Source organism: Lactuca sativa, chromosome 8, assembly GCF_002870075.4.
Source record: "Lactuca sativa cultivar Salinas chromosome 8, Lsat_Salinas_v11, whole genome shotgun sequence".
Classification (NCBI taxonomy): domain Eukaryota; kingdom Viridiplantae; phylum Streptophyta; class Magnoliopsida; order Asterales; family Asteraceae; genus Lactuca; species Lactuca sativa.
Genome location: NC_056630.2, coordinates 70,081,601 through 70,153,689, shown reverse-complemented (window position 1 = coordinate 70,153,689; position 72,089 = coordinate 70,081,601). Strand labels below are relative to the sequence as shown.

The following is a 72,089-nucleotide window of genomic DNA, read 5'->3' as shown; positions in this document are numbered from 1 at the left end:
ATTCTTCAAGCATGTCGTAAAATATTGGGGACTCCCCTGAAACATCATAAGTGATAGAGATCCCCACTTTACAGAAAAGTTTTGGAGAGAACTATTTAAGATAATGGGATCAGAACTCCACTTCTCAACTAGTTTCCACCCTCAAACCGATGGCCAAACTGAGAGGGTGAATCAATTACTCGAGATATATTTGAGGAATTTTGTCAGTGCAAACCAATGGGATTGGGCCAAGCTAATTGATGTGGCACAATTTTCATATAACTTACAACAGATCGTGGCTACGAGGAAGAGTCCTTTCGAGATTGTAACAGGTCAACACGCCTCAAGAACTAACAAAAGGCTACAAAGGATCAAGCCCACCGGCATACAAGTTTGTAAAAGGATGGAATGAAGAACTCGATATAGCAAAGTCTTACTTGCACAAGGCAGCCAAGCGAATGAAGAAATGGGCGGACGAGAAGAGGCAGTCAAATGAGTGTTGGGTTTTGAGCATTCTAACACTCCTATGGCGTACATGCAACCCTAGAAACCTTGGATCTATGTTTGACTAAGATGCATGCAAATAATTATTTTTCCAAGGTTCTTATCCTATCTAGCATGACATGGGGAACTTGAATTAAATAAAGCTAGTAGGATTACTTACCTTGTAGTTTTAGTTCATTGCTTGGATTTTAGAGCCTAGCACCAATAGTGTGGATGCCTCAAATGGAAATCACAAATCACCACAAACTTTGGAACCTTGAGATAATAGTCACAACTATCTTGAAATCGACCCTCTACTTTACTCACCACAACTAGTGTGATTTCAAGAACCAAAGCCTCCTTTATATAGTGTGGTGGATTAGGGTTACATCCATGTAAACCCTAATACCCATGTCTCTTCATTTCCATGAGATCCATGGGTTAAAGCTCCATGGAGTATCCATGGACTTTCCAAGTAAACCTAGCCCATTCCAAATAAGCATTATCCCACACTATATAAATATAAGAGCCCATATTTAATTAGTAATACTTTTGATCTCTAAATTAATCCTAGATTAACTATAGATCAATACTAATTAAATAATATGATCTTATATTAATACATTAGAACTTATAATATATTAATAAATCATATCTTATACTATTCTCAAAAGATTATCCATAAATTGTTCGGGTGAAGTGCAACCCAAATGCACCATGTCGGGTCGGGTCAAGTACATACCAAATATAGTTATGGACTTAGACACAATATCCAACAGTCTCCCACTTGGATAAGTCTAATAACTATAGTTGCAAGTATGACATCAGGAACTGATCAGGAATCGTAGCTCTTTAAACTCTGTTGAACTAGAACGCGCCATTTTAGATAAGTGATCATATAATCCTCTATTCTAGATATCAGCCGGACAAATACATGGAACATGGTCTTGCTTATTGTCCAGCATTTGTTTCCCGATTTCCGATTTGTTTGACATAGAACTTAACTGAACACATCAATTTAGTTCTGACCGGGCCCGATACATAGGTCAAAACAAAATCATCGAGGGGCCCAGATATCGCTTCTAATCCTAGAATAATCAGATAAAATTCGACTCATATGTTTGCTCTACTACTTGTCGAATTACACAAAGTTATGTTTTATATTATCGAGTTACCAATGCGTTTTCGTACAATCAATGCATAATCAACTCATAGGCAACAAATCATATCTCTAGGTTTGAAGGCTTATATGATATTACCGTCTCATGATCACTCGAGATAAATTCCATGAAGTGATTCTAGTGAGCGTGGGTTGAGTCCAATGCTCAAAACTTATGAGCACTCATGATTGTTGTAGCAATGTCCAACATCTTAGACCTCTGCAACCAATCATGACAGTCTTGATTCATACATACTTTCGACATATGACCGACTGTGGAGGTTCGAATAATATGATATACCAAACATGATTATTTTGGAAGTCAAAACATGCAAAAGAAATATAATAAATGATTGAAAAGTGATAACAACACTTTACTCATAAATAACAGCTTTTATTTCTCATCAAATGTCAATTACACATTTCAAGATTATCTAACTTCGAAAACTAATATCATCCTTCAGCCCTATGCTCCGAGCATGCTGGAGATGCTTAGCTCGAGTCAGTCCCTTCGTGAGGGGATCTGCTGGGTTCTCATCCGATGATACCCTCTTTGCCACGAGGATTCCTTTTTCTATTCGATGACTGCTGAAGTGATATTTTCTATCAATGTGTCTGGATCTTCCATGATCTCTTGGTTCATTGGCTAAGGCAACCACACTATTGCTGTCACAAAAAATCTCCATTGGCTCCTTTATAGCTGGTACAACTCCAAGGTCTCCGATGAAGTTCTTTAGCTATATAGCCTCCTTTGCTGCCTCGCTTGCTGCTATATGCCTTGATTCACAAGTGGAATCAGCCACTGTCTCCTGCTTGGAACTTTTCCAAGTAATTGCCCCTCCGTTTAGGGTAAAGACCCAGCCCGACTGAGAGCGGGAATTATCCCTGTCAGTCTGAAAGCTAGCATCATTGTACCCTACAACTCTCAAGTCATCACTCCCACCAAGGGTAAGGACCCAGTCCTTAGTACTTCACAGGTACTTGAGGATATTCTTTACCGCAGTCCAGTGTGCCTTGCCAGGGTTCCCCTGATTCCTGCTAACCATGCTCAAAGAAAAGGCTACATCACGTCGAGTACATGTCATAGCATACATGATCAATCCTACAGCTGAAGCATAAGGTATTCAACTCATTTATGCTATCTCAGCCTCAGTACTAGGGCTTTGTGTCTTACTCAATCTGGCGTTACTCTAGATAGGTAACTCACCTTTCTTGGAGTTATGCATGTTGAATCTTTTCAACACTTTGTCCACATAGGTGATTTGACTATGTCTAATTAGTCTTTTACTCTTGTTTCTCAAAATCCTTATCCCTAGGATATAGGCAGCTTCACCAAGTTCCTTCATAGCGAAACACTTCCCAAGCCAGGACTTTACTTCCTGCACAGTTGGGATGTCATTTCCTTCGAGTAGTATGTCATCCACATACAGTACCAAAAAGCTGACTATACTCCCACTAGCCTTGATATAGACACAAGATTCATCTTCACTCCTTGAAAAGCCAAATTCTTTGACTTTCTCATCAAAGCAAAGATTCCATCTGCGAGGTGCCTATTTCAATCTATAAATGAATTTCTCAAGTTTCCACACTCTATTGGGGTACTCTGGACTGACAAAACCCTCTGGCTGAACCATATAAACATCTTCAGCCAACCTTCCATTAAGGAAAGCGGTTTTGACATCCATTTGCGATATTTCATAGTCATGAAATGCAGCAATGGCTAACAGAACCTTGATAGACTTAATATTGGCCACTGGTGAAAATGTCTCATCATAATCAACTCCCGGAGTTTGAGAATAACCCTTTGCAACCAGTCGTGCCTTATAAGTGTGTACATTACCATCCATGTCGGTCTTCTTCTTGAAGATCCATTTTCACCCAACTATCTTACGATCAGGTACATTGTCAACCAAGTTCCAAACTTGATTGTCATACATGGACCGTATCTCGCTATCCATAGCCTCTTTCCATTTAGCAGCCTCAGGGCCTGCCATGGCTTCCGCGTAGCTGTTAGGCTCATCCAGATTTACCAGTGTGTTATCACTGATAAGTGTCTCACCTTCTGTAGTAATATGGAAATCATAATAATGCTCAGGTGCATTCCTAACTCTGGTGGAACGCCTTAGAGGTATAGATTCTTCAGTCAGCTCAATAGGAGTTTCCTCCTCAGGTTGAGGGCTAGGGTTTGAGGTTCCTTCATCACTTGACTCTTGAATTTCCTCAAGGTCAATTTGCCTCCCACTATCTCCTTGGCTCATGAATTCTCTCTCTCAAAAGAATCCTTTTCTTGCTACAAAGACCACATTATCACTGGGTATGTAGAAGATGTAGCCAAAGGATTTATGTGGATAGCCGATGAAAATACACCTTTCGCTTCGGGGTTCAAGCTTATCGTGAGTCTTGCGTCTCACGAAAGCCTCACAACCCCAAATCTTGATGTGGTCTAGATTGGGAACTTTTCCAGTCCACATCTCGTGAGGTGTTTTGGCAACCTTCTTTGTAGGGACTATATTAAGGATATGGGCGGCAGTCTCTAAGGCATACCCCGAAAATGAGATTGGTAGCGAAGCTCGAATCATCATGGAACGAACCATGTCCAACAAGGTCCAATTGCGCCTCTTAGCTACACCATTCAACTGCATGTGGTGTCCTAGGAGGTGTCAATTGTGAGATAATCCCACATTCCTTAAGGTCGTCAAGGAACTCAGTACTAAGATACTCACCACCACGATCGGATCGAAGCATCTTAATGTTCCTGCCCAACTGATTCTCCACTTCTTGCTTAAACTCTTTGAATTTCTCAAAGGTTTCTGACTTATTCTTGATTAAGGAGACATATCCATATCTACTAAAATCATCAGTAAAAGTCACATAGAACCGATTAGCATCTCTTGTGGCAGTTCTGAAGGGTCCACACACATCCGTGTGTGTGAGGTCCAACAAACCTTCAGCCCTAGCACAAGTGCCAGTAAAAGGTGACTTTGTCATTTTACCAAGCAAACAAGATTCACAACTATCATCTGACTTTAGGTCAAATGACTCCAAGACTCCATCCTTTTGGAGTTGGCCTATGCGTTTCTTGCATACATGTCCAAGACGACAATGCCATAAAGATGCTTTATCTAAGCTAGTGGAAGAGTCAATACACAATACATTATTTCCTAGATTATCTACAACAGATACAGTTTTATACACGCCATCACAAGGTAATCCTTTAAAATAATGAACATTATTAAAGAAAGCATCAATACTACCATTATTATTATCAAAATAGAAGGTAAAACCTTGTTTATACAATGCATGAAAGGAAATAACATTTCATGCCATTTCTGGCGAATAATAACACTTATTCAAATCTAATGTAAACCCACTATTTAGCACTAAGGAATAAACTCCTATCTTGGTGACAGGTGAAGCTTTCCTGTTTCACATGATCAAGTTTATCTTTCCCTGCTCCACATTCTCACTTCTTCTTAGTCCCTGCAAATCACAACATATGTGAATACCACAACCTGGGTCAAGGACCCAAGACTTAGAATGAGGTGAGTTATTAGACAATATAATGTATATACCTGCATGGTTGGGTTTTACTTTCCCATCCTTCACATCTTGTTGGTACTTTGGGCAGTTTCGCTTCCAGTGCGACTTTTCATGGCAATAGAAGAATTAAGCCTCATTAGGGTTAGCAGGAGTGACAAAACCTTTCTTGGTTTTGCTTGAAGAGGAGCCTTCAAGGGTCTTACCCTTGGTACCCTTAGAAGGGTTCTTTCTCTTCTTCCCTTTACCATGCCCGATTGCCAAGACATTGGCCACAGTTGGAGTAGGAGTAGGAGTAGTAACAACCAACTTACCCTTTAGAACACTTTCCATGGTCTTCAAGAGTCCCTGAAGTTTGCTGAGAGTGACTTCTTCCTTGTTCATGTGATATGTCATGTGGAATTGATCATAACATGATGGTAAGGTGTGCAAAATGATGTCTATTGCTAACTCCTCGGGGAAGTTCACATTCAGCTTCAGTAAACGGTCCACATACCTTTGCATTTTCTGCATGTGGCCCGTGATGGCTTCACCATCCTTCATTCGGGTTGTTATCATCGAGGAGATTATTTCATATCGCTCTTGACGAGCACTTTGATGGTAGCAATCTATCAAGTCCTGGTGCATCTCAACAGGATAATAGTACTCATAGGACTTTTGGAGCTTGGCTGTCATGGTGGCCATCATGATGCATGCTACTTTTGTAGCATCTCTTTCATGTACCTCATATTCAGCAAGCTCTTCAGGAGTAGCAGTTGGCTCGGGTACCTTTAGCTCCTTGTCGAGAACATATTCTTTGTTCTCATACTGAGTGACCGTCCTGATGTTTCTGATCCAATCAGTAAAGTTGGATCCATCGAAGATGACTCTCCTATAAAGATTAATGAGAGAGAAAGAGCTAGTAGGGTTAGAGCTAGAAGCATTGTTATTGGAAGACATCTAAAAAGAAGAGGGAATAGATTAGATTAGATTAGATTTAGAGATAGTCCTTAATAAAACACCCAAATGTAGTATTAAGGCTAGGACCCAGCACAATATTTTATAACTTAGAAGAGGGATGCCGTAATCTAAGCTATAAGATATTTAAAGGTAGGTGAATGACAATTCACCAATTTCCACCATGAAAAACGAAAATTTTTAATTGGTTTAGAAACTCCTAGATTCTTTGAGATTCATTGAACTTTCTTCAATGGCATGTTTCAATATCGAGTGTGCCCTTCAATTTTTGTGACTGGGATGCCGAGGATCACAAAACAAGGTGTGAAATAACCATGCAAATTACTTGGTACCCTTAATGTATTACCCCTCAATCGATGTGCCAGTTAACCACACACACTCCATCGATACTATGATAAACATTAAGTCACCCTTTACCTACCTTTGTTAAGTTCAAGTTAGTGTGCCAGTTAACCACACACGCTCCACTAACGAATTAAACAAAGTGTAAAGTGTAATTTCATGGATTAGCACCTTATTCACATTTTCCAAAAATAACTAAGATTGGGAATTCTATAAAGTTTGTTACTTTAGTGTTATCATTATACTTTTAGTGAGAATTTATAAGTCCTTGTCCTACCCGTTCGGCTAACGACCCTCCACCGATCAAGAAAGCGGTGGGTGAGAGTGGACACCCATTAAGTTGCCATTTTATAGGCAACAACATTATACCCCCCTTATAGACCGGCTTCATGAATGAGGCGTACTAGCGGTAAGACGACTATATCTTATACATATATATATATATATATATATATATATATATATATATATATATATTATTAACTTATAATATTATAAAGTATACGGGTTGAATTTTAACTTTTAAAATTCTAAGGGTTGGAACTAAAGTTTTAATCATGACTTTACTTGTTCCAAAACTTGAGGGCATGTTTTGTAAACATTCAAAACTTTTCATTTCTTATAACTTATGAAGTTAATTGAGTATTAAAATGAAGTCTCTTCATTTTTCCAACTCTTGTCTTTTGTTAATGGTTTTAATTCAAGTGTAACTCTTGGTTTTCTATAACTTGAGGACAAGTTATGGACTCCATTAAAACACATTATGATCAAGAATTAAACTACCAAGTAGGTTACAAACAATTCCTATGATCATCTAATCTTCATAAGTTCAAGAACATGAATATGAACATTTCAAGAATCATAAATTACTCATAAAACTTGTAATTTTTTATTATATTTATTGTAAATGGATTAGCATAAACATTACACCATCTAAAACAAGTTTTATAACACCAAAACAGTTTAGGGCAATGTTTCTAGTCCATTTCCAGCAGCAAAAGTTTAAAATCTGGATTCTGAGGCTCCTACTCGTCGAGTGCACGAACCTAATCGGCGAGTAGGATGAAGTTACACATGAACTCGGTGAGTCCCCCCATGGACTCGGCGAGCTCATCAGGAAGACAGAAAAAAATCGACTTTTTCCAATATTTTGCATCAAGTAACAAACAAACAAGCCTAGGCTCTGATACCACTGTTGGGTTTTGAGCATTCTAACACTCCTATGGTGTACATGCAACCCTAGAAACCTTGGATCTATGTTTGACTAAGATACATGCAAATAAATATTTTTCCAAGGTTCTTATCCTATCTAGCATGACATGGGGAACTTGAATCAAATAAAGCTAGTAGGATTACTTACCTTGTAGTTGTAGTTCATTGCTTAGAGTTTTAGAGCCTAGCACCAATAGTGTGGATGCCTAAAATGGAAATCACAAATCACCAGAAACTTTGGAACCTTGAGAGAATAGTCACCACTATCTTGAAATCAGCCCTCTACTTTACTCACCACAACTAGTGTGATTTCAAGAACCAAAGCCTCCTTTATATAGTGTGGTGGATTAGGGTTACATCCATGTAAAACCTAATACCCATGTCTCTTCATTTCCATGAGATCCATGGGTTAAAGCTCCATGGAGTATCCATGGACTTTCTAAGCAAGCCTAGCCCATTCCAAATAAGCATTAGCCCACACTATATAAATATAAGAGCCCATATTTAATTAGTAATACTTTTGATCTCTAAATTAATCCTAGATTAATTATAGATCAATACTAATTAAATAATATGATCTTATATTAATATATTAGAACTTATAATATATTAATAAATCATATCTTATACTATTCTCAAAAGATTATCCATAAATTATTCGGGTGAAGTGCAAACCAAATGGACCATGCCGGGTCGGGTCAAGTACATACCAAATATAGTTATGGACTTAGACAATATATCCAACAGAGAGTTCATAGGAGGAGACGAAGTGATGGTAAAGCTTCCACATAGAATGTTTAAGTCTACCCGAGAAGTACACAAAGGCTTAACAAGATGATACGAGGGACCCTACAAAGTTCTCGAAAAAGTCGGGACCCGATCATACAAACTAGACTTGCCATCCCACTTAAAAATTCATCTAGTATTCCATGTAAGTCTCCTTAAAGCATACAATCGTGATAATGAAGATCCATCGCGAAGCCAATCACATCGAGCCCCAGTAGCAAACATAGTCTCCTATGACAAGGAAGTATAAGAAATTTTAGCTGAAAGAATGGTCTGTAAATGAGGCACACCCAATTGGACATAATACTATGTTCGACGGAAAGGACTACCAGATAGTGAGTCCATCTGGGAACGTGAACAAGATTTGTGGCAGTTCCGAAGCAAAATCGAGGAGTACAAATCGAAAACTTGACGAGGATGTTAAGAACTTAAGTGGGGGAGGGTGTCACGATCAAGATTCTAGACCCTTCCGAAGTTCTCGAGAAAATGGGAAAAGTTACAAAGTAAAACCTAATAGACCCTGGAACGTCCTACATTTCTCTAGGACATCGAAGAATAATTTGGCACATTTCATGGATACTTGAAATACTTGTATATTAGTAGAACAATCTAGATTATTCATGAAAGTAGGACTAATGTAGTGTTATCTAGAAACTTCCCTAGAAGGGGAAGATCAAGTATAAATAGGGTGGAGCTTATTTGCTCCAAATCATCGAGAAGTTTTCGTGTAAGAACTTAAGTTATACAAAGAAGCTCTTCTTCATAGAAGTGTTCCTTGTTGTTTTTCTTGCTTCCTTAAATCGTTAATACACCCAAGTTATCGAAGTTAGCCTCACTTAGTCGGAGAAGACAATAAGTGGCGCACGGTGATTGAGTCGTCCCGTAACACGAGTCCTTTTAGATTGCCCTCAAACCAAGTAATTAGACATAATCATTTTTGGATAAAGAGGTTGATTTATTATTTGATTAATAAATTGAAACAAATAATTTATTAATATATTATGAGAATAGTATATTAATTAGAAATAGTAGTATTTAATTAATAATCAATCAGAAATGAATTTGAATTAATTTTAGGATTAGGAATTAATTAAAAGTGCATGGTCAAAAGTGCAATTTTTCAATAGTTGAACAAAATGCTCTAGTACCTTCCACCAGGAGGGTGGACAGTTTCAAAGGGGGTAATCTAGGGTTTCTAGATTAACCCATATGGATAATAAGGAAGTGGATAATCACCAAAGTTGAATTATTATTATTTAATTGAAATCAGGGTTAGCTAGGGTTTCTTAGTTACACCATATAAGGACTCATAGGCTATGATTTTCGGCCATCACTTCCTTCCCAAGGCTTGGCCGAAATTTTGCTCTCCACTCTCCTTTCTCCTCTCTCTATAATCTACTAGCTTGGGTGTGAATCACTAGAGGCACGACATTTGTTGTGCTTGCTTCCAAAGGTTCTACAAGACAAGGATAATTGTTATTTACTATAATAACAATAAGTTATGTAATCCTAAGCCCTTTCTTGTGTTTTTCGAAAATTACCTAGGGTTTCTAGGGTTCTTATTTTGATTTTCTTAGTTATAGGTTCAATAGTGAAAACATAGATCTTGTTTTAGGTTGCATGCACACTTAAGAGTATTAAGTTTGTTCTTGTTATACCTAAAACCCATTAGGTATTAGAGGCTATTGCTTGCCAAGATTTATGGATTTGGCATGCTTTTTTTGGGGTTGTGTGTTCCAACAACGATGTCAACGTTCTTGATCAGTCGCTAATATTTGACGATCTTTTGTTAGAAAAGGCACCGGATGCTCCTTTCATAATGAATGGAAATGAATATAAGTTTTTGTATTACCTTACGGGTGTAATATATCCATCATATTCCACATTCGTGAAGGCATTTCACCACCCAGTTGAACCAAGAGATAAAATTTTCAAGAGATCACAAGAAGGAGCACGTAATCATGTGGAATGTGATTTTGGAGTTTTAAAGTCAAAATGACACATACTTGAACATGCGACCAGTCCATGTCAATTAAAAACTCTACATGATATTATGTATGCAAGTATCATAATGCATAATATGGTGATTGCAGATAAATGACGAAACATTGCGGAGTATTCGGCTACAGAACCCAAACACGTGCAATTTCAACCAGAGACAACGAAATATTTATATAGAGTCGTTGATATTCAAGACACATAAAAACATAAGAAACTTCGAGAAGATCTGGGTGATTATATATACCTTGTTAACAAAGATGAATAATGTAACAACTCAAATTTTCAAACAAATTTTTCATTTTAAAAATATATTTATTTCCATTCATAACAAGGCGTAAATCGTTTAAGGGTTCTGTAAAATACAAATAATCAAAATCCCAAGATCATAAAAGCAGTCTTCAGTGTGTATCGATCACGCCGGCGCCTTCCCACGGTCCTCGCTAGTACCTGAAATACATGCAAAACAATTGTAAGCATAAATGCTTAGTGAGTTCCCCAATATACACTTACACACATACGCCTTTCCAGGCCCTGACCTTCCGGTCCTCAACACAGCGCCTTCCGGCCCATAACATAATCACCTTCCGGCCCATAACATATTGCCTTCCGGCCCACATAACATACATAGCTTACAGATAACAAATAACTTACCACATATAGCATACATATCACATATCATATCTGACCTTCCGGTCATACAGTCAAACCCTTCCGGGTATAGTATAGTGAGAAGACTCACCTCGTAAAAGCTGAACGCTAGCAAATCCCGAAATGACTCGTGTACAACCGACGAGCTACAACCACCCTATAACAGCACATATCTCATTAACACTTATATCTTCTAAGTGTGACTATCCCTGAGAAGTCAGACTTAGGTCAACTCTGGTCAACGGTCAACGGTCAACTTGACCGGACTCGGCGAGTGCCATGGCGACTCGGCGAGTCTAGACGTCCTCCAACTCTCTGAGATTCCCTATCTACTCGTCGAGTATCCTCCTCGACCCGACGAGTTACTCCTGGAAGAATCGCGGGGCCACCCCGACTCCACTCGCCGAGTCTGAAGAACAACTCGGCGAGTCCCAGTAAATCTTCAAGCTACTCGCCGAGTCTGAAGAACAACTCGACGAGTCCAAGCCATGCAGACGAGTAACTGCTTCCTAAATCACGTATGGTCCCGAGATATACAATCATGGGACCTTCTGGACTTCTAAACATCTTATTACTGGGGTATAAACGTCTGGGTAATAACATAATAACCCATCTAATCACTAAATGGGTTTCATAAACCCTAAATTCGCATACACATCAAAATAACAGAATTGGTCCGAGTATTACCTGAAAACGCACTCTCTGTGTCCCCCAAACCTCAGGACTCGATCCTCCTTGATATTCCTTTGGCCAAATTCCTTTTCTTCTTGCCTAACAAGTTCCTCCAAGTTCCAATAGCTTTCTCTCTTGCTCTAGACGTCCACAACGATTAGGGTTCTTCTCAATCGACCAAAAGACGGAAAATGACGGCCTAAGAGGCGTTATATACGATCCAAAACCGAACGGTTAGGGTTTCTGCTGAACAGCGTCGACTCGCCGAGTCCATATCCGGACTCGTCGAGTCCAGTCGCGAACCCGCGACCAAGTCTGCGATCCTACTCGGCGAGTCTAGGCTCCAACTCGCCGAGTCCCCTCTTAAATCACCCCTAAAAACATAATTTAATAATACCTGAGATTCCGGGCTGTTACAACTCTCCCCCGCTAGGATTAGACTTTGCCCTCGAAGTCTCATTCTGAAAATAGTTCCGGATGCTGCTCCTGCATCTCACGTTCCGGCTCCCAAGTCATTTCCGATCCCTTACGGTGTTGCCATTAAACCAACACCAGAGGTACCTCCTTGTTCCTCAGAACCTTGATCTTCCGATCCCTGATAGCCACTGGTCTCTCCGCATAATTCAGGCTCGCATCCACCTGAAGATCCTCCAATGGAACCACTGCCGACTCATCGGCTATGCACTTCCTCAATTGCGACACGTGAAAAGTGTCATGGATCTGTCCCAACTCCGCTGGCAACTCCAACCGATAGGCTACCCGGCCTATCCTTGCAATTACACGAAATGGCCCAATATACCGGGGCCCCAACTTGCCCCTCTTCCTGAATCGGATCACTCCTTTCCAAGGAGAAACCTTCAAGAGAACGAAGTCGCCAACTTGAAACTCAAGCTCGGATCGGCGCCTGTCTGCATAACTCTTCTGTCGGCTCTGGGCAGTCAATAGCCTCTGCCTAACTTGTTGAATCTGCTCTGTCGTCCGAAGCACGATCTCCGTGCTGCCCATCACTCTCTGTCCCACCTCTCCCCAGCAAATGGGGGTCCGACACCTTCTACCATACAACAGCTCAAAAGGTGGCATACCAATGCTCGAATGATGGCTGTTGTTGTAGGAAAACTCTGCTAAGGGTAAATATGCATCCCAGCTACCCCCGAAGTCTAACACACACGCCCGAAGCATGTCCTCCAGCGTCTGAATCGTCCGCTCGCTCTGACCGTCTGTCTGGGGGTGGTATGCGGTACTAAAATGCAATTTAGTACCCAACTCCTCATGAAATTTCTTCCAGAACCTGGAAGTGAAACGCACATCACGGTCTGACACAATCGAGATCGGCACCCCATGCCGAGATACCACTTCTCTCACATATATCTCTGCCAGCTTCTCCGCTGAAGAACTCTCACTGATGGCAAGGAAGTGTGCACTCTTCGTCAACCTATCCACAATCACCCAAATTGCATCAACTCCCCTGGCAGTCCTCGGCAATTTGGTGATGAAATCCATAGTGATCTGCTCCCACTTCCACTCGGGGATCTCCAATGGCTGTAACTTGCCATGCGGTCTCTGATGCTCAGCCTTAACCCTACGGCAGGTCAAGCACCTCTCGACGAACCATGCAACGTCCCTCTTCATACAGGGCCACCAATACTCTTTCCTCAGGTCCAAATACATCTTCGTAGCACCGGGATGGATCGAGAATTTCGATCTATGAGCCTCTTCCATCAAAGTAATACGCGTACCGCCCACAAACGGTACCCAAATCCGACCCTGAAACGTCATAAGCCCTCGCCCATCCTTAACGAACTCTGAAATTAACCCCACGACCTGCTCTTTCTTCTGCATTTAGGTTGGGCTGATCCATCAAATACTTCAAGCTCTTATGGTCCGTATATATCGTACATCGAACCCCATACAGGTAGTGACGCCAAATCTTGAGAGCGAACACTACTGTCCCCAACTCTAAATCATGTGTGGGATATCTCGCCTCATGAGGCTTCAGCTGCCTCGACGCATACGCTATCACATGACCCCTCTGCATCAACACTGCACCCAGTCCCGAAATCGATGCGTCGCAATACACCACAAAATCCTCCATCCCTTCTGGGAGAGCTAATACCGGGGCTTCGCACAACCTCTGGCGAAGTGTCTCAAAGGAGGTCTGCTGCTCGGGCCACCATGAGAATGCAACACCCTTCCGGGTCAATATGGTGAGTGGCACTGCGATCTTGGAGAAATCCTTGATGAATCTCCGATAATACCCTGCCAACCCAAGGAAGCTCCTGATCTCAGAAGGTGACTTCGGCACCTCCCAACTCATCATCGCCTCAACCTTGGCCGGATCGACCAATATCCCTTTCTGATTGACAACATGTCCTAGAAATTGGACCTCTCGCAGCCAGAAGTCACATTTGGAGAACTTTGCATAAAGCTTCTCCGACCTCAATACCTCAAGGACCTCCCTCAAATGCTCCTCATGCTGCTCTCTAGATCTCGAATACACCAGAATGTCGTCGATGAATACAATCACTAACCGATCCAACATTGGTCTGCATACCCTGTTCATGAGATCCATGAACACAGCCGGGGCATTGGTGAGTCCGAAAGGCATCACCACAAACTCATAATGCCCATATCGCGTCCTAAACGCTGTCTTCTGGACATCCTCATCCCGCACTCTCACCTGATGGTACCCTGACCTCAGATCGATCTTGGAAAACCAAGATGCTCCCTGCAACTGATCGAATAAATCATCGATCCTCGGCAACGGGTAACGGTTCTTGACCGTCAACTTGTTCAACTCCCGGTAATCAATGCACATCCGGTGTGAACCATCCTTCTTCTTGACGAACAGAATAGGTGCTCCCCACGGCGAGCTGCTCGGCCGAATGAATCCCTTCCCCAACAGCTCCTGGAGCTGCGAGGACAACTCTTGCATCTCTGGAGGTGCAAGACGATAAGGCACTTTAGCAATAGGCGCGGCCCCCGGAACCAGATCGATACCAAACTCTACTTGCCTCACAGGAGGTACTCCCGGTAGCTCCTCGGGGAAAACATCTGGAAACTCACGCACCACCGGGACCTCCTCAACTGACTTCGGTTTCTCGGAAACCACCTGCGTATCCATCACATACGCCACAAAACCCTTACAGCCCTGCTGTAGACACTGCCTCGCCCTGGCGGCCGAACAAAAAGCTGATCCCGAACGGGTACCCTCGCCGTACACCGAAAGAACTCCCCCACTATGGTCTCGTATGGTCACCAACTGACGCTCACAGTCGATGACAACGCCGAATCGGCTCAACCAGTCCATGCCCACGATGACACAGACATCACCCATCGCAATAGGAATCAGGTCAATCGGGAATTCAACCCCGAAAATCTCTAGTACACATCCCCGAAGAACCTCCGTGGCACAAATCACTTTCTCGTCAGCTATAGAAACTTTCAAAGGTCGACTCAACGCCTCACGACTAACGCTGATATGCTGACTAAAGGCTAAGGACACAAAGGACCTACTCGCACCCGAGTCAAATAACACTAAGGCAGGCACAGAGTTCACAAGGAAAGTACCTACGCATACAATAACATAAGCATAATATCTCGACATTAAAATAAATACATGAATCACAACATACCTGCCACGACATCGGGCGCAGCGCGGACCTCCTCCGCAGTCAGCTGAAAGGCTCTCCCACGAGCCCTCGGGGCCTCGACTTTCACCGGTCGAGTCTCGGTAGTCCTGGCAATAGGTGCAGATCCCTGACGAAGCTGCGGACACTCGGCCTTCCGATGGCCGGTCTGGTTGCAATGAAAGCAAACCATAAACCCCTTGGGGCACTCCCTAGCAATGTGCCCCTCCTTGCCGCACTTGTAGCAAGCACCGGCTCGACACGCCCCATCGTGACCCTTGCCGCACTTTCCGCAAGTGCAGCTCTTCGAACCTCCCGTCCTCGAATCGGCGGACTTGATCCGCTTGGCTGCCGGCTGAGACTGAGCCGGCCGCCGGTCCGCCTGCTAAGACTCGGCCTCCTCCCTGGCCTGAGTCTCCAACTCGATCTCATGCTTCCGGGTATTCGCCTGAAGCTCCGTAAAAGTATGATAGGTGGAGTTCGCCACAAACTCCCGGATATCCCTCCTCAAGACACCCAAGTACCGGCTCATCCGAGCCTGCTCCGTGGACACCAGCTCGGGGCAAAACATTGCCCTCTCATGAAACTTCCGCGTGATCGCCGCCACCGAATCAGTACCCTGCTTGAGGGTTAAGAATTCCTGAACCAATCGTTCCCGTTCCACCGGGGGAACGTATTCATCCCTGAACATGGTAGTAAACCCCTCCCATGTCACCGTTGTAGTCTCTGCCATAGTCAAGTTCGCTGTCACGAACTTCCACCAGTCCTTCGCTCCCAGACGGAGCTGGTTCAAAGCGAACCGTACCCTCAGGTGCTCCGGGCATGAACACGTGTAGAAGCACCCCTCTATGTCCGCGATCCACCTCATCGCAGCAATCGGATCCTGCGTCCCATCGAACTCCGGTGACTTCGTGTTGCTGAACTCTCGGAACAGCAACGAGTCACCTCCCTGTGGCCTAGCAGCGGCCACGGCTGCGGTAGCTGCAGCGGTTGCAGCCTCAGTCAACGCGGCGTACCGCTCATCGAATGTCTCCATCAGGGTGGTCTTAATAGACCCAAACATCTCCGGGATCTCAGCCCGGATCGCTGCCGCCACCTCCTCGTGAATCATCTGACGAATATCCTCGTCACTCACACCGCTCGTACTCGCTCCGTGGCGTGGTCTAACCATGATGTCTCTGAAATACAACATAAAACTATCAGAGACTCCACCGAGTACAATCGTACTCGATACGCAACCCTACTCAGTCCCCGATATCCAGGGATTCTTACTTGGGTCTCCCACTGACCCGGTGTCTTCGGTAGTACGGGCCCAATACTACCGACCACACCGCATCAGCGTTCATCCCAAGTCCTCCTCCCCAAACTCCGGATAGTGAGTACTCTACTTCTGATAAGCGCTATCTACCCGCATACTAGCAACGCGTCTCATATAGGCAAACTTCCCTAGACTAAGGCATCACAAATCAGGCCACTCTAGTCCTATCATGAATACCTAGTCTTCTAGCATGCATAACAATTCATATCATATAATATTGTAAGGTATTTTGGGGATCTTTACCGTTCGGGCGCTGACTGATCGTACACACTGCTTCTTTCTTGCTTACCACGAAACCATTTACAAAAGTTTATGCCTTTATTTAAAAAGTTTTTCTCAATTCCTCGGTTTGAGTTCAGCTACTCCCGAAGGTGCACCCGAATCCCTCAAACCAAGGCTTTGATACCAATTGTAACAACTCAAATTTTCAAACAAATTTTTCATTTTAAAAATATATTTATTTCCATTCATAACAAGGCGTAAATCGTTTAAGGGTTCTGTCAAATACAAATAATCAAAATCCCAAGATCATAAAAGCAGTCTTCAGTGTGTATCGATCACGCCGGCGCCTTCCCACGGTCCTCGCTAGTACCTGAAATACATGCACAACAACTGTAAGCATAAATGCTTAGTGAGTTCCCCAATATACACTTACACACATACGCCTTTCCAGGCCCCGACCTTCCGGTCCTCAACACAGCGCCTTCCGGCCCATAATCTTAATCACCTTCCGGCCCATAACATATTGCCTTCCGGCCCACATAACATACATAGCTTACAGATAACAAATAACTTACCACATATAGCATACATATCACATATCATATCTGACCTTCCGGTCATACAGTCAAACCCTTCCGGGTACAGTATAGTGAGAAGACTCACCTCGTAAAAGCTGAACGCTAGCAAATCCCGAAATGACTCGTGCACAACCGACGAGCTACAACCTCCCTATAACAGCACATATCTCATTAACACTTATATCTTCTAAGTGTGACTATCCCTGAGAAGTCAGACTTAGGTCAACTCTGGTCAACGGTCAACGGTCAACTCGACCGGACTCGGCGAGTGCCATGGCGACTCGGCGAGTCTAGACGTCCTCCAACTCTCTGAGATTCCCTATCTACTCGTCGAGTATCCTCCTCGACCCGACGAGTTACTCCTGGAAGAATCGCGGGGCCACCCCGACTCCACTCGTCGAGTCTGAAGAACAACTCGGCGAGTCCCAGTAAATCTTCAAGCTACTCGCCGAGTCTGAAGAACAACTCGGCGAGTCCAAGCCATGCAGACGAGTAACTGCTTCCTAAATCACGTATGGTCCCGAGATATACAATCATGGGACCTTCTGGACTTCTAAACATCTTATTACTGGGGTATAAACGTCTGGGTAATAACATAATAACCCATCTAATCACTAAATGGGTTTCATAAACCCTAACTTCGCATACACATCAAAATAACAGAATTGGTCCGAGTATTACCTGAAAACGCACTCTCTGTGTCCCCCAATCCTCAGAACTCGATCCTCCTTGATATTCCTTTGGCCAAATTCCTTTTCTTCTTGCCTAACAAGTTCCTCCAAGTTCCAATAGCTTTCTCTCTTGCTCTAGACGTCCACAACGATTAGGGTTCTTCTCAATCGACCAAAAGACGGAAAATGACGGCCTAAGAGGCGTTATATACGATCCAAAACCGAACAGTTAGGGTTTCTACTGAACAGCGTCGACTCGCCGAGTCCATATGCGGACTCGTCGAGTCCAGTCGCGAACCCGCGACCAAGTCTGCGATCCTACTCGGCGAGTCTAGGCTCCAACTCGCCGAGTCCCCTCTTAAATCACCCCCAAAAACATAATTTAATAATACTTGAGATTCTGGGCTGTTACAAATAATTTAGCGGGAAAGATGTAGTTTTCCTTGTTTTTAAATGTTATTTGGTTTTTGTTGTATTTTTTTTTTTAATTTTAAATGTTATGTTTAATTAAAAAATTATGTTTTATTTGAATAACACGTTTTATTAAATTATTTTTGTTTTTTTAAATATTAAAAATTAAATTGAAAAAAATAATTTTAAAAATAATAACATAGAAATTAGTGGGTATTATAACATGTTGTCTATTTCGTCACTTGGTGTTATAACACCTTGGGGGTAACATGATATATGAGGTGACATTTTTTTGGTGTAGTAACATGCCTTAACATGTTGTCCACACCAACTAGCCTTACCATTATGTTATGAGTCAAATGTCATTATGATATGAGTCAAAAGTCAGGTCGCATTAGATTTATAGATCTTTGGTGGTTTAATTAGGAGTTTGTGTGGTGCGGTTTAAAGTCAAAATTGCATTGCATGTGCAATTTGAGTTTTTTGAAAACTGCAAATCATATTGCAAACTTCTAAACCGCGTTATTCGGTGTAGACGGTGTTACTGCGGTTTAATGAATAACTAAAAATATTTTATTTATAGCTTTATATGCATTAATATATAAGTGTGTTAAGTGATTCTATACAAAACTTATTAAGTTGATAAATGCCAACAGAAAAATACATTTCATGTTTGTATTAAACTCTTTTAGGGTTAGCTTTTCAAGAGAACGCCTTTTCTTTCTAGTAAAGTTGCCACTCATATTTGTGTTAGGATATTAAGAGGTACTTTAAGCACTTCGACAAACCGAAGCACAACACAAATTAGAATGATGAAGATGATAAGATAATTAAAAAGAAACACAAAGAGATTTAATGGTGTTCGCTTGATCTGAAAAATCGAGTTACATCCACATGAAAAACTAGATACATATTTTATCGATAATTAATGATATACACTTTTATATGTATTTACTACATTTACATTTCATAACAAATTTACAATTCGAAACACACTTGTACTAGGGTTACAATCAATGAGATATATATAAAGTGTTGTTGACCTAAAACTTCTAGGTTGCGCTTATAGGCCCATGACAAAACCTATTCTGAGTAGAAAGGACAACATCAAACCTCTATCCTAGGGAATGCTTCTTTGTCACTAATGGGTTGAATCTATAAGAGCACCAAAAGGTTGGAGAAAACAACAAAGCTGGAGAACATCGAAGCTTCACCATAACCATGACTTTGATGCCAAAAGATATTGTGTTCCTTAGTCAGAGCTCAACCTTTGGTCCAACCTAATGGCTTTATCCTTACTAAATTCGACACAATTCTTTGGACCAAATTCGAGCCTAGGCTTCTTGTAAGCTTTCCCCTTGGACAAATTTGCAAAAACTTCTCCTCTGTCGTTCTATCCACATTTACATCTCAATAATATCTCACTTGGAGAATGATCGACAAATCTATTTCCATCCAAGTGATGTAACCCATTATATCTCTAGTCCGTGCCTTCACTTCAATTCTATGGAAGGCTAGTTAAATCCGTATACAACTTCAACTTCTCCAACGTTACCGCCTTGGTAAACATATCCATTAGATTCTTCATACCAAGGAACTTCTTCTACTTGTAACATCCTAAAATCACGATAAAAATTTTCATACCAAGTAATGTAACCATTGTTTTCAACCAAAACCATATCAAATGAAGTATCAAATACAAATATCCCCATGATCAATGTATCATAAAACCTCCCAAAACATATCATCGAAGGATGTGTACAATCACGCCTTCACCTTCCCACGTTTATCTGAAGTACCTGAAATAATAAATCGAAACTGTAAGCCAAAGCTTAGTGAGTTCCCCCAAGGTACCACCACACAAACATATAACTTATATAATTTGGCATATTGGGTCCACAACCTCCCGGTTGGCTTACCCTAACCCACAACCTCCTAGTTCGATTGCCCTGCATATAACGTATTGGGTCCACAACCTCCCGCTTTGATTACCTTAAGCCATAACCTCCCAGTTGGATTGCCCCGGTCTGTTAACTGATAGCATAAAGCAGTATAGTCTCAACCTTAGACGTACTATGTCAACATATACATAACAAGTAATATATACCAAGCAACAAATAATTATATAACCAGTCAACAAACAAATATGCAGATCTACAGATCACTACCTCGTAACAGCATCCTATATACCAGGATATAGATCTAACATATAATTACATCATAACAACATCCTATATACCGAGATACATAATCTATTGGTTCGGAATTGGTGCCTTCAACCCACACGTACAGTGAGGAAAACTCACCTCTCAATCTTAAAAGATAGCTGATCACGCCACAGCTCTACGTACCAACTATATGGATCACCTATACAATAAATAGTGACCTTGTCTCAAAATATTGTCTAAATACCCAAAATACCCTTAGGTCAAACTATGGTCAGAGGTCAAAGTCAACAAGTCAACTTAGCTTGTTTCCACGTCGTGGTTAGCTCTAACTACACCGTGGTGACTAGAGGACGAAACAGTCGCATGGCAACCATCCACCACGTCTTGGTAACCATTCACCACGTCATGGTGACTGTTTAGACCAACTTATTCTAATAAGCTCTTGATCCATCAAACCAACCATTCAAACTTCCCATAAGGCATTCTATCCTCTAATGAACCATACAATCATTTCTTTGTAGAAATTCATGTCTAATGCATGTCATGAACTCAAACTAGGTCAAAATAGAGAAAAAGGGGGCCAAGATCACATGCACGAGTTCAAAACTCTAAGAAATTCCCGATCCAGCACTCCTAACCCTAAAGGGACTCTGGGAACCCATAAAGTTGGCAACTTTATGGAATTCCAACACTCTAATAAGTCCCAACATGAAGAACAAGGCTTAAAAACCTAGATCTATGCACAAAGAACTAAAAAGCATGGAACTTGAAGGCTTATAAAAGTCCAAAAGATGCACAACAAGAAGATTAGAAGAGTCCCTTGCTGAATCCAAGCCCAAATGTCACCTTCTTCTTCTTCTAATACCCAAAAATCAACACTAAAGGCTCAAAAGGCACGTTAGAGGTTAGGGTTTCCTTGGAGACTGAGAGAGTGTGATGGTGGCTAAGGGTGATCAACCCTAGCCATCACATTCACTAAAATAGGAGGGAAAACCTTGGAGATTATAGTTTCTCATTTAACTGCCACCACATCGTGGTTATAGGCCACCATGTCATGGTGTTCATTTAAAACCCGCGATACAAAATTCTCATCCACGATGTGGTGATGCTCCACCATGCTGTGGCCACCTCAAGGAAGCTTTATACACAAAATTTGATTTATACCTGGACCGGATGTTACACAAGTTGAGTTTACCTTCAGTTATTAATTTAACCCAGAGATTAAGTTTTTTCATTTAACCACCACCACGTTGTGGTTATAGGCCACCATGCCATGGTGTTCATTTAAAACACAGGATACAAAATTCTCTGCCATGTCATGGTGATGCTCCACCATGTTGTGGCCACCTTAAGGAAGGTTTATACATAAAAGTTGATTTAACCACCACCACATCGTGGTTATAGGCTACCATGTTGTGGTGGTCATTTAAAAACCGCGATACAAAATTCTCCGCTACATCGTGGTGGTGCTCCACCATGTCGTGGCCACCTCAAGAAAGGTTTATACACAAAAGTTTATTTATACCTGGACTGGATGTTACGTAAGTTAAGTGTACCTTTGATTATTAATTTTCTAATTAAATTGTTCCTCATCTTGATGTGCTCTATCTTGATGTGTGCATCGGATTCTTTGCTATGTGAAATGTGTTATGGTTATCCTAATTTAGGACATGGTCTTCTTGATTCAAGCCTAGATTTGATAGGAAGTTCTTTAACCAAATAAGCTCTTTGCTACATTTTGATATAGCCATATTCTTAGTTTTAGTGGTTGAAAGAGCAATGTACTTTTTTAGTGATAACGTCCAACTAGTGTTCGTCCCTCTAACTATAACATGTAATATGTAGTGCATTTCCTCAAATCCAAATAACGCCCAAGTTATAATCATTAAAACCTTATATGACAACCTCCTACCTTTTAAAACATAAGGATATTTTTTGAAGTTTTTTTAAGTAGTAAAGCAATCACTTAAGTCCTTCCTAATGCTCATTCGCAAGATTTGACAAAAATTTGTTGACGACTCCTGCTATATCAAAACTTTTTGGTATGGTGAAAACTGTTGATGCATAGGGAACCTTTATATTTATGCTTTTTCTACTTCTAAATTTTAGGATGAACTCAAGTGACTCCTGATAGGTGTGTGTTTGGCTTTAACATTAGTCATGTTAAACTTACGTATACTTTTGGATATACTTATGTCATTCCAAAAAACTACTTAGCAGCCCCAAGTCCATCTCAAACTTTCTCTGGATTTAGAGACCCCACAAAGTTGTCTCTTGGTATGCTCATTCCAAGAAACTACTTAGCAGCCCCAAGTCCATCTCAAACTTTCTGGAAAACTATTTCTTCAACTTGTGAAGTGTCAAGATTGCAATCAAGTATTCATTTCATATAGAAATATGAATACGAGAAGTAAATAAATCTAGTTCATCTTATATTATCAGGAAGGCAACAAAGCTAAAATGTTTGAAAGATAAAGTATGTAAAAACTTGCAAGTATCTTATGTTGCAGTACTATTTATAGTACTATCAACATATACAAAATATACGAAGAGACTTCGACATTGAGTATAAAACAAAACGCTCCTAGAAATACATAGATATATCGAAGTCACATGAACTTCAATATAGACAACTACACTACCCTTTGACATTACAATACAAAACTTTGCATATGAATAACTTCGCAACTTATAAACTCTACAACTTTTCGATCTCCTACATGTCATATAGCAAGATGATGATGTAAGAGGACATGAACTTCTTCAGATAGAAACAATGACCACTCTCACATCTCATGTACTCATTCTTCTTAATGAAGTCATAAAACTTCAACTAACACTACCTTGGAACTTACTTTAATCCACACAAATTTTTCTTCAATTTACACATTTGGGTGTTTTTTCATTTATATAAAAACCTTTACGTTGTGCCATGTTGATATCTTCATCAAGGCCAATGTGTAGGAAAGTTATATTTACGTCAAGTTGCTCTAGATGTAAATCTTATGCAATGGAGATTCCAAGGATCATTCTGATTGTGGCCATCTTCACAATCGATGAGAAATTTGCATTCTAATCAATTCTCTCCTTTTATAGGAAACCATTTAGCAATTATTTAGCCATATATGTCTTGCTTCCATAAATCTCATTTTGAAGACCCTAAATACCCACTTATTTTTAAGTGCATTCTTCTTTGCTAGAAAGTTTGAGGGTTCCCCAAAGTTACATTCTCAGTGGATTTACACCCATTGTCCTTGACTTTACTTCCTTCATCTTCACTCCCACGCACTCCAAATTTGTCAAATATTTTTGTTATAGATATGGCTAATTATCTAAAAAGGTAGTGACAAAATTAATAATTACTGTGGCCTATTGGGTTACACACTTGTTTGAAACTTAAAAGTAAGAATAAAAAAATAGAGTGACTAATTTGTGATTTCCTAGTAGATAATGAAATAACTAGAAATTATGGAAAATGGTCTTTCATCAAATAAAAGCTTAATGTTTGAATTATGGTATTGTTACCATAATTGAGCAAACTTGGGGAGAAGGAAAGATCAAATGACTATATATATATATATATATATATATATATATATATATATATATATATATATATATATGTTGGATAAGGTGTCTAAGTCCATAACTATTTCGGGTGTGTACTTGACCCGACCCGGCATGGTCCATTTGGGTTGCATGGCACCATGCAATTGGATAGACTAAATGAGAGAAATAACACTTGGAGATTATTAATATATTATAAGCTCTAATATATTAATAATATTATTTGATTAGTTTGATCAATAATTAATTTAGAATTAATTAAGTGGTCAAAAGAAAACTAATTAAATATATGGGTTGATTATGTAAATCATCCATATCTTGTATAGTGGGCTAAGAGGCTCCATGGATTATCAAGTTGGGTTCTACCCGTAGGATGCTCCATGGATGCTCCATGGGAGTTACAAACCCATGGGTCATGGAAATGAAGAGTCATGACACATTAGGGTTTACATGGTGTAACCCTAGATGTGTCAACACTATATAAGAATCATATTCTCCACCAAAATCGGCTAGACATAAGAAACTAGAGGGCTTGGCCGATTTTAAGAAGTGTGTATTATCTCAAAGGTTTTTCCAAGAGCATTTGGTGTTGTGTGAAGCATTTGAGGCATCACACTTGGGGTGCTAGGCTCACAAGGTTTCAAGGAACATAAGCAACAACAAGGTAAGTTATTCTATCTATTATTCAAGTTAAAATTGTTCCCCATGTATGCTAGATAGGAATATAGCCTTGGAATTCAACTTAGCATGATAATTAGACAAACATAGATCCAAGGTTATTAGGGTTGCATGTACACTTAGGAAGTGTTAGAATGCTCAAAACCAATCAGTGGTATCAGAGCCTAGGCTTGTTTGTTTGTTATTTGTGCTTAAAAGTTGAAGAAAGTCGAAATCTTGCTGTCTGACTGATGGACTCGCCGAGTCCATGGGGGGGACTTGCCGAGTCCACTTGTATCTTCAACTTACTCGGCGAGTAGATTTATGCACTCGGCGAGTAGGGTCGACAGAGTGCAGAATTTCGACTTTAGTTGCTGGAAATGGATTAGAAACATTACCCTAAACTGTTTTGGTACTTGAAAAACTTGTTTTAGATGGTGTAATGTCTTGCTAATTCATTTACAATAACTAGTTATCAAAATTACAAAGTTTTAAGTGTAGTTTTGATTCATGAAAATGCTTATGTTCATGTTCTTGATCTTATGATGTTTAGATGATCATAGGAATTATTTGTAACCTATGTGGTAGTTTAATTCTTGATCATAATGTGTTTTAATGGAGTCCATAACTTGTCCTCAAGTTATGGAAAACCAAAAGTCTCTTGGATTAAAAACCATTAAAAGAACACAAGAGTTAGGGAAAATGAAAAGTCCTCATTTTATTACTCTATTAAACTCATAAGTTACAAGATATAAAAAGTTTTGAAAGTTTACAAAACTTGCCCTCAAGTTTTGGAACAAGTAAAGTTAAGTTAAAACTTTAGTTCCAACCCCTAGAATTTTAAAAAGTTAAAATTCAACCCTTATACTTATATTATTATGATTTAATAATTATATATATATATATATATATATATATATATATATATATATATATATATATATATATGTATAAGAACAAAGTCGTCTTACCGCTAGTACGCCTCATTCACGAAACCGGTCTATAAGGTGGGTATAAGGTTGTTGCCTATAAAATGGTGACTTAATGGGTGTCCACTCTCACCCACCGCTTGCTTGACCGGTGGAGGGTCGTTAGCCGAACGGGTAAGACAAGGACTTACAAATTCTCATTCAAAGTATGATGAATATTATAAAGTAACTAAATGTTTTATTAAATTCCCAATCTTAGTTACTTTAGGAAAAATGTGAATAAGGTGCTATTCCATGAAATTACACTTTACACTTTGATTAAGTCGTTGGTGGAGCGTGTGTGGTTAACCGGCACACTAACTTGGACTTAACAAGGTAGGTAAAGGGTGACTTAGGGTTTATTATAGTATCGATGGAGCGTGTGTGGTTTACCGGCACATCGATTGAGTGATAAACTTTAAGGGTACCATGTGATTTGCATGGTTACTTCACACCTCGTTTTGTGATCCTCGGTATCCCAGTCACAAAACTTGGAGGGCACACTCGAGATTTAAACATGCCTTTGAAAAAGTTCATTGAATCTCAAAGAATCTAGGAATTTCTAAGAACCATTCAAAAACCTAATACTTAAATATTGCGGTTTTCGTGGTGGAAATTGGTGAATCGTCATTCACCTACCTTTCAAATATGATATAGCTTAGATTACGGCATACCTCTTCTAAGTTATATTATATTGTGATTGGATCCTAGCCTTAATATTACATGTGGGTGTTTTATTAAGGACTCGCTTATATATCTAAACTAACCTTGTTCTCTTATCTTCAGATGTCTTTCAACAATGCTTCTGGCTCTAATCCTAATGGCTCCTTTACCCTTATGAACTTGTGTGGGAAAGTCACCTTTGATGGATCCAACTTCAATGAGTGGATCAGAAACATCAGAATGATTACCCGCTACGAGGACAAAGAATATGTCCTTGACAAGGAGCTTAAGGAGATTGATGAGACCACTGCAACTCCTCAGGAGATCGCTAACTTTCGGGCACATGAAAGGGATGCTACGAAAGTGGCTTGCATCATGATGGCCATGATGATAGTGGAACTCCAAAAGTCTTATGAGGATTTCTACCCTTATGAAATGCACCAAGATTTGATGGAAAGATACCATCAAAGTGCAAGACAAGAGAGGTATGAAATCATCTGCTCCATGATAACAACCATGATGAAGGACGGGGAATCCGTCACGAGCCACATGCAGAAAATGCAAAGGTATGTGGATCGTTTGCTGAAGCTTAATGTGAACTTCTCGGAGGATCTTGCAATAGATATCATTTTGCACTCCTTACCATCGTGCTATGATCAATTCCGCATGACATATCACATGAACAAGGAAGAAGTCACCCTCAGCAAACTTCAGGGACTTCTCAAGACCGCAGAATCAGGTCTTAAGGGGAAGTCGGTTGCTATCACTCCTACTCCAAACTCAACTCCGGTTTTGGCAATCGGGAAAAGTCGAGGGAGGAAGAGAAAGAGATCCTCGAAGGGTACCAAGGCTCGGACCCTTGATGGCTCTTCTTCAAGTGGAACCAAGAAAGGTTTCATTACTCCTTCTTCTGACCCAAAAGAGGATGAATGCTTCTATTGCCATGAAAAGGCTCATTAGAAGCGGAACTGCCCAAAATACCAGCAGGATGTGAAGGATGGGAAAGTTAAACCCAACCATGCAGGTATTTACACTATCATTTCTAATAACTCACCCCATTCTAAATCTTGGGTCCTTGATACCGGTTGTGGTATTCATATTTGTTGTGACTTGCAGGGACTAAGAAGAAGTGAGGATGTGGAGCAAGGAAGAATAAACTTGATCATGGGGAACAGGAAAGCTTCACCTGTCACCAAGATTGGAGTTTATACTTTATCGCTAAGTAGTGGGTTTAGTTTAGATTTGAATAAATGTTGTTACTCGCCAGGAATGGCAAGAAATATTATTTCCTTTCATGCTTTGTACAAACAAGGGTTTACCTTTTCGTTTAATAATGAAGTTGGTTCTATTGATGCTTTCTTTAATAATGTTCTTTATTTTAAAGCATTACCTTGTGATGGTGTGTATGAAGCCGTGTCTGTTGTAGATAACTTAGGAAATAATGTTTTGTGTATTGATTCTACCACTAATAATAACTTGGATAAAGCATCATTATGGCATTGTCGCCTTGGACATATAAGCAAGAAACGCATAGGCCAACTCCAAAAAGATGGAGTCTTGGAGTCGTTTGACCTAAAGTCAGATGATAGTTGCGAATCATGCTTACTTGGAAAAATGACAAAGTCACCCTTCATAGGCTCGTGTGAAAGGGGTGAAGGTTTGTTGGACCTTATACACACGGATGTGTGTGGACCATTCAAACATACCACAAGGGATGCTAATCATTATTATTTGACTTTTACTGATGATTACAGTAGATATGGATATGTCTACTTGATCAAGCATAAGTCAGAGACTTTCGAAAGGTTTAAGGAATTTAAACAGGAAGTCGAGAATCGATTGGGCAGGAACATTAAGATGCTTAGATCCGATCGTGGTGGTGATTATCTTAGTTCAGAGTTCCTTGACTATCTAAGGGAATGTGGGATAGTCTCACAATTGACACCTCCCAGAACACCACAGTTGAATGGTGTGGCTGAGAGGCATAATCGAACCTTGTTAGATATGGTTCGTTCCATGATGAGTCGAGCTTCGCTACCAATCTCATTCTGGGGGTATGTCTTAGAGATTGCCGTCCATATCCTTAATCTAGTCCCTACAAAGAAAGTTGCCAAAACTCCTCACGAGATGTGGACTGGTAAAGTACCTAAACTAGACCACATCAAGATTTGGGGTTGCGAGGCTTTCGTGAGACGCGAGACTCATGATAAGCTCGAACCTCGAAGTGAGAGGTGTATTTTCATCGGTTACCCACAGCAATCCTTTGGTTACCTCTTCTACAGACCTAGTGACAATGTGGTCTTTGTAGCAAGAAGAGGACTCTTTCGAGAAAGAGAGTTTATAAGCCAAGGAGACAGTGGGAGGCAAATTGATCTTGAAGAAATTCAAGAATCAAGTGGTGAAGGAACTTCAAACTCTATCCCTCAACTTGAGGAGGAAACTCCTGTTGAGCCAATTGACAAACCTGTACCTCTAAGGCGTTCCACGAGAGTTAGGAGTGCACCTGATCATTACTATGGATTCCATATTACTGCAGAAGGTGAGACACTTATTAGTGATGGGACACTAGTAAGTCAAGATGACCCTAACAGCTACGAGGAAGCCATGGCAGGCCCCGGGTCTGCTAAATGGAAAGAGAGTTACCCATCCAGAGTAACACCAGATTGAGTAAGACACAAAGCCCTAGCACTGAGGCTGAGATAGCAGAAATGAGTCGAACACCTTATGCTTCGACTGTAGGATCGATCATGTATGCTATGACGTGTACTCGACCCGATGTAGCCTTTGCCCTGAGCATGGTTAGCAGGTATCAGGCGAACCCTGGCAAGGCACACTGGACTGCGGTAAAGAATATCCTCAAGTACCTATGGAGGACTAAGGACTGGGTCCTTACCCTCGGTGGGAGTGATGACTTGAGAGTAGTAGGGTATAGTGATGCTAGCTTCCAGACTGATAGGGATAATTTCCGCTCTCAGTCAGGCTGGGTCTTTACCCTAAACGGAGGAGCAATTTCTTGGAAGAGTTCCAAGCAAGAGACAGTGGCAGATTCTACTTGTGAATCAGAGTATATTGCAGCTGGCGAGGCAGCAAAGGAGGCGATATGGCTGAAGAACTTCATTGGAGACCTTGGAGTTGTACCAGCTATTAAAGAGCCAATGGAAATTTTCTGTGATAGTGAAAGTGTTGTTGCCTTAGCCAAGGAACCAAGGGATCACGGGAGATCCAGACACATCGACAGAAAATACCATTTCATCAGACATCGGATCGAAGAAGGACTCCTCGTGGCAAAGAGGGTATCATCAGATGAGAATCCGGCAGATCCCCTCACAAAGGGACTGACTCGGGTTAAGCATCTTCAGCATGCTCGGAGCATAGGGCTGAAGGATGATATTAGATTTAGTAGTTAGATAACCTCGAAATTTGTAAAGTGTAATTGACATTTGATGATGAATAAAAAATGTTTTATTTATGAGTAAGGTGTTGCTATCTCTTGTCGATCGTTTACTATATTTCTTTTGCATGTTTTGACTTCCAGAATAATTTTTGTTTGGTATAACATATTATTCAAACCTCCACAGTCAGTCATATGTCGGAAGTAGGTATGAATCAAGACTATCATGTTTGGTTGTAGAGGTCTTGGACAAGGCTACAGCAATCATGAGTGCTCATAAGTTCTGAGCATTGGACTCAACCCACGCTCACTGGAATCACTTCATGGAATTCTATCTCGAGTGATCGTGAGACGGTAATATCGTATAAGTCTTCAAACCTAGAGATATGATTTGTTACTTACAAGTTGGTTATGCATTGATTGTACGAAAACGCATTGGTAACTCGATGTTATAAATCGTGCTCTTGTGTGTAATTCAATGAGTGGTAGAACAAACATATGAGTCGAAGTTTATCTGTTCCTTCTTGGATTAGAAGCTGATATTTGGGCCCCTCGATGATTTTGTTTTGACCTATGTACCGGGCCCGGTCAGAACTAAGTTGATGTGTTCAATTAAGTTCTATGTCAAACAAATCGGAAATCGGGAAACAAATGCTGGACAATAAGCAAGACAATGTTCCATGTATTTGTCCGGCTGATATCTAGAACGGAGGATTATATGATCACTTATCTTAAATGGCATACCATCATCTTCTCAGTTCCGAGAAACCTTGAAAGAGCTACGATTGCCGGTCGGTTCCTGAAGTACTAGAGATATAGTTATTAGACTTATCCAAGTGGGAGACTGTTGGATAAGGTGATTAAGTCCATAACTATTTCGGGTGTGTACTTGACCCGACCCGGCATGGTCCATTTGGGTTGCATGGCACCATGCAATTGGATAGACTAAATGAGAGAAATAACACTTGGAGATTATTAATATATTATAAGCTCTAATATATTAATAATATTATTTGATTAGTTTGATCAATAATTAATTTAGAATTAATTAAGTGGTCAAAAGAAAACTAATTAAATATATGGGTTGATTATGTAAATCATCCATATCTTGTATAGTGGGCTAAGAGGCTCCATGGATTATCAAGTTGGGTTCTACCCGTAGGATGCTCCATGGATGCTCCATGGGAGTTACAAACCCATGGGTCATGGAAATGAAGAGTCATGACACATTAGGGTTTACATGGTGTAACCCTAGATGTGTCAACACTATATAAGAATCATATTCTCCACCAAAATCGGCTAGACATAAGAAACTAGAGGGCTTGGCCGATTTTAAGAAGTGTGTATTATCTCAAAGGTTTTTCCAAGAGCATTTGGTGTTGTGTGAAGCATTTGAGGCATCACACTTGGGGTGCTAGGCTCACAAGGTTTCAAGGAACATAAGCAACAACAAGGTAAGTTATTCTATCTATTATTCAAGTTAAAATTGTTCCCCATGTATGCTAGATAGGAATATAGCCTTGGAATTCAACTTAGCATGATAATTAGACAAACATAGATCCAAGGTTATTAGGGTTGCATGTACACTTAGGAAGTGTTAGAATGCTCAAAAGCCATCAATATATATATATATATATATATATATATATATATATATATATATATATATATATATAAATAGAGAGAGAGAGAGAGAGAGAGAATTAAACCTTCCAAGCTATATCCTAGAAAACCTTAAAAACCATAAATAATTATCTCCTCCCATAGATATCTCATATTAACAGCTCCAGTACACCCTTCGATGGATCGGAATTTTCTTAAGCACAATGGAAAAGACTTGATTGTTTGAAGCCAAAGGGTGCGGATGCGATAAAAGAACTCTACTTTGGGTTCTCTTATTTCTTCTTGACTACAATTAGAGGTAATATGTTTATTGTTCTTTTAGGTTTAGTTAGTTTCTTAAAGTTAATAAACATAGATTCATTGTTGTTTATGATGCTTTCTTTTGCTTCAGTTGATTAAATCTTAATCTATTTTATAATAAGCAACATAACACAATAGTTTACATGCTCATATTGCTTCCATAACCTTCATGTGTATCCGTGATATTAGGTGCCTTCATGATTTCTTCTTCTAATATCTTATCAAACATCACTTGGTCCTTTCCTTCGGGTTTCTTTCCATGACAAACAGTACCGAACTCATATTTATACAATGAATTCTCACTGAATGTCGCATCCCAACTTCGAATAACTCTTTTGTTATGATTATCCTAGAATTTTTAGCCTATTCCATCCAACATGTAGTGTAACGCCTGAGTCTCGGTAAGTTCTTCTTTTAACCTTGTATATTTATATTGTCCCATTTTGACCATTGAGTTGTACACTAGGCGTAAAACAAAGTACGCTTAGCGTATAAGTGATGAAGCGAGTAAGCGGGGCGTACCTAGTGGTACGATTAGCGTACTCATGCGAGGGTGATTGGAGGTTCTAGATGCGTACGCATGGCTTACACGATGATTAATAAAAACCCTAATTTGAGGGGTTGGCCACTATATAATCATCCACCAGCCTCCTTGTTCCTTTTACCCTAATTTCAAACCCTAATCCTACATTGTGTGACTTTTGGAGCTTAAAAGGCCATTAGAAGAGTATTTTGGTGATTTGAAGGAAGGTGTTCACTCTTGGAGATTCATTGGTGAAGATAAAGCTATTAGATCCAGAACCTCATCTGCTTTCGACTCTCATTTGAGGTATCATGTCTTGAATTTGATGTTTAATTTCTTAGATCTCTTTTCGGTTGGGTTTATGGACCCTTTTGGTCCCATTGATGAATTCTCATGAGTCCATGACGTTTTTGGAGCTTAGAGTTGCCACTCTTAGTATTATTTGGGACCTAGAATCATAAAGTTGTCATTTTAGGGGTTGAAATTCACCCATGCATGAGTTAGGGCCATTTTCATGAAAAAAGAATGTTATACTTTGAGTTTGGATTCATTTGGGTCTTGTAAAGTCACCATGTCAGTGAGTTTATGGGTTTAGACGTTGATTAGGACTTAGATCTATGATTTGGACCCCTCATTTAAATTATTAAGTGATTTATAGCGGAAATGACTTAATAGAGAAGTATGTTGGGCGTACAAGCTGGTACACGCAGTGTACATATCATGAAGCCAGTACACATTGCGTACAAATGAGTATGCCCTGCATACTCGGTCAAAGTGGGCTTCACGCAGGTGGGCCTCGGTTTAGGTTATTTCATAGAACTTTTTGCTTTGGGCTTTAGTAGGCCATCAGAAATCATACTTTAAGGCAAAGGATATGATTGGGCTTTAGGGTAAGGCCCCTTTGAGGGGTTTGGGCCCAATTTGGAAAATTGCGCCATAAGTGGGCCATTAATGGGCCTTGGAAGATTATTTAGTGTTGGGCATTTTAAATGATGGATTTGGGCCTTAGTCATGAATCAAATTAGGCCAGGGATAAAATAGTCATTTTACCCTGAGAATGGACTATCGGATATTAATTGGAACCCAGGTATTTATTGGGTGTTATTTTGCACTGATAGCTCGAGGAGTCATCAGGGCAGTAGCTAGGGATTTATTTCTGTAATATTTAACATTTGAGATGAGTTTCTTCACTGGGCTATAGCGGGTCTAAGGAACCGATGTCGTGTTGGGTTTGAGCATTCTAACACTCCTAAGTGTACATGCAACCCTAAATACCTTGGATCTATGTTTTCTCTATTATACATGCAAATATGAACTTCCAAGGTATTATCCCAATCTAGCATACAAAACAATGAATAAAACAAGATAGAATACATACCTCTTTGATGTAGAAAGTCTTCATGAAGCTTGAGTGCCTAGTGCCCCAAGTGTGACACCTCAAATGGTTCACATAACACCAAATACACTTGGAATAACTTGAGAGAAACTTGAACACTCCTTGAAATCGTCTAGCCCTCACACTCACACATAGTGCAAGATTTCTTGAGCCATGGGATTCTTTTATATGGTGGCTATTAGGGTTACACCATGTAACTCATGACTTTACCCATTCCTTATGCTCCATGGATTTTAACCTCCATGGAGCATCCATGGGTCACCCCATGGACTTAGTCCAACATAAGGAATCTTGGATCACAAGCCCACATATATAAGAATGAATGATTTACACAATCAACCCATATATTTAATTAGTCTCCTTTTGATCACTTAATTAATTCCAAATTAATTCTTGATTAATACTAATTAAATAACCTTATTAATATATTAGAACTTATAATATACTAACAAACCTTAATTGTTATTTCTCTCATTTTAGTCTATCCAAATGCATGATGCCATGCAACCCAAATGGACCATGCCGGGTCGGGTCAAGTCTTACCAATTATAGTTATGGACTTAGACATTAATCCAACAGTCTCCCACTTGGATAAGTCTAAAACTATTATTGCGTATGACTTCAAGAACTAACTGGCAATCGTAGCTCTCAAAAGCTTCTGTCTAACTCTGACCTTGTAGATGAACTATGACCTTTGTCAATGACTTGTCCATTAGAAAAGGGATCATATATTCCTCCATTCTAGATATCATATGGACTGAGACATGGATTATAATCATTCTCTCAGTCCATTTGTTGTTTCCTGATTTCCGATTTATGACGACTGACTAATTGAACAAATCAAATCAGTCCTGGCCCGGCCGAGCACTTCCATTTTTCATCATCAAATCATCGAGGGGCCCACAAATATCGCTTTTATCCCGAAGGTAAAAGGAATGGATAAACTTCGACTCATATGGCTTGTTCTACTACTTGTTGAATCATACACAAAGGCACGTTTTATAACACCGAGTTACCGAATGCGTTTTTGTGCAATCAATGTACAACCAACTCATAGTAACAACTCATATCTCTAGGTTTGAAGAATATAAGATATTATCGTCTCATGATCACTCGTGATAAAATCCATGAAGTGATTCCAATGAGCGCGGGTTGAATCCAATACTCAGAACTTATGAGCACTCATGAGTGTTGTAGCCCTTTGTCCAACATCTTAGACCTCTACAAGCCAACCCATGACAATCTTGATTCATATCTACTTCCAACATATGACCGACTGTGGATGGTTTGAATAACTTAGTCATTCCGGAAGAATAACCTAGTTTATTTTGGAAGTCAAAACATGCAAAATGAAACACAAGAATAATTGAATCCAATATAGTATCAAAACCTATGAACATAAATAAAACACCTTTTATTTATCACCATATGATTACACATTATTCATTGTATACTGTTTCAGCTATCAACTTTATTCTTGAATTTAAAACAATAGATGTCCCATGCTCCAAGCATGTTTACAATGTTTTCTAACCACTAGTCATGTCATACACCAAGTATGCATACCATGTTTGTCTATGATCTTTACTTTGTGAAATAGATCAATTGAACATAACTCCAATGATCATCTTTTCACAGTCCCAAATCCTTACCGCAAATGCAAAAATTCCAAATTCATGCGATTTACTGAAATTTGTTAGATTCTAAACTTATATGCATAGATCCTCTTGTAATGATTATGCACAAAGTCACAAGGACTTGACAACAAACATTACAAAGTATTCCAAAGGAGATCAACTCCTTGGAAACATCCTTCTTGCATTAAGTTTCCTTAATCTTACATAGATTGAAAATTCTAACTTTGAAACATTTCCAGATTCATTTTGACTATCACTTCTGAACAAGAGTTGCCTCCTTACAGATTATGTCAATATGGTCCTTCCAGAATTATCACTATACTTCCAACTGTCCTTGAGCACCCAATCTTTGGTAAACCTTAGATTATCATCGACAATTGATTAATCCTTTTAGTCATATCCAATTCTAGACCTTTTCCCTTCTTAATGCCCCAGGCATTTGGAAAATTTTAGGAAGGATGAATATAGTACATGTAATCGATCCTATATCCGAAGCATATGGGACACGATTCATGATGTCTCACATAAAGACTAAACCAGTCTTTTGTTATAACATTTCCATTTCTATTTGCCAAGTTCTCATAATTCAGATACTTCATCTCAAATCTAAAAGCTTAGATTGAGGTTTTAATCGTATTTAGTCAAGGATATATATATATATATATATATATATATATATATATATATATATATATATATATATATATATATATATATATGAATTTCATGTTGGAATGGCTCAACATAAGAAAATTCTGTTTATGGGTCCATTATTTGCGTTCTAAAATTCAATTATGAATAGGGATGCCGTAATCATAATTGAACTTTAGAACGCAAATAATGGAACCATATACAGAATTTTCTTATGTTGAGCCATTCCAACATGAAATTCATATATATATATATATATATATATATATATATATATATATATATATATATATATATATATCCTTGATTAAATACAATTAAAACCTCAATCTAAGCTTTTAAATTTGAGATGAAGTATAATATCCTCTCCCTTAATTATAGCAAAACAACTCTTTCCCAATTGAAACTTTTGTTTTCTATAATTAACATTGCTAACTTGCAATACTTATCATAATTATCATGCTCCCACTAACATGATGATTATTAGCATGACACTTATGCTCCCACTAGCTTTGACATGTACTCAGAAATCAGCTGACTTTCTTACCAAAGTTCAGATTTCTGATACTAGATTGTTTTGATAAAACTTTATCAAAATCATACACCTTCCCTTAGATAGCTCATAGGTGTGTCTAAACAATTATGAAGAGGGATGCCGTAATCATAATGGTTAGACCTTTTTGCCACTTCTCACAAGTCCAGGTTAGTGTGCCAGTTAACCACACACGCTCCACTAACGACTTTGAGAATGCAAATATCGCATTTGCTATCTAGCTAAAATCTACTTAGTGAAAGTGTTTCCTCACCATCATTTTCATGAATCGGAGAGAAACCTTATGACACTTAGATTTTTATGGTGTATGAGTTCCTACCCATATGAATTTGTCAAAACCATAATCACAAGACATGGATAATGACAAATCCAAACTCATATGGATTGAACTCAATCTTAGTTTCTTGCCACCTGGCAGCTCAAGGGCCTGCCATTGCTTCCAAGTTGTTGTGCAACCAATTGAGAACTCTAAAAACTCATATGCAAAGCCAACTTTAACTGGAATGGGCACGGAATATGTCAACATGATAGGTTATAAACCTCAAGTCGTGTGCTAGTGAAGAACTTCAGGTTTTATTCTTGATTAGTTCTTGAGACTTTCAAGACCTTTAAGACTCCCACTGTCCTCTTGACCTATAAGACTCCCTTGTCAAACATCCAAGAGATAGTTCGGCTTCTAATCAAGACAAACACTTCACATAATTGGCCTTAGTTGGTCTTTGTTTTATCCAAAACATCACAACTTACCAATTTCAAATGTACAAGAGTAGGAAACTTTTACTCTTACATTTGACAAGTGTTTTAAACCTTCTTTAAGACATATCACTCAAATTACAATTTTGGAGTATGACTCTAAGACTTGTATTAGAACGAAGTATGACTTATTTTCTTGATTTAACCATTTCAACAATTCAAGATTCCTCTTCTTAGTCATAAGAATGCACTAAGATTTCCTTAGAGAACTAATTGTGCTATGGTTTCTTAATCATTAAGATGATCACGAAACTGATACTAAAGTACTCTCCCATCTTTTCAGATTTGAGAAAATTTTATCCTTCTGCCTAATTTGATTCTTTTTATTTGCTCTGCCATACATTGGAACCTTTTCCAATGTCTCAGAGTTACACTTATGCTTGTAAGTATAATCATATTTACTAAACTTTAGTAAACCATGACGAATAGTCTTATCGATCTTTTGTGGTGGACTTGACCAGTGCACAAGAATGTGTACTCGATCCCTTAGTCCTTCACTTGACTCACACATCCATGTGAACAAGTAGTTAGTCTTAATTTTTTTTTTCAGTGCTTGAAAGTTCTCATTCATCATGCTATACAACTTGCATGATTCCAAGTTTCTATCCAACTGAAACTTGGGTGATGAGAATCTTTCCTTATTTGGTAAATTTAGACACTACCACAAATGAAAGAATCAAATTCACTTTCCAATATTGCTATAAGTGGAATCTTATAAGCAACAACTTTTCACAAATGCCATTGTAAGGATACTTAAAATAAATAAAATCAAAACCTTTTTCTTTTATTTTAAAACTTTGCGGAAAACTTATCCTTACAATCCATATGAAAACCTTGTTGTTATCTATTCCTAAGCAATATAAATATCATAACTCTTAAGTAATAGCTCAAAATTCTGATCACCGAACCATGCGATTGAAATCCATCTTCGCGATCAGAATCAGCATGCACTTAATAGTGTTAGACAATGGACTTTACCTGAAGTAAAGCCAAACTTATTGACTTTAACATCCTTAGGTAAATTTGGAAGCTTCGCAACCAATGCCCCTTCCTTTGGCAATAGTTACCTATGGACCCTTGATAATGGGACTATCTCAGACTTAGCCTCTCTCTTTACCATTTGGTCAACCGAGTTGACTATGGCCGATCCCTTTCCACTGGGAAGAGAGAGCTTTACTGGATATCCAATGTCATCATTGTCAATGTCCATAAAGTTTTAGGAAGTTGATCTTAGCAAATAGATAAGATCATTAAGGGTCTTTTCTTAGTCTGTTTCATAGGAGTCCCAAAGGAACTCACTATGAGACTTAAAAAGTAGTTGAACCACCAACTTTCTCAAGACTTTGACACCCAACTCTCTCGGCTTGTCAATATGTGACTACATCTCCAAGATGTGACCACACCTAGACCTTGCCTTGCCAATAGGGCTTGAGTGACCTTAAACTTGTCAAGAACTTGTGGGTTAGGGAGAATAATTGGAGGAGGTGAAAGAAGTATGATTTCCATGGGACATCATCTTCATTTAGGAAAGCTTGTTTCAAGAGATTTGGGAAGATCATAGATGTCTAAACTAGACATCTTTTGGGAGATATTCAAGATAGTTGATCTAAAGTCCTTAATATGACACTCAATATGAAATATTAAGGCTAGGACCCAACAAACTATTTTATAACTTAGAAGAGGGAAGCCGTAATCCAAGCTATAAAATATTCGAAGGTAGGTGAATGACGATTCACCAATTTCCACCAAGATAAACGAAATGTATTATTAGGTTTCAATTGGGTTTTGAAACTCCTAGATCTTTGAGATTCATTGAACTTTTCAATGGCATGTTTCAATCTCGAGTGTGCCCTTCAGGTTTTGTGACTGGGATGCCGAGAATCACAAAACAAGGTGTGAAGTAACCATGCAAATCACTTGGTACCCTTAATAAATTACCCCTCAATCGATGTGCCGGTTAACCACACATGCTCCATCGATACTATGATAAACATTAAGTTACCCTTTGCCTACCTTGTTAAATACGAGTTAGTGTGCCGGTTAACCACACACGCTCCACTAACCGACTTAAACAAAGTGCAAAGTGTAATTTCATGGATTAGCACCTTATTCACATTTTCCTAAGTAACTAATATTGGGTATTTATAAAAGTTTAGTTACTTAGTATTTATCATTAATACTTTTAATGAAGGGAGAATTCTAGTCCTTGTCCTACCCGTTCGGCTAACGACCCTCCACCGGTCAAGGAAGCTGTGGGTGAGAGTGGACACCCATTAAACTGCCATTTTATAGGCAGTAACCTTATACCCCCCTTATAGACCGACTTCGTGAATGAGGCCTACTAACGGTAAGACTGACTATACTCTTATACATATATATAAATATTATTAACTTATAATATTATAAAAGTATAAGGGTTGAATTTTAACTTTTAAAATTCTAAGGGCTAACTTGGAATTAAAGTATTCATGGGGAAAGCTTTACAAATTTCAAAACGTGAGGGCAAGTTTTGAAACTATTCAAAACTCTTGGATTTTCATAACTTATGAGTTTAATTAAAGTTTTAAAAACTTTAATGAAGTGACTCTTGAAAATCCATAACTTGAGGACAAGTTATGGAGTCATAAAACAATTTAATGAGGAAAAAGATTCTTCATTTTGTAACCTATGGCAACTTTTATGAGTTTTAAGATTCATAAATGTGACTTATAAGTTACATAAACACATTTTATGAACTTCTTTTAGATTAATTTGGATTAAAACCAACTATCACATAATTTTATTCATTAATCTAAATTCACTCATAAAACAAGGTAACACAAAAAACTTTTGGTGATCCATAACATATTTCTTAAGTTATGGAATCCTTTAAAACATTAACACCAAATTTTGTAACTCCATAAAAACTTTGAATCAATTTTTTTTAAAACCTTTTCATATCCATAACTTATGGAGGTTTCAAAAAATAAATCTCTTTAGATCAAACTTTTAAAACTAATAAAATAATCATATCATTTTATCTTTTATTAAATTTGACCTAATTCAACTCATAAAGCAAATTATTCAAATATTACAAATAATTAGTTTTTCATAAGAACAAGTAATTATCTTAAAATTTGACAAACTTCATGTTTTTTTTTTCCTTTTTTTCAACTTTGAAAATAAAATATTTGCATCAATATAACTGGAAAACAACCCGTGGCTCTGATACCACTGTTGGGTTTTGAGCATTCTAACAATCCTAAGTGTATGTGCAACCCTAAATACCTTGGATCTATTGTTTTTCTATTATACATGCAATTATGAACATCCAAGGTATTATCCTAATCTAGCATACAAAACAATGAATATAACAAGATAGAATACATACCTCTTTATGTAGAAAGTCTTCATGAAGCTTGAGTGCCAAGTGCCTCAAGTGTGACACCTCAAATGGTTCACACAACACCAAATACATTTGGAATAACTTGAGAGAAACTTGAACACTCCTTGAAATCGTCTAGCCCTCACACTCACACATAGTGCACGATTTCTTGAGCCATGGGATTCTTTTATATGGTGGCTATTAGGGTTACACCATGTAACTCATGACTTTACCCATTCCTTATGCTCCATGGATTTTAACCTCCATGGAGCATCCATGGGTCACCCCATGGACTTAGTCCAACGTAAGGAATCTTGGATCACAAGCCCACATATATAAGAATGAATGATTTACACAATCAACCCATATATTTCATTAGTCTCCTTTTGATCACTTAATTAATTCCAAATTAATTCTTGATCAATACTAATTAAATAACCTTATTAATATATTAGAACTTATAATATATTAACAAACCTTAAGTGTTATTTCTCTCATTTTAGTCTATCCAAATGCATGATGCCATGCAATCTAAATGGACCATGTCGGGTTGGGTTAAGTCTTACCAATTATAGTTATGGACTTAGACATTAATCCAACAGTGTGTCATTCACAACCACTATAGTCAACATATTATCCATTTGATTTATTGCAATACCACACCTATTTCCAACTGATTAATTAGCACTAGATTGATTCAAGGCCACTTGATTTCCACTTGACAAATTGCCTCCACGCGATTTATGTCCAACAAAACTTTATTTTGGACAACAATATTAACAACATATAAGACTGTCACCTTTGAAAAAAAATCATTAACAACATCCACAATGTGTCTCATATCATTGTGACATCTTCTTTAAATGTAACTAAGCTTCATAGTTTTATATTAAGGTTATGTGTTGCAGACTAGCTGAAAAAGTAGCTAGTAGTTGAAATTGGAGCGAACATGGTGCAATTTGGTGAGATTTCTGACCAAAACCGAACCGAAAACCATAAATATCGGTTTTTTGGTTTTTAAAACCAAAACCGCACCAAACCGATCAATTGCAGTTTTCCAGTTTCCGATTTTAACCAACATGGTTCAGTTTTTTTGAAACCTAAACCAAACTATAAAATTTTATACAAAAAAAAAAAATCTTGGCTTCCTATATTAATATGGAATGCAACTCCAGATCTTAAGGTTTATAGGCTTTTATTGTTATCTTATAGATGAAGAAACTAAATGCTTTAATATCCCTCAATCGATATAAGATTAGATGTAATGTAGTGTAAAAGTTTGCAGATGGATCAATACATTCATAACCAGAGATGAAGAAATACTTTTACTATGCCATTCATTGTGGGATGAGTAAACCACAAGTAAAATAAGCCAAATGGATTCGAACCCCATACCTCAAATTAATATGTTCACCAGTTTAACTCACTCGTCAATTGTCATGTTGCTAATTGTTATAAAATTACGTAGATGTGTATATAATATTTGCAAATTATATATATTTATAAGCAATTTCTACAAATCAATGTTGTTTGGTTTTCATTATGGTTTTCTAATTCCTAAAAATGAGATCGGCCCGAAAATTTTGGTTGTTGAAAAAGTAGAAACCAAACCATTAGTTTTATGTTTGATTTTAATTTTTTGTCTTGATTTTGGTTTTTCGGTTTGCAGTTCGGGGCTGAAAAGTTAGATGGTAGTTGATAAGTCAGCTGATAAAAAAATAACATTTAGTAAAAACTAATTAATAAGTTAGCATAAAATGTAAAATGACATATAAAAAAATGTTATTAAAATTAATAAAGGGTGTATATACGAGAGAATTTAGATAATAAATAATAAATATTAATAATAAAATAATAAATAAAACTTTATAACTATTCCGAATAGTCTTTTTAAAAGAACTAGCTTATACGAGCAGATTTAAAGCTTGAAGAAAGGGGAGGTGTCCCCAATGATGTGATTCTTTTTATTAATTACTAGTTGTGAGACTCATGTATTACATGAGTTAATTTAAAAAAAAAAAGTTAAATATAAATGTCAAAATATTTGACAACTTTGAATTTATAATAAAATAAAAAAAAAAATATAAATTATTATAATGAATATGTTTTTTATCTTTTAAATTTAAATTAGTAAACAAAAGAAATTAATGAGTACTTTTAGTTTTGGGAATATTGAAATTAAAAGGTAAGTTCATTAATAAAATTAATGTCTATTTATTATTATATTTATTATAATTATTACATTAAAATATTATAGGAAATTTAATAAAATAGAAAAACTCATAAAATGACATGTGGATAAAAAATTAATTCAAAATAACAATAAAATGACATTTGCCAAATTAAATTAAATGATAGTGTGACAAATGACAAAAAAAAACCCTTTATTTATTAGAATAGATATGGTAAATATGCTTAAAATGAAAAACAATATAAGTGTAGGACCTCAATATATAATTAGTCTGACCTTTCAAAAGATTGAATATAAGGGCACAGTAACAACAGGAACAAAAAAACCCTTCCAAATTTATTAAAAAAACCCTCTAAATATTTATATTTTGCTGAAATAATCCCCTCTTGGCACCATCTTTGCTTAAAATCCTCAATTTTATAAAATATTTTTGCTTAAAATCCGCAAAAAAGAAAAAGTTAAAAAGCAAAAAAATAATCTCAAATTTTACAGAATTTTGTTAATGCTTTTATTTTTGTTTAATATTTTATATATGACGGACTCGTACGATTTTTCATTCTTCATCTGTCACTAATTGGTTCGTATGGAAGTTTAGTTTCTGTGTAACAAAAAATTATATTGACCCGACCCGTTTTTATTGTTAACCGTTAGTGTCCCCCATAATGAAAACTCTTGGATCCTCCATTGCTCTCGTTACTTTCTTCAATCGTGTGTCACTAGTAACCATATACGTTTAAATATGTAATTTTATTATTGAAATTTGATTTTGAGTTGATTGGTGAATTGATTTTTAGGGTTGAATCGATTTTGCTGCAGGGTAAAGTTGATTTTAGATTAGTTTCTTTATTGTGTCGGTGGTGAATGATAAAGATGTGTGGTTGTAGTGGTGGTAAATGATGGAGATGGTTGGTTGTGGCGGTGAATAGTGGTTGTAGAAGGTAGTGTTTGTTGTGGAAGGTGGATGGTGGACGGTGATGGTTTGAGTGGATGGTATTGGCCCGTGAAGATGACTGTGAAATATTTTAATGGTAAGTCGTATATAAAAATATTTAACGATAAACTATGTACAAGAAAAAAACAATAACTTGTTATCCACAGTCAAAATGGTATATAGTTTTAGACGAATACAAACACATCAAAAAACTTTATAACATTTATCATATGTTTTTATTTAGAGAAACTAAATAATTTGAAAAAAAAAACAAAGCTTATTATATAAATGGTTCTTTTTCATATGTTTTTTTTCGGTAACATTTCACATAAGTTTTTGTTGTGAAGATGAAGTGTTTGGTTTAGAACGATTTTATAAAAAAGATAAATTAAATATTTTTCAACTTTTTGTTCCTACTATTATTCTATCTATTTTAGATGGTGACAAGTGTCTTTTTGTTCCTACTATTATTCTATCTATTTTAGATGATGACAAGTGTTATTGAATTTAATTTAAATTTGATTGAGACGTAGGAGGATATTTAATTTCTCTATAAAAAACATTGATGCAAAAACAAGTAAAGTCTAAAAATGCCTTTAATATAGGAGACCACTTTGCGATCAAATAGTATATTTGGCAAGGGGCTTTGGGTGTTTGTCTATTTGAGTAATATGTTAAAATGGTAGGTTTTAAAGAGTCCGTATTACTAAAATAGTCTTTATCATACATGATTTATCAAAAAGAAAAAAATATCTAGAATTTCACATATTACTCAAATAGACAAACACACGCAAAGCCCCTTGCCAAATATACTATTTTTGGGGTGTTTGGCTTAACTTTTAAAAGCTCAAAAGATCTTTTCCAAAAAGTTACAAAAAGTCAGGATTTCCTGACTTTTCCAAAAAGATGATTTTTTTTTGTATTAAAACTCCAAAAGTTCCTAGTTTGCCAAACATCTTTTTGTTTTTTTTCTTTTACAAAAAGGACTTTTGGCTGTGAAAAGCTAAGCCAAACACCCCCTTGATCGCAAAATGGTCTCCTATATTAAAGGCATTTTTAGACTTTACTTGTTTTTGCATCAATGTTTCTATAGAGAAATTAAATATCCTTCTACATCTCAATCAAATTTAAATTAAATTCAATGACACTTGTCACCATTTAAAATAGGTAGAATAATAGTAGGAACAAAAAGTTGAAAAATATTTAATTTATCTTTTTTATAAAATCGTTCTAAACCAAACACTTCATCTTCACAACAAAAACTTATGTGAAATGTTACCGAAAAAAAACATATGAAAAATAACCATTTATATAATAAGCTTTGTTTTTTTTTTTTTCAAATTATTTAGTTTCTCTAAATAAAAACATATGATAGATGTTATAAAGTTTTTTGATGTGTTTGTATTCGTCTAAAACTATATTTTGTTTCGGTATTATATTTTATTTTCTTTTTGACGTATATGAGTTAATGTAAAACACTAAAACTTATGGTTATGTGTTATTTTAATGTATTTGGATTCATCGAAAACTTATTTTTTATGTGTATTTTTAATGTTTGAACTTGTAAACATCAAATTCACGATTTGTATATATGTATCTATGTGTATAAAAATAGGAAAAAACATAAAAAATATTAAAACCGGTTGACCGCTAGGAACCGGTTACCATACCAGTTCAATTAAAAAACCGGTTTTCAAAACATTGGTCATGGGAATTAATATAGTATATAAATTGTTTGTTAAAATTATACCATAATATAAGTAATACTAGGGGTGTTCGCGGTGCGGTTTATCCTCAAAACCGCAAACCGCACCGCATATGCGGTTTGTTATTTTTGGGAACCGCAAACCGCACCGCAAAGGTAATAAATCGCGTTATGCGGTGCGGTTTTGTGCGGACGATTTTGCAGTTGTTGTGCGGTTTATGCGGTTTCATAAACATAAATATTCAATTTAGTTTTAAACATAATAAGTGTGTGGTGCTTTATATTCTATGAAGGAAATATTAATTGACTATATAAGCATCTTCTTTATGCATAACATCAAAATATTTTACAGTATTTTAAAATTATAATATGAACTTAAGGTACTGTAAACACATATTTTTGATATTGTTGGTTTCCCATTTTAACTCATGTTTATCAATCGAAATCTCATAAACATTATTAAGGGTATTAAAAATGGTAAACATCTAGCATGTTGTTATATATATATATATATATATATATATATATATATATATATATATATATATATATATATATATATATATATATATATATGGTATGTTGCAGTGCGGTTTGAACCGCGGTTTGGTAACTATAAACCGCAAACCGCACCAAGAGCGTCCAAAACCGCATTATGCGGTGCAGTGCGAGCGGTTTATGCGGTTTATGCGGTTTAATGCACACCCCTAAGTAATACGACACTACTATTAAATACTATTGATATTTATTTTAATTTAAGCTTCATAAAATAAAGATATTTATGCATCATCCCTTATAACTCTCCCTAGTCCCAACGCATCTTATTTTAGTTCTTATTAAATAAACTCGTCTTCCCTGTAGAGCCAAAGTTGAATAACGGCACAAACAAACATAACCCTGTTGATGGTGTGGTTCATCTTTACAGGCTCACATCACCTCTACATACTCTTTGTATAGGTATAATCCAAATTTGCATGTTCAGGATGTCCCAATACATGAAATGACACCTTGCAAATATATGTAATATGATAATTTTGCAAAATTACTTTTTTGGTCCATGATTGGTTGATATAGATCATTTTATTTTGTATATTTGTTGGGTTGTGGTGATTGTTAGGTACCTTTAGATTCTTTTGGAGATTATATATTCATTTTGCTTATGACGATTTTTTTTTAAAAACTGAGTTTCTCTGCCAAGGTGGGTTTGACTTTATGGTCAAAGATGCAAACTTTGTTCTTGAATCTTATTCTTTGGGAGATTCATCTTGTTTCTGATCAAAGCTATGTGATCATATTAGTATCTTTTCTTTAGAATTATCGAAATTTAATTAAATTATATATATTTTATTTGATTCTATTGTGAGAATAAGCTGTTTGGGGAATATTAATATATCAATTTTTTGTATAGTTTTTGGGGTTTTTATGATTCTTAGGTAGCTGTATATATATATTCTTTGAAGATTCATCCTAAATATATTCATTTTTTTCTTTTGTTTTTTAAATCAAGTTCTAAACTTCGAATGCTACGGTTTGTTTATACATTATGCTCAACATTCATTTTTGTCCAAAGAATTTTACTTTTAAGATTAAACATGTGTTTCTTTTCACTCATATCATCATTTTAATCTTTAAGTTTCTTAATTTTGATGGGTTATTGGTGTATTTTTTGACATGATCGAAGTTTCTGTTGCATTTGATCTGCTAAAAAAAGTCAACCTTCTGAAAGACTTGCAGTTCATCTCACCAATCCTAAACTCTTCAGTCATTCAACACTCTTAAATTTTAATGGGTAGTTGGTGTATTTTTCAAGATAAGGTCCCACTCTTGCATTTCAGTCATCAACTTTGAACTTTTGTGTTGCATTTGACTCGTTGAAAAAGTCTAACTTTACCCTCTCACAACCAGATTCTTTTTAATAATCCTAAACTCATAGATTCATTTCAAGATTCTTGATAATGTTAACAACTTTTAATATATTTGTTACTTTGGATAGGGTTTTCTCGGGTTTCGATTCGTGACCATTTTTACAGCAAATTGATTCGGTTCGGATTTAAAGATGTATGTAGTGGAAAGCAGAGGAGGAGCGATAGCATGCATACTCCTCGCGCTCTTCTTCTTAGGAACATGGCCCGCCATTCTAACACTGTTAGAAAGACGTGGCCGACTTCCTCAACACACTTATCTTGATTACACAATCACCAATCTTCTGGCTGCTGTCATAATCGCTTTCACATTTGGGGAATTTGGCCATACCAATGATGGTAAACCCAATTTCCTAATCCAACTTTCTCAGGTATAGTATGCTCATGCACGTAAACCATTCTACAAAATACATTATTTTGTTAAAATTCATATTACATACGCATGAACTACAATCCAACTTTCTTCTCAGAATAATTGGCCAAGTGTTTTGTTTGCAATGGTGGGTGGCGTGGTTTTAAGCCTTGGAAATCTTTCAACACAATACGCGTGGGCATTTGTTGGTTTATCAGTAACCGAGGTCGTCACCTCAAGTATTACAGTTGTTATAGGTATCATCATCATCATCATTTTTACATAAGCATCAATACATATGACTATTTTTGAAACATCTTTTGGATCACCGGGCAATAGGTACAACTTTGAACTACTTTTTAGACGACAAGATCAATAAAGCTGAGATACTTTTTCCTGGGGTCGCGTGTTTCTTGATCGCTGTCTGTTTAGGTTCAGCAGTCCATGCATCCAATGCTAAAGACAATAAAGAAAAGCTTAACAAATTACAAGTTTCTCAAGTTGGTGAAAACAGGTATGTATATATATATATATATATATATATATATATATATATATATATATATATATATATATATATATATATATATATATATATATATATATATATATATATATCTTATTTAGTTGAATATTGACTCAAAAATTTGGAATTCTAATGACCTAATTACATGATACTTTACAGATCAATTAGTAACGGGTCAAAAACGATATCAAGTAAGAACCCTTAAAACTTTCAACTAAATTTATTAACCTGGATTATTAGTTTAATTAATCTTTCTTTTCAATTATTAGAAAATGATCTCGAGTATGGAAGCAGTAAACCGGAGAAAGCAAAAGCAGGAACTGCTAGTTTTCTTATTGAACTCGAGAGCCAAAGAGCAATCAAGGTTATATGATAGATACAATACATGATACATCTATTACTTTACTCTTTTGTTTCCATCATTAAAAATGCTAACTTTCTACATTTTGTTTGAATTATTTCAGGTATTTGGAAGGAGCACTTTGATTGGCTTAGCCATGTGTTTGTTTGCTGGAATATGTTTTTCTCTCTTCTCACCAGCATTTAACCTTGCAACCAATGACCAATGGAATACATTGGATGATGGTGTTCCTCACTTAAGTGTCTACACAGCTTTTTTCTACTTTTCTTGCTCTTGTTTTGTGATTGCCATAATTTTAAACATTATATTCCTTTATCACCCGGCATTCAACTTGCCTAAATCTTCAATCAAAGCATATTTAAATGACTGGGAAGGGCGTGGTTGGGCATTTCTAGCTGGTTTTCTTTGTGGTTTTGGAAATGGTCTCCAGTTTATGGGAGGACAAGCTGCTGGTTATGCTGCAGCTGATGCAGTTCAGGTTAGTTCTTGTTGTACTTTATTGTACAAGTAGTTAATGCATTTGAATGAAGATGTTTACCTTATGAGGTTGTTGTGAAATGATTTCAGGCACTTCCACTTGTGAGTACCTTTTGGGGTGTGTTGTTTTTTGGTGAATACAGAAAATCGTCAAGGAGAACATATGTGCTTCTTGTAGGCATGTTGTCCATGTTTATTGTGGCTGTTGGAGTTCTAATGGCGTCATCTGGCCACCGCAAAAATTAAGATGATCAAAAGACAAAAATGTTAAACTAGATTTTAGAAGTGTTAAGTGATTGTATGATCAATATTTGTACAGGAACACAAAAAGATTTAAAGGTATAAATGCACAAAGCATATAAGAATATTTGTAAGTTTGATATTAAAATTGATGCTTGTAAAATAAGAGTTGGTACTTGGTAGAAAATTTAGTGTTTGTATTCATTGCACTAAGTTGTAACTTCCTTTTCTTTCTTCGGTAGTGCTATAGAGATATTTCTTTGTATGGTTATATATGTATTTATATCATGAAAAGGTGCTTGTTTGTCCCTTATGTTTGGCTAGTGTGTCTTCCTCTTCACTTTGCTTCTTTCCCACACCTTATCAACATTCTCTTGTTGTCATTTAACTTCAATCCTCAATTGGTAATCATTTGCATAAGACTACATGGAACAATTCTGGTAAATATATTCCACCAATTCAAAGTGAAGGTTGTAATGCACTTCTTTGTTATGTATTGCCTAAATACTAGATGTGTACACTTTTGAATCAATTTCGGAATCTTGATCATCTTCATCTTCTCATTCTTTCTAGCTACAGTATGTAAGATCATCTTCTAAAATCATATTATGTAATATCATGCAAGTGTTCATTATCTCTCTTAATATTTTGGGAATCATTAGTCATATTGGGTTTGCACTTATGTGTCATTATGTCACCATTTAATATGGATAGGAGGATGAGTAGGAAAAAAATATAGGAAAATATTTAATTTCACTTTGCGAAATTGTCCCTGAAGTTTGGATCGTAGGCGATGCGTACCCAAAACCCGGACCCTTCACATTTGCGGTATTTCGAAACTTATTAATTCATTAATTCACTTTATTAATATTTTTAACATTTATAAAATCACTTGTATTTATTTAATTCCTTTATTAAGTATTAGAAAAATATTATTAATATTTTAAATATATATTTAATTATTTTTTATTTATTAAATCCCTTCTATTACTATAATTAATATTTTAAATACTAAAATTTATAATCAAATAATTCAAAGTATATTATATCAAAATAAATAATTAAGTAGAACTATCATTATTTAGAAAAATAAAAATGATACGTTTTCATAAACATATCTTCCAACCCATCATTATTCCACATCTTCTTAAGTGAAGCACTATCCATATAGGGTGTTGGAATAAGGTTATGGATGGAAAATTGGACAATCATTTCATGTTTTTGTCCAACACGACATGACATGATTTTTTTCATAATCCGAACAAGAAAAAACACGACGTTGTGTTTTTTTTCTTTTGCTAACATGAACATGACACATTTAAAAAATGATAAAAACAACAAATACAACAACACAACAGAAAATAACATCAAATATTTGTTTATTTATTTATTCATGCTTAATCATATAAATGTTGGATCAGTGTCTAATGTCATAACTAAACTGATAAGACTATCCATTAATAGCACTCTTTTATAGGTTACCATCAATGAAGCAAATAGTATTTGAATGTTATAAAAGAGAGATACAAATAGTTTATAATTGAAATAGTTGAATAATTTATATGGTACTTGGACATAATGTTAATTGTTTAATAGTTGAATAATTGAAATATTTTGGATCCCTTAGAGGCATGAACAAAATTTCTAAGGGATAAGCCTTGAAATATAGTCCATGGCTATAAATAAGGAAGGGATTTTAATTTGAATTAAATCTAGTTATTTAACTATTCATATTTGCTTTCTGTCCAAACAATTGGAAGCCATAATTACCCCCTTCTATGCACATATAATTCCATCCCACTATGTTATTCTTAGAGTTTATCTTCTCTCTTTAACTCCTTGATCAATATCTATTGTTCCGATGATAATTTTCTAACATCAAATAGTTTGGAATTATTGGGTGTAAACTATTAGAGATAACCTACTTTGGTTACTCTTTTTTGGGTTGTTGAATTTGACATATATCAAAGGTCTACAAGCAAATTGGTTTTGCTAATGGTTAGTAAACTTATATCTCTCTTTTATTTGTTAATATCATTTAATTTAAGATCCTCATACATTTTAGAATTTGCTTGCCTTAGATTAATATTATATGTTTCCGCTGCCATGTAATTAATCTAGGAAGTATATAGAAAACATATCAGTAATATGAAAGCCTTGCTTATTTATATTTGCACCACATAAAGATTGAGTTTATATTGTGTTTGCTTGGAAAAATCAAAAAATAAGGTATGATTACGTTAGGATCGAAATTTTGGAGTGTTATGGATTTAAAATTGGTTTAAAATATTTTTGGTAATTATCTCAAAAATGATTTGATTTAACCTAATGCATTAACTATTATTTAATAAATAGCCAATATCTTAAACAACTATAAGGCTTAAGATTTTTCGAACATCCCTAGGGTTTTTCGAAAATCCGAGAGTCTCTAAGATTATCTTGGATAATGTTGGTTAGTTTATTTGAAATTATTTCCTTATTTAGCAAACTTGAAAATTTAAATAGTCAAGGAGATTACCTCCCAACTACCCCTTATTAATCTAAAATGAAAGAAGAAGTTCGGGAAACAGTTAGGCCGCTCTTAAAAGGGATTGATTAATTTAATAGTTTAAATTAATTTTGGTAATATATATTGAATTCGAAATGTTATAAATATTTGAAGGATGTAATAATTAATTGGTTAATTGCTTTAACATGGATAATTAGAACTAATTAATTAATCCAAATTTTATATATATATATATATATATATATATATATATATATATATATTTCAAAATTATTGAATATATATTTTGTTGTTTAATATTAATTATTAACATGTACTCTCACATGATTAAAAATTTAAATAGTGATTTAATATTGTCATGTGTTCTCCTATGGTTAGTTAGAATTAATATGATTAAACAATTGAAAATTTGAAGTTTTTAAAGTACACCATATACTTTATCAAAGATTATATAGTATGTATTACTAAATTATATGTGTCATCACATGGTTAACTACATCGATAATTAGATCAAGAGTAGGCCCCATCCATTCTAAACACTCTAAGATGATATAAGAAAACCGGCCTTTAAATTGACCATTGAATGGTTGTCCTTTTCACCCACCGCTATTTTTGTGGACCAATGGAGTTAGTCGAAAGGGTTCAATAGGTTGATGCAAATTTATAAGTATTTACTTAAAAGTATCAAAACAAATTCCCGTTTAGCTATTAGTAAAAATGTGAACTCGTGTTTATGGATCGTGTTTGGTTACCCGACACGCACATTAATTTGAAACTATAAGAGGCGAAGTGATGAGGGAACTCATGTTTATGGTTTATTGATGGACTGTGTGTGCTTTACCAGCACATCAATGTGGGGTTATAAATAGAGCGAGTGTGGCATGCGGGTTTGCATGGTTATTCACAATCTTGTTTGTAATCCTCGATATCCCAGACATAAAGGTAAGAGCATAATATGAGATTAACATGTCATTGATAAGATCAATGAATGTCAAAAGAGCTAGGAGTTTCATGGACACTAAAATTGGAAAAGAGCTTTGTCTACCTAAATAAATTTGTATCTTGTTTATGACATCCCTTTACACATCAAAAAGCCAAATATGGATCCTAGCCTTAGTAAATAGTTAATTATGGTTAAAAAATATTTAAAGGATTAATAAAATGAACTAGAATAGAATTAATATTGAATGATATCTATAAGATAATCCACTTGAATCTACTGCAACAAAAACTCAAAGGATTAGTTGGAAGGATGATCAATCTAGTTAAAATTCATAGTTTATGAAAGGTTCTCATAGACAAATAGAAAGATCATGCCTTAGATAAAGCTCTTCCTAAGGTTCTGCCAACCACTACATTCCAAATTTTTAAGAAAAGTTATCAAATATTCATATTGAAATAAAATGGAATTTCATTATATTAGGAGTTGGATAGGGTTAGTCAACTCACTAGCATGTATGTATGATCAGTTTACTCTGATTTTTGGTATAAACATTTTAAAATGTCCATAGAGGAGTTGAATGGCATGTTGATGTTTCCTTTTGGAACTAACTATTGGATAAATTGTCTAAGGTCTTAACTAAATGGGTATAATCTTGAAGAATAAAATTAAACTCTTTTTTGGGTTTCCCTCAAAACTAGGAAATAGCTTGGATTGATTATAGGAGAGAGAGATAAATGATTTATTTAAATATATTATATCAGTTGTATATTAATTGGAGATAGTAATAATTAATTAAGAATTAATGAGAATTAATTTGGAATTAATTTTGGGTTAATTAGAACTAACTAGAGGCATATGGACTAGATTGCAATTTTGCAAAAGTTAAGCAAATGAGAGAATCCATAACCTTCCTAGGGTGGACGGTTTTGGGGCTCCTAAAGAAGGTTTCTGGAAGCCTCGTAGTCAGATAAGAAAATAGATATGTATAAAATTAAAATATTATTATTTTAAATTCAAATCTAGGGTTTCATAGATTATCTGGCAGCTATATAAAGGGGTCTAACCCCCTTGGAAAATCGATCCTAGGTGTAACGTCCAGATTTTCAAGGTAAAATTTTCATTTTTACTTATTCAAATATATATTATATCATAATTACATTATGCATAAACATGTTGTGAGTGTTTGTGTGTATAGTAGAACATTACCCTTCACATGAGTACCTGAAAAGCATTTATATTCAACTGGATAAGCACGAGGCTAAGAGAGTTTCCAAAAATACCATATACCATAGTACATATAAATGCATACATATAATGCCTCACGATATGCCAATAATGTGTGTACTTACGACCTACGTGCCATTTTGCTGACACAGGTCTCTGTGTATTTATGGTCTACACATCATTTCGTTAACACACGTTCCAATAGGCTCCCGTCCTCTTTAACCATTCTATCATCATCCCCTAACTAAGTTTTTAATTACAACAATTTCCCACATAGAGACAACACTTTAGATTCTACTAGTACATGCACAATTATACTTTCTACTCTACCAGCTTACACTTAAGCACATGGAGACTATTCTATAGCAATATTGGAAATATGAATTTGATTCTTTCATTTGTGGTAGTGTCTAAATTTACCAAGTAAGGAAATATTCTCATCACCCAAGTTTCAATTGGACCGAAACTTGGAATCATACAAGGTGTTGAGTGTGATGTGTGAGAATTTTCAACTTTGGAAAATTAAGACTAGTTCCGTGTTCACATGTATATGTGACTCAAGAGAAGGACTAAGGGATCAAGTACACTTTCTTGTGCACTTGTCAAAGTCCACCACAAAAGATGGATAAGACTATTCGTCATGATTTACTAAGGTTTAGTAAATATGATTATACTTACAAGCTTAAGTATAATTCTGAAACATTGAAAAATTTTCAATGTATGATAGAACGAATAAGAAGAATCAAATTAGGCAGAAGGATAAAAGTTTCTCAAATCTGAAAAGATGGGAGAGTACATTAGTATCATGTTTTAAGATCATCTTTATGATTTTGAGACCTTATCACAATTCATCCTCTAAGTGCATTATGATAGTTAAGAAGAGGAGTTATGAATTGTTGAAGTGGTTAAATAAAAAGATGAGTCATACTTCATTCCAAAACAATTCTTAGAGTCATACTCCAAGATTGTAACTTGAGTGACATATCTTAAAGAAAGTTTATTAACACTAGTCAAATGTAAGAGTAAAAGGTTATCTACTTGTATACATTTGAAATTGGTAAGTTGTGATGTTTTGGATAAAACAAAGACCAGCTAAGGCCAATTGTGTTAAGTGTCTGTCTTGATTATAATCCACACTATCTCTTGAATATATGGCAAGAAAGTATTATAGGTCAAGGAGACAGTGGGAGTCTAAAAGATCCTGAAAGGGTTTCAAGAGGTAATCAAGAATTAAACTTGTATCTCATCACTAGCACACAACTAGAGGTTTATAACCTATCATGCTGACATTTTTGTGCCCATTCCAGTTAAGTTGGCTATACATTTGAGTTCTACATGTTCTTAATTGTTTGCATAGCTACTTGGAAGCAATGACAGGCCCTTGAGCTGCCAGGTGGCAAGAAGTTAAGATTGCACAAGTTCAATCCATATGAGTTAGGATTTGTCACTAACCTAGTCTTGTGATTATGGTTTGACAAATTCACATGGATAAAACACATACACCATAAAATCTAAGTGTCATAAGGTTTCTCTTCGATTCATGAAAATGATGGTAAGGAAACTCTTTCACTAAGTAGATTTTAAGTAGATAACAATTGTGATATTTGCAGTTCTCAAAGTCGTTAGTCGAGCGTGCGTGGTTAACCGGCACACTAACATTGACTTATGAGAAATGGAAAAAGGTCTAAACAATTGAGACTATGATTACGGCATCCCTTTTCATAGTTCTGAAATTGCTTAGACACACCTGTGAGCTATCTAATAGAGGTGTATTATTTTGATAAAGTCTTATCAATGCAATCTAGTATCAGAAATATGAACTTTGGTAAGAAAGTCAATAAAGTATGTTTTTCCTAGAAGTTCAGCTGATTTCCGAGTACATGTCAAAGCTAGTAGGAGCATAATTGTTATGCTAATAATCATCATGTTAGTAGGAGCATGATAATTATGATAAAGGTTGCAAGTTAGCAATGTTAATTATAGAAAACAAAAGGTCTCAATTGAGAAAAGTTGTTTTGCTATAATTAAGGGAGAGGAAATTATACTTCATCTCAAATCTAAAAGCTTAGATTGAGGTTTTAATTGTATTTAGTCAAGAATATATATGAATTTCATGTTGGAATGGCTCAACATAAGGAAATTCATAATATGGGTTCATTATTTGCGTTCTAAAATTTGATTATGATTACGGCATCCCTTTTCATAATCTGAATTATGAGAACTTGGCGAATAGAAATGGAAATATTATAGCAAAATACTGTTCTAGTCTTTATGTGAGACATCATGAATCGTGTCCCATATGCTTCGGATATAGGAGCGATTACATGTGCTATATTCATCCTTCCTAAAATTTTCCAAATGCCTGGGGCATTAAGAAGGGAAAAGGTCTAGAATTGGATATGACAAAAATGATTAAGCAATTGTTGAGGAAAACCTAAGGTTTACCAAAGATTGGTTGCTCAAGGACAGTTGGAAGTATAGTATTAATTCTGGAAGGACCATATTGACATAATCTGTAAGGAGGCAAATCTTGTTCAGAAGTGATAGTCAAAATGGAATATGGAAATGTTTCAAAGTTAGAAAGAATTTAATCTGTAAGATTAGGAAACTTAATGCAAGAAGGATGTTTCCAAGGAGTTGATCTCCTTTGGAATACTCTGTAATGATTGTTGCCAAGTCTTTGTGAATTTGTGCATAATCATTACAAGAGGATCAACACATATAAGTTTAGAATCCAACAGATTTCAGTAAATAGCATGAATTTGGAATTCTTGCATTTGTAGTAAGGAATTGGGACTGTGAAATGAGAATCATTGGAATTATGTTCAATTGGTCTATTTCGCAAAGTAAAGATCATAGACAAACATAGAGTTCATACTTGGTGTATGGCAAAACTATTGCTTAGAAAACATAGTGTACATGCTTGGAGCATGGGACACCTAGTGTTTTTAATTCAAGTATAAAGTTGATAAAACCGAAACAATGAATAATGAGTAATCAGTATGGTGATAAATAGAAAGTGTTTTATTTATGTTCATAGGTTTTGATACCATATTGGATTCGATTATTCTTGTGTTTCATTTTGCAAGTTTTGACTTCCAGAATAAACTAGGTTATTCCTCCGGAATGACTAAGTTATTCAAACCATCCACAGTCGGTCATATGTTGGAAGTAGATATGAATCAAGACTGTCATGGGTTGGCTTGTAGAGGTTTAAGTTGATGGACTATGTTGTGTTACAACACTCATGAGTGCTCATAAGTTCTGAGTATTGGATTCAACCCGCGCTCATTTGAATCACTTTATGGATTTTATCATGAGTGATCATGAGACGATAATATCTTATATTCTTCAAACCTAGAGATATGAGTTGTTACTATGAGTTGATAGTACATTGATTGCACGAAAACGCATTGGTAACTCGATGTTATAAAACGTGCCTTTGTGTATGATTCAACAAGTAGCATAACAAGCCATATGAGTCGAAGTTTATCCATTCTTTTTACCTTCGGGATAAAATCGATATCTGTGGGCCCCTCGATGATTTAATGATGACACATGTGAGTGCTTGGCCAAGTCAGGTCTGATTTGATTTGTTCAATCAGTCAGTCCATATGATATCTAGAATGCACGAATATATGATCCTTTTTCTAATGGACAAGTCATTTACAAGGTCAGAGTTCGACAGCGGCTTTAAGAGCTACAATTGCCAGTTAGGTTTTGAAGTCATACTCAATAATAGTTTTACACTTATCCAAGTGGGAAACTGTTGGATTAATGTCTAAGTCCATAACTATATTTGGTATGTACTTGACCCGACCCGGCATGGTCCATTTGGGTTGCACTTCACCGACACAATTTATATGGATAGTCTTTTGAGAATAGTATATTTATGATTTATATTAATATATTATAAGTTCTAATATATTAATATGGAATCATATTATTTAATTAGTATTGATCAAGACTTAATTTAGAATTAATTAAGTGATCAAAATGAACTAATTAAATATGGACTCTTATATATATGGAATGGGCCAAGTTCATTTAGGGTGGGCTAAGCTTTCATGGATAGTCCATGGAGTCTTTAACCCATGGATCATATGAAATGAAAGGTCATAAGTTTAACCCTACTCTCCATACTATATAAAGATGTCCTTGGTTGGTGAAATTGGCACTAATGTGGGTACACTAAGAGGGCTAGCCGATTTCACTAGAGAGAACCAAAAGTATTCATATTCTCTAAAGTCTTCCAAGGTGTTTTGGTGATTTGTGATTCCACTTGAGGCTTCCACACTATTGGGGCTAAGCTCTTAAAGCTTGAAGACATCAAGCTACACCAAAAGGTATGTCATCTAACTAGTCTTTGTAGTATAGTTGCATCTTAGTATGCTAGTAAGGATTAAAGCCTTGGAAAGTTCTTATTTGCATGTATAATAGAGAAAACATAGATCCAAGGTTTATAGGGTTGCATGTATACCATAGGAGTGTTAGAATGCTCAAAACCCAACATTTTTGCCACTGTCTTCTTCCATCATATGGTATTTCTGCATGACCTTTGAAAAATGGCATGCAAAAATTGTTGAATCTATGACATGCATGGAGAAACGAGACGTTATCATGGGAATAATCATAGAAAGAAGGAGTAAAAGAGAGAAATAAATAATAACTAATGGGATGTATATTAATAGGGAACAAATGGGTGGGATAATATCTCTCTAAAAAACTAGTGGTAACCGCAAGCACATTTACTCGTGTAAGCTACGAGTGACGATTCATTTCATATAAGGCCAATTCAAACCCGATTATTGAAGTTCGATAGAATCCAGTCTCCAGCAATTGGGATGGGGGGCTTAATGGTGTATAATGTTAACATACACACTGGAGCAGTCAAGCTCAACTCCTCGACTCGGATAAGCAATGTTAGTCAGGCCTGGTTACCCGATCTGAGTCATTTGGAAGAACATCCAAATTAAATAGGCTCTAATAAATATACTCTGATAATGCTTTAAACATATCTAGGAAATTAGGGTATTTTTAGAACAAAACAATTAGTTACTTATCTTATGATATTGTTTTTTGTTTAATGGTATTTTAGATACATTATATAATTTTGGTTACCCATTTATGACATAAACCCTATCTAAGAATGATGGCTTTTGAAAATATAAGCAAAAATGTGGGAAAACGAAAAGTACATTGCTATTATATAGGAAAAGGGGGAAATTAGAAATCTTATATATTGAAGGTATACGAATGGAAATGAGTAATCTTCACAGAACTATAATAAGAACATTATAATTTAATGTTTCAAATATATATGAATAAGTTGGTCATATGCATTAATTTGGAAAAATTACATAAAATGAGAAGAAAAAGTGATAAATTGCATTAAATATGCTCATTGGTATTAGGGTAGGCATGCCATAAAAATAAGTATTTCCTCTGGGATTGCCATCTTTATCCTTATAATCATAATACTTAAAAATCACATTATTCTAATGGCTCTATATGTGGTTTTATTTTTTAATCATCAAACAATAATAATAATTTTTAGAATCATTTCCTCTTCATCCTAATATTTAGCACCATCACATACATCCATATTCACCACAATAGTTTGTCTTTCATACATTAGAAGAGCATACTAACTTTCATCCCTTTGTGTTTTATACATAAGAACTATGTTCGCCATAGTAGGTTGCTTTTCCTATACGAGAGGAACATACTGACTACCATTCCCTTTTGTTTCATACATAGCATATGGATTACCACAAGAGGTGGTGTGTCATTCACGACATCCGAAATCAACATCGTATCCATTTGATTTCTTGTGATACCATACCCATTTCCAACCAATCGCTTTCCACTCGACCAATTCAATCCCACATGATTTTTAATTGACTAACTGTCATCGGTTGATTTATGTCCAACAAAAATTTATTTTGGACAAAAATATTAACAACATATAAAGATGTTATCTTTAGAAATAAACCATGAACAACATCCACAAGGTGTCGCATATCATTGGAACATCCTAAGCTTCATAGTTTTATATCAAGGCTATGTTTGGAAGACTGATTAAAAAGTTAGATGGTAACTGATAAAAATGACATTATTATAAAATAGTTGGTGAGCTAGCTAGAAATCTGTACTAATAAATAAAGATTCATTCTGCCACATGTCATTCTCTCAATCAATTAGCCAAATGTCATTTTGTCATAATTTTAAAATATTTATTTTCCACTTGTCGTTTATTTTATTTTTTATTTCCCTATATATTATTAATTTAGTTTCCATAAATTAAATATACCATAATGACTATATTAATTTGAAATTTTCAATTTCAATTTTTAATAAATTATAGTTTAAACCTTCGTATTTAACATTTTGTTATAATAAACTCATTTAGTATATGGGTCTGACAACTAAACATGTAATTTAATCATTCGTATCTAACATTTTGTTGTAATTAACGCTATAGTATACAGGTCTCACAATAAGTGTAAAATGATATATAAAAGCATGTAGAAAAATGTGTTATTATAACTAATAAATGGTATATATGGAAGAATTTAAAAAAAAAACGTTTTATAAGGTAGTTGAAAAGCTAGTTTAAATGACTTTTAGAAAAAACTAGCTTATAAATTAGCTTATAAACTACTTTTTTTTAACCAAATGGTTTTTATCCTAGTAGTAGTATCTAGTGTTGCCCTCCCTTCTAAAGGTCGATGGGTTAAGTCCCGTTAGTGACATGGGTGGAGATTTATGAGTAGTTTAGGAATAGAATAAATATGTCCTTCCAAAAAAAAAAAAAAATTAAAAAAAAACAAACTACTTTTTAGTTTGATAAACATATCAACCTAAACAAACTCGAAAACTAATATAATTTATAATTTAGCTGTGACACGCCAAAAATAATTTAAGTAAAGTTAGTTACTTAATAATTTCTGGATATAATATTTATTTTATTATTTTTTATTTTTAATTAAGGTGATTATAACAAAATATATATGTATCAATTTTATCACTATTTCGTTACCATTATATCGCCAATATCTATAATATATGATATTTCCTTAAACGTATATCAACAGAATACATGAATTAATTTTGTCAATATTACGTTATACCAAAATATATGTATTAATTATATCAATTGTTTATTAAAATTATATCACCAATATATGTATTATGTAATATGATACTAATATTAAATACTATTAATATTTATTTTAATTTAAACTTTACTAAATAAAGATATTTATGGATCATCCCTATTAATTCTCCCTAGTCCCAACGCATATTATTTTAGTTCTTAATTATTATATAAACTCGTCTTCCCTGTAGAGCCAAAGTTGAATAACGGCACAAACAAACAGAACCCTGTTAATGGTGGTTGATCTTTACTGGCTCACATCACCTCTAACATACTCTTTATATAGGTATCATCCAAATTTGCATGTTATATATTGAGGTCCTAATACATAAAAATGACACATTGCAATATATGTTATATGATAATTTTGCAAAATTACTTTTTTGGTACATGATTGGTTGATATTAGATCCTTTTATTTTGTATATTTGTTGGGTTGTGGTGATTGTTAGGTACCTTTATATTCTTTGGGAGATTATATATTCATCTTGTTTATGGCGATTTTTTTTTTAAACTGAGTTCCTCTGCCAGTGTGGGTTTGACTTTTTTGACAAAGATCTGCAAACTTTGTTCTTGAATCTTATTCTTTGGGGGATTCATCTTGTTTGTGATCATGTTAGTATGTTTTCTTTAGAATTATCGAGATTTAATTAAATTATATATTTTATTGATTCTATTCAGAGAATAAGCTGTTTGGGAAAATATAATATCAATTTTGTATAGTTTTTGGGGTTTTTATGATTCTTATATTAGGTACTTCTATATTGTTTGGATATTCATCTTATTTATATTTATTCTTTTTTAGTTTTTAAATCAACTTCTAAACTTCTAATGCTACGGTTTGTTTAAACATTATGCTCAACGTCCATTTTTGTTCATACAATTTTATTTATAGATTAAACATATATGTTGTTTCCGTTCATATCATCATTTTAATCTTTAAATTTCTTAATTTTCATGGTTTATTGGTGTTTTTATTTTGACATGATCGAAGTTTCTGTTGCATTTAATCTGCTAAAAAAGTTTACTTTCTGAAACACTTGCAGTTCATTTCACCAATCCTAAAATGTTGAATTCATTCATGATTCAACACTCTAAATTTAATGGGTAGTTGGTGTATTCTTCAAGTTAAGGTCCCACTCTTGCATTTCAGTCATCAACATTGAACTTTGTTTGTGTTGCATTTAACTTGTTAAAAAATTGTAACTTTACTCTCTTACATGCAGATTCTTTTCTCTTACATGCAGATTCTTTTCAATAATCATACTCTTTGGATTCATTTCAAGATTCTTACATTTGTTATTTTGTTTATAGGGTTTCTTGGGTTTCGATTCTTGACATTATTTTTACAACAAATTGATTCGGCTCGGATTTAAAGATGTATGTAGTGGAAAGCAAAGGAGGAGCTATGTCATGCATGTTGCTCTCGCTCCTCTTCTTAGGAACATGGCCCGCCATTCTAACTCTGCTAGAAAGACGTGGCCGCCTTCCTCAACACACTTTTCTTGATTACACAATCACCAATCTTCTGGCTGCTGTCATAATCGCTTTCACGTTTGGAGAATTTGGCCATACCAATGATGGTAAACCCAATTTCCTAATCCAGCTTTCTCAGGTATACTACACTCATGCATGTAAACCATTCCACAAAATACATTATTTTGTTAAAATTCATATTTACATACGCATGAACTACAATCCCACTTTCTTCGCAGAATAATTGGCCAAGTGTTTTGTTTGCAATGGTGGGTGGTGTGGTTTTATGCCTTGCAAATCTGTCAACACAATACGCTTGGGCTTTTGTTGGCTTATCTGTGACTGAAGTAATAACTGCAAGTATTACAGTTGTTATAGGTATCATCATCATCATCATCATCATCATCTCTACTTAACAATGACACACATGAGTACTATATTTTGAAACATCTTTTGGATCATTGGGAAATAGGTACAACTTTGAACTACTTTTTAGATGACAAAATCAATAGAGCCGAGATACTTTTTCCTGGGGTCGCATGTTTCTTGATCGCTGTCTGTTTAGGTTCAGCATTGCATGCATCCAATGCTAAAGACAATAAAGAAAAGCTTAACAAATTACAAGGTTCTCAAGTTGGTGGAAACGGGTATATATATCTTATTTATTTGAATACATATCTTTTATCAAAGGTTGACTCATAAATTAGGAATTCTAATGACCTAATTACACGATACTTTACAGATCAATTAGTAATGGGTCAACAACAATATCAAGTAAGTATCCTTGAAATTTTCAACTAAATTTATTAACTTGGATTATTAGTTTAATCTTTCTTTTCGATTATTAGAAAATGATCTTGAGTATGGAAGCAGTAAACCGGAGAAAGCAAAAGCAGGAACTGCTAGTTTTCTTATTGAACTCGAGAGCCGAAGATCAATCAAGGTGATATGATCGATACATAAATAAAAACGCTAAAGTTTACTCTTTTGTTTGCATCAATAAAAATGCTAAATTTTTACATTTTGTTGGGATTATTTCAGGTATTTGGAAGAAGCACTGTGATTGGTTTATCCATGTGTTTGTTTTCTGGAATATGTTTTTCTCTCTTCTCACCAGCATTTAACCTTGCAACCAATGACCAATGGAATACATTGGATGATGGTGTTCCTCACTTAAGTGTCTACACAGCTTTTTTCTACTTTTCTTGCTCTTGTTTTGTGATTGCCATAATTTTAAACATTACATTCCTTTATCACCCGGCATTCAACTTGCCTAAATCTTCAATCAAAGCCTATTTGAATGACTGGGAAGGGCGTGGTTGGGCGTTTTTGGCTGGTTTTCTTTGTGGTTTTGGTAATGGTCTAGAGTTTATGGGAGGCCAAGCTGCTGGTTATGCTGCAGCTGATGCAGTTCAGGTTAGTTCTTGTTGTACTTTATGGTACAAGTAGTTAATGCATTTGGATGAACATGTTTATCTTATGACTTTGTTGTGAAATGATTTCAGGCACTCCCACTTGTGAGTACCTTTTGGGGTATTTTGTTTTTTGGTGAATACAGAAAATCGTCAAGGAGAACATATGTGTTTCTTGTAGGCATGCTGTCCATGTTTATTGTGGCTGTTGGCGTTCTGATGGCGTCATCTGGTCACCGCAAAAATTAAGACGATCCAAAGACAAAAATGTTAAACTGAATTTTAGAAGTGTTCAGTGATTGTATGATCAATATTTTGTGTTGGAACACAAACAAATCTAAAAACAAAAATGTTAAACTAGATTTTAGAAGTATTCATTGCACTAAGGCCATCAAGTATACATACAAATGCATTCGTGGTCTTCCTGGCCTCGAACCACAATAGTGCACACCATCCCAATATTTAGTGGTGGTGGCTAGTAGTGTAGACCACATAAGACCACACCCAATACTCTTTATCTATCTCTATCTCTTTCTAATTTTCTCTACCTCTCTCTAGAGTAATATATATATATATATATATATATATATATATATATATATATATATATATATATATATATATATATATATATATATATATATATATATATATATATTGTTTCATTTAAAAATCAAAAAATAAGAGGGTTATAATGGTGGGTATAACAACCTTTAGTGTGGTGATGATGTGACACCCACCACTATAATGGTTAGTGATGGATACAACGGATGCACTAAGTTGTAACCTTCTTTCTTTATTCAGTAGTGGTATATAGATATTTCTATGTATGGTGATATCAGTGCCCTTCCTTCAAAGTTAAACTCCTACAATACCATTTCTTATGTTTTTTTAAAGATCAATAACTTTCAAATTTTGATTGTGTTAAACACTTAACAAATTTATGAATTTAAGAAGAAAATTCACTTTAAGACAGTTTTTTTCTTTTCTTTATTTGTTTTTGAAGTTGTTGGAATGTATTGATTAAACTTGCTAAAACAAGAGTCAAGATTTGGGTTCTCATAAATCTTTTTTTCATCATTGACGACTGGTACACCTTGACGATTCGTGTTTCTTTTCATTGTCGAATTCAAAATTAGGGTTATGTATCTTTCTTCTTCATCCAATTTATAGCACATATGAATTCTGCCAACAATGATGAATTTAGTTTTTTGATTAACGAGTATCTATGTCTGTGTGTGAATTTCTTTTTCGATTCTTACATATTTATGGTTTTTTCATGATTTGTAATGTTTATGTAAATAATGAAAGGTTTCCAATAGAGAAACCAAGTTATGACCTTCTAATTTGAAGTAAGAGTGCTAAATATGTAGTTATGGTTGCTCAATTTGTTGTTAGAGATGTGTGTGTATGAATGTTAACATGGAAATCTTCTTTTGCCTACCGCTTGGTTGATGAAATGCACAGGAGAAAAATATTTTGTTTACTACTCTCCTCTTCTCTTTTATCACTAAAGAGCCATCTGTCTAAACACATCATGACCACCACATTCAGTTCTCCTTCAACACCTTGAACCATTGTTGCTCTTCATCACCACTACGATATCATACTTTGCACCATTCACACCATTCACTACCATCACACAATCACAATCATAAACTAGAAACTACCACTACATCACCACCACATATCTCTTCTATGTTTTTAAGTTCTAAATGGAATAAATAACAATACACTTTGATTTAGTAACTTTGATGAATGCAACGTTGATATAATAATTTGTTTTATCATTTGAGGAGTTATGTAAAAATCATATTTTACAAGCAGAAAATATAAAGAAAAAGAGGGATCGAAGTGTTATTTTCTTAGTAATACAAAACAAAAAAAATGTGAAGTGAAGGAACAAACCGAGGAGCGACTGTTTGTGTTTCCATAATATTGTTGTCTTTCCATTTATGTGTTTTTGATTGTTATTTTTATTTTATCAGTTAGAAAATTGTAACATTCCGTTTGAGATTAAGTAATTAAATAATAAACCATGAACCCCAAGATGTAAATTTATATTTTATATTATTTTATAGTAGCCTTAAAATCCATAATAATCTAGCAAGGTGTTGGTTTTGGGGGTTAAATGTCATAAATTTTGAATATTGGGGGTTAAATGTAATTTCCGGATTGGTATGTAAAGATTTTCAGAAGTCAGGGAGTGTTTGGTAAAATATTGGACTTAAATTGAAAGGATTTGGAATGCTGAGGGCTGAATGGTAACTTATGGATTTATTTTGAAAAGATTATGAGTGGGAGGGACTGAAAGTTACAAATTCGTATGAATTTAGTATGGAACACGGGATTAAACCTGGTACCTTCTTTTCCTGCTCGTTGCATCACCTAACCCTAACCCTAACCACACATCTTCAGCCGCCACCATGAGAAGCCTCCTCAGCCGCCGCTGCCTAGTCGAGTTCGATCACCACCCATCTGCATGCTACCTCGCCATTGAATAGCCACCATAAACTTGTTGTCGGATGTCGTGGGAAACCGGAGAACCGTCGAGGACCGTGGAACACGTTGTGTTCGTCGTGCGTGGGTCGTGAACCACCGAAAGCACTCGGTAAGTCCAACCGCAACCCACATTTCCTCTCTCTCGTTATTTTCTGTGGATACGACGTTGGAGACGTCGTTACTGTCCTCGGTGGCCCTTGGGCCGCTGTTTTCGTCTTTTCCGACGACGTCTACTGCCTAGGCGGTGGCTATGTGGGTTTTATTTTAAAAGAAATATTTGTTATTATAATCATATAAGATTAATTTATTTTTCTTTTATATAACATGTGATTATAGTTATGTTAAAAGTTAACTATTCACATGTGAATAAATTATTATGTTTTTATAATCATATGTGATTTAAAACATTTACTGTTAAACCACATGTGATTATAAATGTTGTTAAACAAAAGAGAAGTTATTAAACATACCACAAAAAAAGCAGATGGTCCAACAAAATTGCTTGTTGGATTGGATGGATTAAAAGATAGTTTTGTTTTAACCAAACAATTAAGCAAGTAGGAGCGCCAGTCAATGTTGCTTATGTTCGTATTCTTCATTATGTAGTTCAAGGGATATGTGTTTGCTTTTCTGGATAAGCTTGATTCTATAAGAGAGTTGATCAATAAAGTAATGAAGTTCATTTGGAAGTTCATATTTGTATTGTCCGAGGCGACAATATTCATCTTAATCTTGTGCACTCTGATCATTTTTTTTGTTTTCAAATTGTTCAGTCCATTCGTCATAACTTTTATTATTTTCTTTTCAAAATGGAAGTTCTGAAAACTGTCTTTTTTTCAAAGGTAATCCTAGCATTTGATTCACTGATTCTCATGTCACATCGATCTCAGCTCCCTCTCGAAGAATAATTTTCATTTTTCTCATATCAAATTTCTCAACAATATAACAACTTAATGCCCCTATCAGTCATTTTCATCTTTAGTAGAGCACCAAATCTCATTTGTTTTACACAATCTTTTTGAATTGTATTGAAACCTTGGATGACTAATAGCAACGCAGGTAAGCATTTATTATCAAACACAACAATTAATGAATTTAATTATATTTAAATTAAAACAAATTAATCAAAAAGTTTTCAAATCATATATGATTTTATTCATATATAAAATTATATGTGATTGATTAATCCGATATGATTTTAATCACAGTGGATTTCACTTAAAAACACAGAAAATATAATCACAAGTGATTGATTTCTTCTGTATATATATAAAGGCATTTTTTTATCAACACATGTTAATCATATGTGATATGAAATAGAATATAGTATAGATGGTAATCACAAAAAATACACGTGTTTTTGATTGTGTCAAAATGCTTTTTCATTATCTTCTTCTTTCTTCTCTTTTTATCCTTTTTTTAGTCAGAATCTATTTTTCTCTTTTTAAAGCTATAGAATTTCTCTTTTTTGACTCAGTTTTTTCTTCAAATTGTACGATAGCTGTAGTGAAAATTGCTTGTGTAAACAAATCAATAATAGATAAGTATACATTCTTCAATACATGTGATTGAAGTAATAAGTTTTTAAAACTGATTATAATCACATGTGATTGAGTTATACATTTTTCTTGTTTTTGTTTAGACCTCTTTTCTATTATTTCTTCTTTAGTGATTCTTTTTTCCTTTTCCTTTAGATTTTTATGAGACATATAAATATAGATATAAATCACAAAGTATAAAACAATGTTATTATAATAAAACATGCATTGTTATTTGATAGATCTAAGCACAAGTAATTGTATATATTTTGTATAGATAAAAGATTCTAATCATATTTGATTAAAAAGGTGTAACACCCGATTCCTGGTACATATTTAAATTCAAGAAATGTTGCAATTTGCTCTGGGACTCGGCGAGTTGGAGGCCCAACTCATCGAGTAGACTCGTCATTTATCGGGGGTTTAAGTGACCTACTCGACGAGTCGGGAGACCGACTCGGCGAGTAGGAGCTGTCTGAGTGAAATCCTAAATTTGAGGGTTTGCACCCTATTTAAACACCTTATAACACCCCAACCCAGTCCCCATCGTCCCTCCCAACCCAGAGAGAACCCTAACTCGAAACCTTAGCCATTATTGAGTGTTCTTGAGCTTTGTGGTGCCATTTTTGTGTGATTAAAGTTTGAGAAGCAGAAGGAAGCTTGTGAGATCAAGAGGAAGCAAGAATATCTAGAGTTTTGGGCACATTTCCAGCTTATTTGAGGTATAAAGCTGAAACCTTGGCTACTCATTGCTTAGATCTTGATTTGGGGCTATTTTCTATATTTTTTTCTAAGTATTAGTGAAGTTATTGTTGGATTAATGTCTAAGTCCATAACTATAATTGGTATGTACTTGACCCGACTCGACATGGTCCATTTGGGTTGCACTTCACCGACACAATTTATATGGATAGTCTTTTGTGAATAGTATATTTATGATTATATTAATATATTATAACTTCTAATATATTAGTATGGAATCATATTATTTAATTAGTATTGATCAAGAATTAATTTAGAGTTAATTAAGTGATCAAAATGAACTAATTAAATATGGACTCTTATATATATATATATATATATATATATATATATATATATATATATATATATATATATATATATATATATATATATATATAATGGGCCAAGTTCATTTAGGTTGGGATAAGCTATCATGGATCCATGGAGTTTTAACCCATGGATCCTATGAAATGAAAGGTCATGGGTATTAGCGTTTACATGAATGTAATCCTAATCTTTCATACTATATAAAGAGGTCTTTGGTACAAGAAATGGCACTAGTGTGTGAGGACATAAGAGTAGGCCGATTTTAGTGTGCATACATATTCTCTCAAGGTCTTCCAAGGTGTTTTGGTGATTTGTGATTCCACTTAAGGCTTCCACACTATTGGGGCTAAGCTCTTAAATCTTGAAGACATCAAGCTACATCAAAAGGTATGTCATCTAACTAGAAATTTGTAGTATAGGTGCTTCATAATATGCTAGTTAGGATGAAACCTGGGAATATTTAATATTTTCATGTATAATAGAGAAAACATAGATCCAAGGTTTATAGGGTTGCATGTACACCATAGGAGTGTTAGAATGCTCAAAACCCAACAGTGGTATCAGAGCCTAGGCTTGTTTTCTTATATACTTGATGCAATTGCTGAAAACTCGAAGTTATCTTGTTGTCTGGACAGTGGACTCGCCGAGTTCACTCATGGACTCGACAAGTCCAAGGCAAAATGCAACCAACTCGTCGATTTGGTTCATGCACTCGGCGAGTTGGACCCCCTAACAACATATCTTCGAGTTTTGGTGTTGGAATTGGTCTAGAATCGTTATCTTAAACTGTTTTGGACTTATAGAAACTAGTTTTTGATGTGGTAATGATTATGGTAAACCAATTTCAGAGTTGTTATCAAAATTTCAAGTTTTATATGGTTAATTTTATGATTCTTGAAATTGTTGATATGCATGTTCTTGAACTTATGAGCTTAGATGATCATAGTAATTATTTGTAACCTTCTTGGTAGTTTAATTATTGATCATTATGTGTTCTAATGGAGTCCATAACTTTTCCTTAAGTTATGGATAACCAAAAGTCACAAGTCATTAAATCCATTAAAAGAACACAATGGTTACATAAGATGAAAACTCACTCCTTTTAATAAGCCATTAACTCATAAGTTATGAGAAACAAAAAGTTTACAAAACTTGTCCTCAAGTTTTGGAACATGTAAAGTCATAATTAAAACTTTAGTTCCAATCCCTCGAATTTTAAAAGTTAAAATTCAACCCTTATACTTTATAATATTATAAGTTTAATAATATTTATATATGTATAAGAGCAAGTCATCTTAATTAGTAGGCCTCATTCACGAAGTCGGTCTATAAGGGGGGTATAAGGTTACTGCCTATAAAATGGCAGTTTAATGGGTGTCCACTCTCACCCACCGCTTCCTTGACCGGTGGAGGGACGTTAGATGAACAAGTAGGACAAGGACTATAATTCTCCCTTCATTATAAGTATAATGATAAATAATTAACTAAACACTTATAAATTCCCAATCTTAGTTACTTAGCAAAATGTGAATAAGGTGCTAATCCATGAAATTACACTTTGCACTTTGTTTAAGCTGTTAGTGGAGTGTGTGTTGTTAACCGGCACACTAACCTGGACTTAACAAGGTAGGCAAAGGGTAACTTAATGTTTATCATAGTATCGGTGGAGCGTGTGTGGTTAACCGGCACATCGATTGAGGGGTGAATATTAAGGGTACCAAGTATATTTGCATGGTTACTTCAGACCTGGTTTTGTGATCCTCGGCATCCCAGTCACAAAACCTGAAGGGCACACTCGAGATTGAAACATGCCATTGAAAAGTTCAATGAATCTCAAAAGAATCTAGGAGTTTCAAAACCAATTAAAACCTAATAATACATTTTGTTTATCTTGGTGGAAATTGGTGGATCATCATTCACCTACCTTCAAATATTTTACAGCTTGGATTACGGTATCCCACTTCCAAGTTATAAAATAGTTTGTTGGGTCCTAGCCTTAATATTTCATATTGGGTGTTATATTAAGGACTTAAATCAACTGTATTTGAATTTCTGAATTTCTCCCATTGTTGATGTCTGGTTTAGACAACAATGATCTTCCCAAATCAAGTTTTCCTAATGAACGTGACTTCCCAAGTTTGGCTCATGGAAGTCATACTTCTATTCCTCCTCATCCTCCAATTATTCTCCCTGGCCCACAAGTTTAAGGACTTGAAAAGTTCAAGATTACTCAATCCCTACTCACAATAAAAAATAAAATTGGAAGTCCTGTGTGCACTCATGTCCTAGGACTGAAGTCACACAGTGATAGGTTGAGAATGTTGGGTGTCGTTGTCCCAAGGAAGTTGACTATTGACTGGGTTTTTCAGTCACTTCCTGAGTCATATAGAAAGACTACTGTGTGACAGATCACGACATGACCCTAATGGATCTTTCTTATTTGCTTATTGCTGCTGAATCAGAAATCATTTGGTGCAATAGTCACGCAAATATGGACGGAAGGTCTATTTCTCAAACTTCCATGGACATGGAAAATGGTGACATTGGAAGTTCAAAAAATTTTTCTCTTCCCAATGGAAAGGGATCGGCCTTGGTCAACCCGGTTGACCGGAAAGTAAAGAGAAAGTCTAAGTCTAGAATAGCCTGTGTACCATTCCCAAAGGGTCTATATGTTCTCAGTGTGAAGCTGCCCAAGCTACTTGAAAGAAAGAAGAATCAAAAGTTTGACTTTACTT

The 72,089-nt window shown here is 35.7% G+C and overlaps 1 protein-coding gene and 1 pseudogene across 1 annotated transcript; both read left to right on the top strand.

Annotated features, from left to right (window-relative positions):
• The first annotated feature begins 46,449 nt into the window (after positions 1-46,449).
• Positions 46,450-49,838, top strand: LOC111921903 (ureide permease 1). The gene is made up of 8 exons (XM_023917474.3): positions 46,450-46,600; positions 47,637-47,936; positions 48,036-48,174; positions 48,257-48,431; positions 48,603-48,634; positions 48,713-48,807; positions 48,908-49,282; positions 49,372-49,838. Exons 2-8 carry the CDS (start codon positions 47,700-47,702, stop codon positions 49,525-49,527), a joined length of 1,209 nt encoding a protein of 402 aa, XP_023773242.1. The 5' UTR covers positions 46,450-46,600; positions 47,637-47,699; the 3' UTR covers positions 49,528-49,838.
• Positions 49,839-62,661: 12,823 nt separating this feature from the next.
• On the top strand, positions 62,662-64,616 carry LOC111921908 (ureide permease 1-like; annotated as a pseudogene).
• Positions 64,617-72,089: the final 7,473 nt, after the last annotated feature.

Excerpts from the sequence above, each read along its gene's own strand:
- LOC111921903 (XM_023917474.3), top strand. The coding sequence starts at position 47,700 with ATGTATGTAGTGGAAAGCAGAGGAGGAGCGATAGCATGCATACTCCTC. Across the intron at positions 48,432-48,602 it reads TCTCAAGTTGGTGAAAACAG|ATCAATTAGTAACGGGTCAA; the intron begins GTATGTATATAT and ends GATACTTTACAG. Across the intron at positions 49,283-49,371 it reads CTGCAGCTGATGCAGTTCAG|GCACTTCCACTTGTGAGTAC; the intron begins GTTAGTTCTTGT and ends AAATGATTTCAG.